General features: G+C 41.3%; 1 protein-coding gene, 1 long non-coding RNA gene and 3 pseudogenes across 2 annotated transcripts; 2 read left to right on the top strand and 3 right to left on the bottom strand.

The window, feature by feature from the left end:
• The first annotated feature begins 847 nt into the window (after positions 1-847).
• Positions 848-2,512, top strand: LOC4343436 (2-hydroxyisoflavanone dehydratase). Its single transcript, XM_015790524.3, has one exon. The coding sequence runs from the start codon at positions 920-922 to the stop codon at positions 2,237-2,239; it is 1,320 nt and encodes a 439-aa protein (XP_015646010.1). The 5' UTR covers positions 848-919; the 3' UTR covers positions 2,240-2,512.
• An 11,677-nt stretch (positions 2,513-14,189) lies between these two features.
• On the bottom strand, positions 14,190-16,994 carry LOC107278056 (WAT1-related protein At5g64700-like; annotated as a pseudogene).
• A 17,607-nt stretch (positions 16,995-34,601) lies between these two features.
• On the bottom strand, positions 34,602-38,801 carry LOC4343435 (WAT1-related protein At5g64700-like; annotated as a pseudogene).
• Positions 38,802-50,913: 12,112 nt separating this feature from the next.
• Positions 50,914-51,554, top strand: LOC136357499 (uncharacterized). The gene is made up of 2 exons (XR_010742819.1): positions 50,914-51,116; positions 51,209-51,554. It is a non-coding gene; the product is annotated as an uncharacterized lncRNA (long non-coding RNA).
• A 12,937-nt stretch (positions 51,555-64,491) lies between these two features.
• Positions 64,492-65,129, bottom strand: LOC9271174 (uncharacterized; annotated as a pseudogene).
• Between the last annotated feature and the right edge of the window lie 6,960 nt (positions 65,130-72,089).

Below are 72,089 nucleotides of genomic sequence, written 5' to 3'. Positions count from 1 at the left end.
AGGGCAGCGCAGGCAGCTCGCGGTTTCTCTTTTTTTTTTGGTTTTTTTCCACGGTTTTCTTCTTTTTTTTTTCTTTTCGTATCTTTTGGTTTTCTTTTTTTTTTGCCGCACGTTTTTGTTCTGTTTTTTTCTTTCAGTATCCTTTTCAGTTTTTTATGTACTTTTAATACATATGTATACGAACTTTGCATACACGTATACAAACTTTACATACACGTATACAAATTTTGTATATGTGTACCTTTTTTTTAGGAATATATATATGTACAAATTTTATATATGTATACCTTTTTTTAAGAAATATATATGTGTACCTTTTTATACCACATATACAAGCTTTGTATATATACGTATATAAAATTGATATATTTTGTAGGTATACATATATAAACTTTGGATTTATGCGTATATAAAATTGGTATATTTTGTATGTATACATATACAAACTTTGTATATAAAAAATATATACAAATTTTAAAAATATACATATATACAATATGCATACGTGTGTGTGTGTATATATATATATACATATAAACTTTGTATATGTGTATACAAAGTTTATACGTATGTACATACGTATATACTACATGTAGCAGAGAGGAGAGACTAACCGGATCGACGTGGTCACGTAGGCATGTTGCTTTGAAACAAAAATTCAAAAATTATGTACTCAAATTCGTAATTAAAAGGTTGCATGTGCTTAAATACCAAAAAATCGGGAAGGAGTAGTAGATATTCGTATGTATGTCCTTCGTTTTCTACCCCGGCCGGCCGGGTCCATTTCTTGACCGACGTCGATCGATCGTGTATATATATATATGCACCCACATAAGCACTTGCACTACCACCCCACACCAACTCAACCGATCGAAGGCCCTGCATATCTGCAATTACTAGCAAATTAGCTACTACTACCATGCATGCACAAAAGAATGCCGTCGTCGTCGCCGACGACGTCGCCATCGATCTCCACCCGTTCATACGCAAGTACAACGACGGCCGCGTCGAGCGTATCCTGCGCAGCAGCTTCGTGCCGGCGTCGGAGGACCCCGCCGCCAGCCGCGGCGGGGTGGCGGCGAGGGACGTCATCATCGACGAACGCAACGGCGTGTCCGCACGCCTGTTTCTCCCGTCCGGCGCCGACGGCGGGAGGCGGCTTCTTCCCGTCGTCGTGTACTTCCACGGCGGCTGCTTCTGCACCGAGAGCGCCTTCGGCCGGACGTACCACCGTTACGCCGCCTCCCTCGCCTCGCGCGCCGGGGCGCTCGTCGTGTCCGTCGAGTACCGCCTCGCGCCCGAGCACCCCGTGCCCGCGGCGCACGACGACGCGTGGGCGGCGCTCCGGTGGGCGGCGTCCCTCTCGGACCCCTGGCTCGCCGACCACGCGGACCCCGGCCGCACGTTCGTCGCCGGCGACAGCGCCGGCGGCCACATCGCGTACCGCACGGCGGTGCGCGCCGCCAGCCGCGAAGGCGGCGACATCGGCATCGAGGGGCTCATAATCATCCACCCTTACTTCTGGGGAGCTCGCATGCTGCCTTCCGAGGCGGCCTGGGACGGCGAGTCGGTGATCAAGCCGCATCAGGTCGGCGAGCTCTGGCCGTTCGTGACGTCCGGCAAGGCGGGCAACGACGACCCATGGATCGACCCTCCCGTCGAGGAGGTCGCGTCGCTAACCTGCCGTCGCGCGCTGGTGGCCGTGGCGGAGAAGGACTTCCTACGCGACCGCGGCCGCCTCCTCGCCGCCCGCATGCGCGGCTGCGCGTGGGCCGGTGGCGGCGACGGACGCAACGTGACGCTTGTGGAGTCGGAGGGCGAGGACCACGGGTTCCACCTCTACAGCCCTCTCCGCGCGACCAGCAGGAGGCTCATGGAGAGCATCGTGCAGTTCATCAACCAGCCTAGCCATAGCCCCGCGCCGCTGCGGTGGCCGGCCACCATCCTTTCCGAGCTGCATGACACTACCGACTCGCCACAGATTCTTCTACCCATGCCCACTAGGGAGTACAAAGCAGTATTTATTGACAGGTTGGAAAAGAGAACTAAAACAGGTGCAAGCTCAGCAAATAGTACTGCTGCTAATGCATCGTTAACAATCGGCCGGGGGAAACTAGCAACAAAGAAAAGCTACGGGTTGTTCTTCGGCCGGACCAGAGCTCATATTTACGGAGGGTTAGCTTCTGCAGGGAGCCTGCAGTGTCCTCGTCCCTTCTGTGGAGCACCGTTGTCAGGTTAGCTAATCTCCGTGGCCAATGACAAAGAGTTCTGATGGGATACGGTGTGTTTTACTACTGGGCGATGACAAGATGTTGTTTTATAATTATTATGTGGAAAAACAACTGTTCTGGTAAAATCTCCCTATAACGTAAGAAAAGCTGGTATTATGTCAAAAAATATTTAAATCAATCAAGGAGCTAAGTACAAGTTATCTGCAACCAGTTGTAAGTTGTAATGTTCATTCTTATTAAAATTATTTATGATCCATCGGTGGTATGTACTTTTCCGGTTTTATATTATATTATATAAATAGCTAGAAACCAAGTGACATTACGTATCTCTAATAATATGAAGGTCTGTCATTAAAGATAACTATGAATTATGGTCTTGTACTTACAAGTACTAATATTTCAAAAATGAAATTGCTAGAAAACTTGCGACAGTTTTCTTGAATTTTCAGCCCTTAGATCCGCTCCGTGGTTCGTGCAGGCAAGAAGGAAGAAAACAGCAAAAAAAAAAGGAGAAAACTGTCGAATTTTCAGCACTTTGATCCGCTCCGTTATTCGTCCGTGCAAGAAGGAAGTAAACAGCAAAAAAAAAAGTGTTGTAGACAGGAATCAATCCTAGGCCCTCCCCTTAAATAAGACAGCATTCCAACCACTAAGCCAGCTCAAGTATATATTGAATGAACAATTACATTTTACTTACGCTATAATTAGCTACACAATTAGTCCCCTATTTTCCTCTAATTTTCGGATAATCTTGTTATATTTCTACTCTCTTACGGGCTTGCTAGCAATGACATCAGTGTTGGATGCAAAGGCTTAAAAAATTTTGAATGTTTGGTACCTCGTTTCTGTCGAACGTCCTATAGGTATTCACGTGTTTTAATCTACTTACATAGCACTTACACTTTAGTTACATAGTAGTTACTTAACACTTACACCGTAATTAATACAGAGTAGTTACATAGTACTTATACCTCAATTATGTACTAGTTACATGATAGTTATAGTGTAGCTACATTGTATAAAATTAGGATTTACAATTTTTTTCAAGAGCATGCGTATTACTTTTGAATTATTTTTCCCTTATACATGTTGACCAATTTCATGCCGTTCAATCAATCTGGGTGCTAAGATTAGTGGTTTATACTTATGTGGACCCGTTTCAACTGTTGATGACAGATCCTATGAAAGTTTTGAGCCTAAAAACTATCGATAACTCACTAGCTAGTTCCAAAAAAGAATACACGATAGATCAGCCTTTCGTACTTATCTTTTTTTTTTTGACTAAGCTTCGTACTTATCTTTAATTTTTGTTTTTTTTTGAATTACACAGATACTCCCATCGTTTCTTTCAACACGTCGGGATGTGCCTCTAAAACATTTTACTCTAGTGTCCGCGAGGCTATTCCACCCGTCCGGTACGTGCCGCCGCCACCGGCCGGAGGAGGCTTCCCATCGTGGTCTACTTCCACGGCGGCTCGTTCTGCACGGAGAGCGCCTTCTGCCGCACGTACCACCGCTACGCCACCTCCCTCGCCTCGCGCACCGGGGCGCTCGTCGTGTCCGTCGAGTACCGCCTCGCGCCGGAGCATCCCATACCGGCGGCGTACGACGAAGCGTGGGCCGCGCTCCAGTGTCGGCGACTCGGCGTTCCCCCCGTACAGTACAAGGTGGACACGCTCTGGCCATTCGTGACGCTTGTGGAGTCGGAGGGCGAGGACCACGGCTTCCACCTCTACAGCCCTCTCCGCGGTCCGCGCAGACAAGCAGGACGCTCATGGAGAGCATCGTGCTGCCGGAGTTGCACGAGCACTTCTACTCTCCGTTGCACGCAAGCAATGGCGATCAGAAGATGTCAAGGGGCGCAACTGATTTGTCTTCGTCCCGGCCGCATTCTGTTAAGCGTGCCATCTAGGCCGTACCTTGCTGCGTTTCGTGATGAGCCGGACAAGGTGATAGCTCGAAGTGGCAAGAGATGCATGGAGATTAACAATGCATTAATAGTTGGACAGGAGAAAGCATCAAGGAGAAGCTTCGGGTTAATTTCGGCAAGGGCCAAGCCTGATAACTGGAGGGCCTCCAAGAACCCACTGCTGTCAGCATCAGTACGTCTCAGGATTACCATGGCCAAGAATTTCTTATAGTGGATGTGTATGGAAGTTTAGTCACACTGTCGATCTCTGCTCAGTTCCTACATATAAGGAATAATGGAATCGCCTATTTTTTTTTACTTAGTATGCATTTAATACTGGTTCCTTCAATTGGCGGTACTAAAAATTAAGAACTTTAGTTTCGGTTTTCTTGTCTCGGTTACTGCAACCGGGATTAAAAAAAGGTAGAACCGGTACTAAAGATCATTTCGTAGTGTGATTATGTCAATCTTCCTCCATTCTCTATTGAAAACAATCAAAATCCAGCTACTGCATGCAAACCATATTTATGAAGGATTTATGCTGCGTTTGAGATGTCATTTCGGCTGAGATTATGGTTCACTCGTAAAACGATATGAATGATTAGGATTAGGATATGATCAATTGAGTATTAATTATTATAAATTTAAAAATAAGCTTATTTAATTTTTAAAAAGAACTTATATCTTTTCTAAAAAGTACATCGTTCAGCAGATTGGAAAACGTGCGAACGGTAAACGTGCGTAAAGAGTTGTAAAAGCCAAAAGAGATTTAGAACTCAAACCTGATGGATGGAGTTGCATGCGTCCAGTACAACTCCATTACTACATCAATAGTGCTCTCCAGATCAAACTTTGCTATATTTCTGCTATAATTTTGTTGTCCCTGTGATTTGTATTTTCATGAAATTTGTATAGGTTTTTTAAGAACCGTTCTTTCCACTGCTACAAGAACCCTCATAGGGACCGGCCTTATAGGTGTCGGTTTTTCTTTAAAACCGGCACATATGGACCTTTCCCCACCTTCCGCGGGATAAAAAGTAGAAAACCGGCACCTTTTATTAACATCTATGGGTGTCGATTCTAAAGAAAAACTAGCACCTATAATGTATTATAGGTGCTGGTTTTCTTATAAAACCGACACCTAACAAATGAGCCAACCCGGTGGGGCCCTCCACAAGGAGACAAGGCCACCAGCCCTCCCTCAATCGAGATCCATCCGGTCTCCTCTCTCTCTCTCGGTCTCCTCTCTTGATCCACATCCATCGCCCTCGCTTTCTATCGCTTGTGTCGGCGGCCCGTTGGGAGGGGAGGCAGCGGCGGCCCGGGAGCGGCGACGGAGGGGAGGGTGTTGTAGGCGGTGGTGGGCGCTAGAATTGAAGCGGCAGGCCATGGGCGGCGGCGGCTCCCTCCCCTCCGCCGGATCCGGCGGGAGGGGAGGTGGCAGGCGGCGGCCCGAGGAGCGGCTGCGGGCGGCGCCTCCCCTTCGTCACATCCGGTGGGAGGGGAGGTGTGGTGGGCAACTACTGTCCTCCACGGTGGCACGACGGTGGCTCCTCTTCCTCTAAGACGCGGCGGTGGCAGCACAAGCTCGGGGTGATCGGCCAGATTCATGCTCGGGCGACATGCAGGCAGATTCTCCACGACCGTGAGCATGGTTCAAGAAGGCGCTAGGCGCTAGTTGGGCGGATGGGGGGCGCCTAGGTCAAGTCAAATAGTCAAATTCAAGAAATTAGCAAGCATATTGCATAGAAATTAGGCTATATAACACTAAAATAGCAATAAAACACTACCCAAGTTAATTTAAGCACCAAATACACCATCAATTAACTAATCGTGGTGGCTACCCGACGCCTAGCGCCTAATGGGCGCTGAGGTGGCGCCTAGGACCGATTTTTAGAACACCGACGGTGTGTCTAATTGGAGTGACTTCAATTTTTGTGATTTGTATGGGGATGTTGTTGGTTGATGAATCGATGGTGAGTCATGATGTTGATGAATTGATAGTGAGATGATGAATTGATGTTGATGTTGATGAATTTCAGTGATGATGAATCATGCTGTTCTTGTATGTGGGATGAGGAGTTGCTCGATGCATCAAGCCGTTTTGTTTTATTCCTAGAACCTCAAATGTGTCGGTTCCTAAACTGGCACTTCCGAGGTGTGTCAAAGGTGCCGACTAATATGTGTCGGTTGGGAAAACCGGCACCCATGGGGGTTTCCCAACCGACACCTATGGCTCTTTATGTAGTAGCGTTTATACTTGAAGAAAAACATCGGTAACAGGAAATCGAAAGAATTAATCTCTTAGTTAGCTAACTACTTGCGATAAGACCTTATGTCCAAATTCACATATTAGAAATTAAATATTTCATCCTGTACTGATTTTTATATTTTGGGACGGAGGTAGTATATATCTTCGAGTGTACCTACCTGACAAAGCATTCGTCATGGTACCCAAATGCGAGCTTTGACATCCTTAAATAATCCCTCCATCTCATTTTGATCACCACCTAAGCAAATAGCGTAGAGACCAAGGGCAATAAAACCGTCATCATTCCGTAATTAATTCTCATCAGCTAAGGTGCTACGTCGTTTCGTCTCCCGTGAATGACTGCATCAAATTTTAAATATTGCATGTAGTTGCATAAAGAGAAATTAATCATGGTTGGTTGCATGCAGTGCATTAAATGATGCACATTTAAAATTTATGTGAATTAACAAATAGACACTTGTTAGATGATGATCATTGATGATGATCAAACTGGTTGAAGAGAGTACTGCCTATGATTTTTAATTTTGAACTAACAACGCTAGTTAAAGAAAAATGGAGAGAGCATTAATTACTACTCCCTCCATACTCATAAAGGAAGTCGTTTAGGACAGCGACACGGTCTCCAAAACATAACTTTGACTTCTTGTTTCTATAAAAATATTTATTGAAAAGTGATATATGTATATTTTTATGAAAGTATTTTTCAAGACAAATCTATTCATATAATTTTTATATTTTCAAATTCAACAATTTAAGAGTTATTCGTGATTTATATTCCTAAGGTTTGACTTAAACATTGTCCTAAACAACTTCCTTTATGAGTACGGAGGGAGTACAGTTGAAGCTGTGGCATGTGGATTGCATGCAAAGTAAGTTGCCCGGCCGGCATGTACTACCCTTTGGAATCGATCGATCAATCAATGGCAAGCTATCAGCTGCAGTATTTTCGTCCATATATAAATATATACTCCTTGGTATGCACAATCATATTCTCAACGACTTCTAATATGAGTATGGAGGAAGTATATGGCCAAGAGGTTTAGGGCCACACAGCGTCACATACAGGGAACTAGGCGAAGGCACGCCACAATTGGCTAGTGGTACGGTCCTTGGCAATTCATGTATGCTACGATGAGTGATTTTGATGCCTACTCACTCAGTCCTTAAAAAAACTCAACTTCTAGAGCTTGAATTTTGTCAAAAAAAACAACTTCTACTCTCCCACCTACCCTCAGCACGTAAAACGAGAAGTTTTATTCCTTTAATATCATTTACCTACCAATCACTCTTACTATTTTTTTAATGATTAAAGGTATTTTAGTCATTAATTCTCACTCTCCACTAATTTCTCCTAGGGATGCTAGAAATGGACTCTTTATGGGACGGAGGGAGTAGAAACGAAAACTATACACACAGTTAAGCCTAGAAATGAGGACAGGTTTTTTTCAAGGACCATGTTAGGTCAAGAGGACTGTCTCCCTCACATGATTTAATCATGTTATAGGACACAAGAGATCATGCTTAGTTTAGAGTATAAGGACCATCTTTTGCAAAGGACGAAAACGGTCATGGAAATTCTCAACAAACGATATAGAAAATGATTACCGACAAAAACAAATATAGAAATAGTAAAAAAATAGAAAATGAAAAAAGAAACTATTTGTGTACTGACCATTTCTAAATTTTATTGTGCTCTTAAGGAAATTATCATTTTTATATCATAGTAATCATCGTATTTTTAAGTACACGAATATTTGTAGTATAACTTCATTTTATTTGATCAAAGTTTAAAGGCATCATCAACCCCTTAACTAAATCCTTAACTTGATAATTAAGTACAACACGTTGTAACCTTACATTATCATAGTCCTTATCGTGTAATGCTTGGAGATTTGGCAGCCGTTGCTGTGTGGCGTGCAAAGAAATGGATCTGATTGCTTTCATTGTTTCTTTTTAAGTCTTGCTTTGCAATTTTAAGTGCTCCTGGTGTAATTTGGCCATCTTCGAGGGGCATTTCTACAAAGTTCTCTGTATTCTCAGCAATTATTACATGCAGTTGCCGCAGTTCAAGGGCCCCTTTGAATCACAGGAATGAAAAAAATGGAGGAATAGAAAAAAATATAGGATTCTAATATGAATACAAGTATAAAACAGAGGATTGCAAAACATAGGAAAAACATAGGAATGATCGTTTGATTGAGCCGCAGGAAAAACACAGGAATTTGAGGAGAGAGAAAGACTCAAAGGATTCTTAACATGAGGTAGAACCTCATGTTAAATTTCCTCCAAAATTTACATGGGAAGAGGCATTTCATAGGAATTTTATAGGATTCCATAGGATTCATTCCTTTGATTTAAAGGGCTATATAGGAAAAATTTCTATAAGAATAAAATTCTTTAAAATTCCTATGAATTTCCTTTAAATCAAAGGGGGCCTAATTATATGTTAAAGAAAAGGGAATCACGGAACACATTCAATCGACCAGACTAACGGCTATCCCGAATTCCCGACATTAGACCGGCCGGGAGTTGGCTCGGCCGCTGGCTAGGACATTGGATTCGGCATGCAAATCACTAGGCAACGCCTCTCCGTTATACGAAGAATAAGTTCACTTTAGATTTCTAAATTTGTCACGGAGTTTGAAATTCGTCACTGAATCATAGTATCAGATATATATATATATATATATATATATATATATATATATATATATATATATATATATATATATATATATATATATATATATATATATGACGCGTCCCTCAACTCTCAGAAACCAGTACAAATATGGTCGTAAGGGGATTTGAACGGCGGTTTTTGCCTATGTGACGTTGACAAAGTCAAAAAAGTGAGACTCACAAATCGATGAGTGTTTCGTTAAGAATGAAATAATTACAGTGGAATCCACATCTTTCCCCTCTCCTCTCCCTTCCTCTCTCTCTCACTCTTGTGTTCGGACGAGAGTGGCACGCCGAGCGGAAGCACGAGGCGATAGAACTCATTGCGGCGGTGCTCTGACGGGATTCCGGTTGCCGCCCATGCTGCCTCGACTGCCTCTGCACCACCGCCACGACGAGGACCCTCTTCCTTCTCCTGTGCCGCCGCACTCCTCCACCACCTCCATTCTCGTGGGGCCCTCAATCTCCTCGACACCAACTCCCTCTCCCTCGCCACCTCTGCTTCCACCCATGCCGACTCCACCGCCTCCACACCCACGGGGCCATCCACCTCCTCGACACCTACTCTCTCTCTCTCTCTCTCTTTCTCTCTCCGCCTCCGCTGCCGCTCACTCCAGCAAACCCCCACCTCGCCTACTCTCTCCTCCTCTGCATGCTCCGCTGAGGCCTCCTCCCCAACCGCCACACCTACAGCGCCGCCTTGCGCGCCTCCCCCTACATGTGCCTCCGCCTCTTCGATGCCATCCTCCACCATTTCCGCCAAGCCCCCACTAAAGCTCTCCCCACTAAAACAAATTCCCTCCCCGATATCGCGCCTTCAACGCCGCGCTCAGGCATACCATGTTCCGTGTGCTTGACCGGATCCTCTCCTCATGCCTCACCCCCGGCGCCACCACATTCCGCTCCCTTATTGCCACTGCGGTGTGATGGATCACTGCGCCCTAGCACACCCCTTCGCACCTAAAGATCATCACCTGGAACATGGTGATGAAGATGCCAATGACATCGGCCGCCGGGACAAGCATCCACCAGAGCTTGTCTGATGGGGCGAGGTGGCCCAGGCCATCGATGATGGCATCACTCCACACCGTGGCAAAGAGCGCCGCAGGGGTTCCGACGGTGGCTCAGGGTTCTGGCGACAGTGTGAGCGCGAGCAGCAACCAGAATATTGTTGGAGGGATGCTGCAACGAGCTCTACCACCTCATGCGTCCATTCGTTGTGCCACACTCCTTTGAACATAAGAGGGAGAGAGAGGAGGAAGGGAGAGAAGAGGGAGAGAGTGGTCTCACTGCAGATTTTTTATTTTTAATCGAACACTCACTGGCAGGTGAGTCCCACGTTTTTTTTACTTTGTCAATACCACGTAGGCATAACGTTAACCGAAACCATCATCTAAACCGCTTTGGTACCTTATTTTCTTTGGTTTTAGGAGTTAATGGATACATCATATCTGATATTGCAGTTTGAGGATGAATTTCCGACTGGGCGACAAATTGAGAGATCAAAGGTGAACTTATTCCGTTATATGAATGCATGGATGATAGGCTTAGGCCATATCCAGCTAACCTTATGGAGTATGCTGAGATGTTGGAGTCATTTATGGAGAAAAAGTACACCGAAGGTCCCTCAACTTGTCATCGAGTTACAAAATCGTCCCCCAACCACAAAACCAGATATATGGCATCCCCAACTTAAAAAACCATTCACTTGAGGTCCTCCGTGTACGACTTCGACGCCGCGGCAGGGGGCCCTCTTCGCACGCCCCGGTGGCCGCGCGTGCCATGCGGTCAAGGAGGGTGGGGTCGCTGCGCTCGCCTCTGACGAGGCCGATGCCATGGTGGACCGGCTGAGGGGGCTGTGGCATGACCGGGTCGCCGCGGAGGAGCAGTCCTCCCGTGTCGTCGTCGCCGCCGCGGTGTCGCCTGTCGTCTCCTCCTCTCTCGCCTCACCCGGGGGCCTCCTCCCCAGCTGCCGGCCGGCTTACCCAGAGAACAGGAGAAGAGAAGAGTGAGAGAGAGAGGAGGAGGAAGGGAGAGAGAGATGACGTGGCAGCCTGACATGTGGGGTTTACTCAGCCGCAACGTAAGACAAAACAGGTGTCAAAACCACCAAAAGATCTATTGTGATCGGTTTTGATTAGTTAAGGGACGCCAGGTATCTGGTTTTGCAGTTGGGGGACAATTTTGTAACTCGATGACAAGTTGAGGGACCTTCGGTGTACTTTTTCCATCATTTATTAGTGTGTTTGGCTGTGAAATGGGCTGATATTTTGATGACTTACGTTCAAGATTAAGAATAAGTATGAGCAGCTACCAGCGTGTAATTAACTAAGCTTTAATTATTACAAAACTAAAAAATAAATTTATTTGATATCTTAGAGCAACTTCTACATAGAAAATTATCGCATGAAATATATCACTTAGCAGTTAAAAAGAATGTTTAAGGAAACCGAGGTAGAATCTGTAATGAACGGGGCCTTAATGTTAGATATGATGTTTAGAATGGGATAAAATTATGATTTTTACAAGCTATTCTCTCGTGGGACCATCTCTAAAAATACCCTATTTTCATAGGTGGTTCTCGCACTTAAAAATTCCATGAAAACTGAGAGAGGTTTACATGGCATGCAATAGGCCGGCCTCTGCTCCCCTTTCTCTATTCTTCCTCTTCTGTCACTCCCAAACAGTCAGTCGGCCACCGTAGGATCGAATCACAAGAACTAAGCCAACTAGAAGGGGGGTGAATGGTTGAGATACCTAAAAACCAAAAACTTTTAACGGAAATAAAAGTTACCCTCGAAATCGATGGATCACGGTCTGACCGAGGTAGTCGTGCCGGTCTGACCGTCTGAAAGCCACCGGTCTGACCGAGATTGGAACTCCAGTCTGACCGCCTGATCAGCTGCCGCTTGCTGTCGCCGCCGCCAGTCTGACCGCCCTTACGCCGCCGGTCTGACCGCCGCTGAGATGCCGGTTAGACCGCCGAAACCCGGTGAAACACAAATCGAAGAACTCTAAAAGTACATGACAACTTTATTGCTTCTATCTGTGTTTACAAAGTGCACCAACAACACTCCTTACAAAAATCTCGACTAAACTCGAAACCCTAACTAAACTAGCTCTCAAAAGCTATACAAAAGCGATACAAAGCGATACCGGGAAGACTCACGCTCCCCCTCTATTTATACATGAGGTAGGCAGCCTAAAGCCACGAACCAAACTCATACTAAGAGTCCTAAACACCTTAGGAAACCCTCTAGTATAAGAAAGAAACTTTACATAACCAATCGTACCAAATTTGGACTCCTTCCAAATTCAACTCCGCATCCCATACACACACAATACCTCCATCGTATGCCATATGGAATCTCCATTAACCACTTGCATCAACTCTAGCCTTAGTATCCCGCATGATATCTGACCACCACGGACATCGTCTTACCACCAAGCCGACTCCCGGTCCATCACCGCAAATACTCTCCCGAGGCATCGAGTCACCTACACATGAAACAAACAAAGAAACCATATTCGAAGACCAAGCTATCTCCAACTTGACTCATTAGTAGCAAACAACAGTATTACATACGTATAGTATCCATCTAGAAGCCATAATCATGAAACAATCACGGATATCAAAAGAAACAACCCGAAACCGAAACCGACACAACGTCGGCCGGTCTGACCGCTACACATGAGCTGGTCTGACCGGCAACCACCGCCCGGTCTGACCGGTTCCGACAAAACAGTAAACCCTGTTTATCACCTGAAAATCAATTATCTTCAAAACCACTTCGATAATAATCTCCAATTATCACAACCAATAATCATAGATGCCAATTGTTTATCACAGAATAAAAATCAAAACACACGTTGATCTTACAGCCACCACCGCTGTCGACAACCACTCCATCACTGCCGCCTAGCCAGTGGCGACGGCTTCTTTGGCTAGGCTTCGTCTGGCCGGCGACAACGATCGCGTCGAGCTTCGTCCGAGACATGTTGACGATGGGTGCAGCTTGGCAACGCGACGACTGCATGGGGAATTTAACCAACTTTTTTTTTTCATGAACGCGTAAAAGAATTTAACTAATTATTTGCCACCATTGTATTTGGCCATCGTCCAAATGCCCTCCTTAGTTTTGTGCTTACAAATTTATAATCACTCTTAAGAAGTACTAACTCCATCCCAGGTAAACTTGGTCAAATTTTTAGGAAATTTAACTTAAAAAAAAATCAAAGTGACTTATAATATGAAAAGGAGGTAGTACCCCTTTAAAAATGGTAAATTTGTAAGCACAGAACTAAGCAGAGTACTGTAATAATTGCCAAATGCAATATAAATTCCCTGATCAATGGCTTTCATGCATCGTTAGAAACAAAATTAAACGAAGCCATATCGCTATTGCAATCGTGCTGGAAAATTAGGTTGGGCTCATGGGGACGGCATGAACACTCAAAGGAGTTACCACATTTACTCTGAGAAACTAGAAATTGCACCTTGCGAAAAAAAAAAGTAGTTGCTACATTAGTGTGAGAAGAGAGAGCTACACCGTTTAATGGTGGCCGGTCCAGCCAGATTAAGAACACTACAGGAGGTGTTGCGGAGTACTGAATGTTGAAGCCACATATGGCATATATTCTCTCTAATGTCAACTTGAGCTTCTTCTCCATGGGCATGTACAGAGATAGAGCCTAATATGAGCTTTCTATATATTAATTAATGTCACTAGAGATTATCCTCCTACAATAGTAGAGACAATAAGATTTCTAAACCATTAATGCATAAATATTTTTTTATTATACTTCTTTCCTTTTCTTCACCCTCATGCAATAAACTTTCTGTTAATAAATACTAAGAGTCGACCCTAAGCCGTTGTCATGCGTAGCAACGATGTTTCTCCTTTCTTACATCTCTTTCTTCCACGTCTTGCATGACAAAAAAAAAAAGCGCCCGTTATTAGACACCATTGTACATGCCCTAATTATAAATGCATAACAGAATTACTAGCATATGCTATTAATTGGTGCCAGATCAGGCAGATTTAAATTGGTAGATCATCATCATCTTTCCGTAACATCTCTCGGTTTTAGACCTTCAATTTGTTGCGCGGTCATTAGGCACTTGGGCCTCTTTATCCTGCATCTCCAAGTCAGGTATAGCTGGACCTATCTTGTTCAGTTCATCATGTTCCTCTAAGTTTTTACCCCACAGAACATTAAATAAGCCTCCAATTAGTAGTATTCCAGCAACAATACTGCACAGTTAGATTAAACAACATCAGCAAATGAGTTAGGTCAAGAAAAAAAATTATGAATTTTTTCATTGCACTACGAGTCTGTTATTAGTTCAGGATGTCTCACTTACCTCCCTAGGCTAACTGCTTCTCCTAAAATGAATGAGGATATGATGATTGTGAATATCAAAGTAAGTGGCATCGACATGGCAAGGAACACTGGCCCCCTCTTCGCGATCGTCCATATTTGCATGTAGTATGAAAGTGCAGTGACAATCACACCCTGCAACCACATTTTGTTTCATCGAAAAAACAGAGGTTTAGCTGAGCATTTGAGTTGCAAACTTGCAATATTTTAAATTGAACAGCATTTCATCAGAAAGCTCAATTACATTGTAGATTATTGCAGCAAGGCCAAAATTCCAGCCAAGCTTCCACTTGGAGAAGTCCCTCTCGGCTGCAACAGCCACAACAAAGGCTTGGACTGACGCGAATGAGATCTGTATCGTGGTGTTCATCAGCTTGGAAGTGTCTTCTATCAACGGCCCCTGGATAGGAAAAAGAAAAAACCATGTTGAATATACTCAATCGAAATCATGGTCTGAAGTGCCATCAAATCTGAAGTTTGAGTATACCTGGAACACATTCCATAAGCCTGCTAAAACGTTAGAAAGCGTCATGAGAAAAATTCCCAATGCCTATTGCTTCTTGGAATAGTGGGTGTCTCCTGCAGAAGAACTGCTGCTGCTGCCTTGCTGAAAGAGGTGGTGATGGTTGAATGATTTGAACATAGGCCCCTCATAGAAGGCCAACACGATGACTCCGCCAATGCAGAACAGAATACCAGCCGATTTTACATGTCCATGGAATCTCTTCAGTTTCATAGACTCCAACCTGTCACAAGAAATTAATAACTTGTTCAGACTAATGCTACAGTGTATGTGTATTAAACTAATTTAAAATGAATTCATTTTTTATTGATTAATAATTATTTTTACTAGACTAATTTAAATTTGAATTTTCATTATTAGGTGTACAAAGTAAAATTTGCATTACCCAAATATGACTGCAAGGATGAAGGTAACCACTGGTTGAACATTGTACAATGCTGATGATGAAGTTGCTGAAGCATAATTCAGACCAAGGTTAAAGAAGTCACCACATCCTGTCACCCTGAGATTAAATCGTGAACAACTCAGACTCCAAACTGAAAACAGCTTTGTGTTTATTAAACGAAATTCTATAAGGATAAAAAATGTAAAATTACTAAAAAATTGAACTCTTTTTCTGAATACATTAAAGAAATACTCCATCTGTTTTGAAATGTTTGATGCCGTTGACTTTTTAGCACATGTTTGACCGTTCATCTTATTAAAAAAATTAAGTAATTATTAATTCTTTTCCTATCATTTGATTCATTGTTAAATATATTTTCATGTAGGCATATAATTTTATATATTTCACAAAAGTTTTTTATAAGACGAACGGTCAAATATGTGCTAAAAAGTCAATGATATCAAACATTTCGAAACAGAGGGAGTATTACATACATACGAATTATGCAATATACGAATAAGCGTGAAAATGCTCAGATTACCGATTTTTCAAGGTATGTCATTAATTCGCCAGACATGACTGTCAGTATCAGAGGACTGGAAGGCACACACACGATCAACCTTCTCCAAGTCCCACTATTAACATTTAAGAGGAGCTGAGGCTTGCTAATTAACTTATGACCACGTCGTTTTATTATTGGCTTATAGGCGACAGATAAAATTTAAATTCCTAGACTTAATTTTAAATTATTCTAAGCATTTTTAGTTACTTTTTTTTGAAGTCTTGGCTTTTAAGCACATAAGAGTAGAAATTGTATATTTTCTGCTGTCTCGTTTATTTTTCTACGACTTATTAGCTAAAGCCAACGAAATGCGACATTTTAGCGGTCAGTGTACTCGTTAGTTATAGGCACACAATATTAGCTCTACACTACCGATCGTTCCGTTGTGATAGACGGTATTATTTTTGTATTACATAGAAATCAACTTTTTTTTTAAAGATTCTGATGCTACCGAGTGTACAACCATTTGATAGTAGCTAGTACACCATTCGTTTCAGGTTATAAGACGTTTTGACTTTGGTCAAAGTCAAACGTGCTTTAAGTTTGACTAACTTTGTAGAAAAAAAATAGTAACATTTTCAACTAAAAAAAATTTATTATAAAAATATATTCAATTATTGATTTGATGAAACTAATTGAGTATTATAAATATTACTATATTTGTCTGTAAACTTAGTCAAAACAGTTCAACCTACCCATATAAGGCATGTATAAACATTTTCCCTGCATTTTTTAACGTCACCCGTTTAGCTTTTCCCCTGCAAAACAATTGAGAATAAAAACAGTAAAGTCACAATCAACCACAGTTGACAAGCTCTCCTCACAAATTAAAGGAAAAAATTTAAAAGGCATAGTTGACAGAAGTTGACCTCTCTAGAACAAAAGCAATAGGGATCAACACGAGGGCAGCAGCGGTATGCCGATAGAATATAAACACCAACGGGCTCATGCCTTGATCCAAGGCAACCTTGCTCACGACTTGCATAACCGAGTACATGATCCTGATCAGAACAACGGCCGCGTAGGCCTTAATGCTGCCATTACCCATCTTGAGTACTTCGTCTTGATGTGAAGAAGCAGCTTAATTTCTGCAACTCTCTGAATCTTCTGAAGCTTGTGCCTCAGGCTGTGTGTGCAACCTCTCTATATATACATTGCTAAAAGCACTCTGATCAGTATCTACATTGCTAAAAGCACTCTCAGTAAAAGCACCGGCACGACAACCTACAGTATGGTATGACACTGTCGATGATGTACAAGGTGACTAAAGAAAAGTACAATAAAGAGAGATGGAGGCTAGGAGTTTCACTGTTGATGATGATGCAGATCAATCGTAGATATGGACATTTTGCACATGTGCGTGGTTGTGCTGTTAGACTGTAGAGTTTTTGTTTGTATTTAAAGTGCACTTGGCAAAAAACACAACCACATACGAATACGGGCGAATTGTGTGGTTGTGTGCGCGTGTTGTTTCTAACCATACAGCTCACTTCGTTCTTAAATATATATGCATTTTCAGTATTTAAATTTTTTAACATAATATAAGCATTTCTCATACACTGATCTGAACGCACGTGAATAATTTTCTTCTAATAAGGTGTTTAGAAGGGGAATGTAAACAATTCAAAATTCATGTTTCATCAATGAGCTGACTCAAATGGAATCTTTCCCCTTACCCTTAATCTTTGCTAAACTAAGTAGTTATATTAGGAATGGAGGAAGTAATTGTTAATTAATTTGTTGATTTTGTTAAAAGTACAATATATAGACCAATGCGACGTACTAACATTTCTTTTTATGGAAATTAACAAATTGTTTTTATTAATACAAGGAATGTTTAATTCGAAGAACAATGGACACCGAGAAATTTTGGCGTTCTCCACCAGCGAAATTAACCAAAAATATATATTGCTTACAAGATTTGGAATGAAAAGTTAAAGGCAAACAACTAGCCGTACTTCAGTTTGGCCTTAATTTTACTGTGCATCACAATGACATTTCCGCATTAGACCGACCAAGAGCTATGATAGTTCCAACTTCCCTGTCTTCAACCATACTCCTACAGTCCTACTTATTTTACCGAACTTTTACAGTACAACTACAACTAGGTAGTACGCTCGGTAAAATGAGCTTCCTGGCAATCTTTAAAGGGGTTTTGACTTAACTAATTCATGTATATATGCCCATATTCGCCGACGACCTTGGTTTTCGCATAGTCGTAGCCACACGATCGATTGCTCGGAGTCTCTGACGTAGGTTAATTAATTGATTGATTGTGTGGCTGGGAATTAATACAACTATAGCTCGTTACGATTGTAATCTTGCACCTCGTTAGGATATTGTAATATTTGCACCGTGCAGGCGCAATAAAATTTGTTGTTTCAACGACACTGTAGATCAATGAACTCATCATGTTCCGTAACAATCTGCTTCACAATTATTAGCTCTCCAATTCAAATGTTTCACAGAAGTGACACTATTCTATGAAAAATAATCTTGTGGCGAGTGCAGCGTCTATGGACTAATTGTGGTTATTACTCCCTCCGTCCCAGAATGTAAACATTTTTAGCACAGTGACCAGTCAAACATTTTTAACTTTGACCAATAATAACAAAAAAAAAAAAGATCTATCATGTAAAATTGATGTTAGTAAATTTATCATTAAATAAACTATCATAATATACAACTCTTTTTATTTAAAACATCTTACTTTTATAGATATCATTGGTCAAAGTTGCATCTTGGAGACCATATCAGTGCCTAAAAATGTTTATATTTTGGGGCGGAGGTACTATATATATACGAGCAGTGAAAAATTCAAGAGATCATGTAGCAATTATTTGAGGGTGCTACATCGTTTAACATTTATTTGTTTTTGGAACTGTCTACTTATCTCTCATCTGTTTTGTAAAATATAAAAATAAAAAAAAATCAGTGGCATAGATCACTTCAAGATTCATGGTTGGAGATAACCTTGTCCTCTTAACCTTTCATATGCATCACCATCACGCGCATCGCAGTTGTTCTTTTTTTTAATATATATATATATATATATATATATATATATATATATATATATATATATATATATATATATATATATATATATATATATATATATATATATATATATATATATATATATATATATAAATATAATATTATATCAAGATGGTACAATCGTATCTATATAACTAAGTAACCAAAACACATACCTACACACAAGTTAGAGTAAATTGCATCAGCGGTATACGAACTTGTTAGGTAGGTCAATATAGTACATGAACCTGTAAAACATTCGTTTTAGTGCACAAACCTGTTTGGTGCGTGCAAACATGGTCAAAATCACACGACAAGGTTAATCTTATTGATTTTGTTGTTGATTTAAACTCTATGTAAACATATGTCTAAGAAGGACAAACATATAATAAGGCATAATGATTGCATTAAAAAATAAAAAACTGAGTAATGATGTAAGGGATAGAAGCAAAGAAAGATAAAGTGGAAACTAAGTTTATAAATATAACCTTTCTACTATGTGCACGCACGTCATCTACTAATTTATAAATCGGTCTTGTCGTGCTATTTTAGCCTTAGTTTGCATGTATCAGACAAGTTCATGCACCAAAATGAGCATTTTACAAGTTAATACATTAAATTGCACCCACTTGACATGTTCATGTACATGTTCATGTACCGCTAATGCAATTTACTCCACGAGTTATATAACGAAAGGACTTATAGAAAACACCGATGATCAACAAGACCTTAAACTAGATTGTCACCTATGTTTTTGGGTAAAGCACTCTTTACCATTTGTTCCAACTATTGACATGCATTATCAACTAAATTTCATTAACCCCATGAACCCGGCTTTTGTAGAATAGCCCAAGTATCTATGTAAATAACTTGCAAAGAAGAAGAAATATTTTCTTTTTATAAAAACCATATCACTCATGTATGCAATACACTCGGCAAGTGGTTTCAAAACCTTTTCAAATTCCTCAAAGCCAAGCATTAAACATATGCAATACACTATATAGTAGAAAAGCCTAAAGCCGCTTGGACAATGGACCATACAGAATGAGCAAATTGGTGTAAATACCCAAGAAAAATCATTTGTCAATACTACCCCACGGTGTAAATACCACAGGAAAGTCTTTACCTTTAATTTGCAAAGGTATTTATTTAAATTAGGGTCATCACTACTCCCTCAGTCAAAAAAAAACCAAATCCTGGATTCGAATCTGGACATAATAAAAAAAAATCCAATCCTGCGTTTGAATCTGGACATATATTATATCTAGATTCGAACCCAGGATTGTTTTTTTTTTTTTGGGGGGGGGGGTGGGGACGGATGGACTATGTCTGTATGAGAGCCACATATTTTGACTTAATTCCCCATTCAAGGTTGAGTTCAAATGAAAGTCATCTCGCTCTTGAGTAAGCACTATATAGCAATGTAGGGTAATAGGTTATTCCATTCCGTTAATTTCATTCCGACCAGATACCTCCTTGTTGAAAGATTTTTTAGAGTGGAGGTTTGAAATAATTTTTTTGCTAAAGTAATAATCTGTTTATGCCTAACAATGTTGTAAGAGATAATTATGCATTTGATCCTATTCTGAAGGCTAACTATGAACTTGACCTCTTTTTTTTTTCCAACTTTGCTCATTTAACCCTGTTATTCAAAAATAAACCTGGTGTCTGACTCTCTTCTAACCATGTTGTTAGAAGTGTAGAGAACGAACATGACTAGAATGCCCCTAGGAAAATCAACAAGACGACAATTCCAAAAAAGAGAACTCGCCAAAAAAAAATTATGAAAATCAAAACCTTAGCCCCCGATTCATTCCCAAATCCTAGCTGACAAAGTCATCGTCGTCATAGCCGCCACTGCCGCCACCATCGTCGGCGACATTGTCGCAACCGCCACCGCTGCCACCGTCGTCGTCTTCGCCGCTGCAGATCTGTCGCTTTTGTGGGGGCCGCCGCCATCGCTCCCAAGGACAAATATGCCGCTTTCGTGGGCAGCGGTAGTGCATCCACCCAATCTGAAGCCGCCGCCACCACTCCCAAGGGTAGGGGCGGTGGATCCGCCCTGAGGCTACTCGAAACTCGTGGCTCAGATCGGCTCGTAGAAAGCTCGGCTCGAATTTATTCGAACTCGTAGTCTTAATGAGTCGAGTCAAGCTAGCCTTTTAGCTCGTGAGCTTAACGAGCTAGCTCACGAGCTGCTCGTTTAGCTCGTTAGTATAAAATATCACCATATCTTTATGAACTTAGTGTTTGTTGACTAGTGCTTAGTCTTTTAATTACATCAAAACTATTCATATTTAGTGAGTACTATATTAGTTAGTGTTTATTATTATGTTAATATATAATAAAATGTTCAATTTGAAACTATTAATATGATATTAATAAGATATAGCTCATTAACGAGCCAGCTCATGAGCCGAGCCAAGCTAGCCTTTTAGCTCATTAACATTAACGAGCCGAGCCGAGTTGACTCGTTAAGATAACAAGCTCAAACGAACCGAGCCTTAACAAGCCGAGCTGGCTCGTCATCTAGCCCTAACCGGATCCACGCGCCCCAAGCTGACGGCCATCTCTACGCACTGACACCGCTGTGGCGGATTTGCCCTGAGGCCACTAGATCCACGTGCCCTGAGCCCGCGGCCGTCTCCATGCGCTGGCGTCGCTTGCCCCCAAGGCCGCCGTCTCCGCGTCTCGGCATCGCTTGCTCCCGAACCATTGTCTCCACCATGTGTCGGTCGAGAAGTGGAGGAAGGAGGAGGAGGCCGGAGAAAATAGAGAAGGAGAAGGAATGTGTGATAACAATCCGGCCCAGGTGGGGTTGGCCGAGGCCTAATAAAAATTAAGGTTGCCCGGATCCCAACAGTTGTTAGGCACACCCACTCGGGGAAAGACCCAATCTCCATAAAAGACTAGTCCAATAGGGGAAGGGTGGCTCTCCCTTTTAAGGTGGCTTCCTCCTCCCAAGCTAAATAAGGTGGGATTATTCAGAGGCTCACACGGTCGCTGCCCGACTACAACTGTACCACTTGGCTCTTAAACAAGGGCCTAGCTCTGATACCAAATGATAACAATCTGGCCCGGGTGGGGTTGGCCGATGACCAATAAATTAAGGTTGCTCGGACCCCAACAGTTGTTTGGCACACCCACTCGGGGAAATGCCCAATCTCCCTAAAAGACTAGTCCAATATGGGAAATGTGGTTCTCTCTTTTAATGTGGCTTCCTCCTCCCAAGCTAAGTAAGATGGGATTATTCAGAGGCTCACACGGTCACCGCCCGACTACTACTGTACCACTTGGCCCCTTGTTGCGTCTTCGCTAGCGGGTAATAGTGGATGATGTCCTTATCAATGTGGATAAAGGACGAGGAGGAGGCCGGGGAAAGTGGAGGATGAGGAGAAGGAAAGTTACTGAGAAAAAGGGGAAAGGAAGAAAAGTGGAGGCGAACATACTTTAAGAGGAGGGAATTTGAACTTCTAAGCAGGCATTTAAGAGGCCCATACGCGAAAATGTATTTTCATGTGCGGCCGCTTAAGAGGCCCATTTGGGTAAATAATTCTATTTTCGCACGTGAATCTCTTAAGAGGCCGCATGCGAAAATGTATTATCATGCAGTCCTGAACTATTTCTTGGTGGAGCGATTTATGAATTTGCGAATAGTTGTGGTCCGCCTGTAACCTTAAATGGTTCTTGTCTAGAAAAATCGTTTGTGTGGGAGTGTGTGCTAGTTACCCATGTGTAGTGTTGTAGGCTGGTTTGTTAATTTATTTCTAGAGGCCGTTTAAGTTTGGATCTTGAAATGGAACATTCTGGTACGTACTGATACCGGTGTGATTCTTTTTGGGTTTAAGAAAATAGTTTACATATTATTTACACAATATTTCATCTTAATTTCATATGTAGTTGTATTTAAAAATGGTAATAATGGTATTAATTAAATATGAAGTCTTGAAACGAGAGGAGATATGTGATAAATAAATGAGTACTAACTAAATGCAATTTAAGAATTTACTAGGGTTTTGTTATTTTATACATGTTGGAAACTTATCCCTCCTACACGAAAAACAAGATGATTTATTAAGTATTACCTTAAAAAAATAAAAGATAAAAGATAGATTAATCAATATGAACTTTTGAAGCAACCATTCCATAGAATTATTTTTAACAATTTGACTCTTTTAAATAACATATTTGAATAATAACTTATTTGAAGAATAGACTATGCTTAAAAACTTAAGATAAAAATAAATCGTATCCTCAGCGCTAGCGAGCATGGAGCTAACCGCTGCCACGTAAGCATAGTCGTGATCAAGGTTGCATGGGCTCAGCACCATGTTTTACAATTACAAATCACCGTGTTGCGCAGTGGTGGAGGCGTCCGTTGGCATGGTAGAGAGAAAGGCAAGATATAGTGTTCAGATGGAGATTTCTGACCAAGGACTTCATGAGACGACAACCTGCGAGTTCGTTAAAACCACTACGATACACATAAGGTATTGTTGAGCCGATAAAGGGGGTGTTTGGGAGAGAGGGACTAAACTGTAGCGCCTCTCTCAAAATCATAAGTCCCTCTCTCCCAAACACCTCTAAAGCACACCCCGTACTGGCGCATGGCGCGACCCCTTGCCAACTGACATACGCCTCTACCTGTTTGGGTGAGGTTAGTGCCATAGTCACTAGAGCTGAGTCGTTGGTACCTCAGCGTTAAGATCGTGGTTTGTTTTTAAATAAGTTGTTTTTTAAATTACACGTATGTCGATGGGTACGTCGCTTACCACTGAAAATACACAACGCCGTTAAATCCTGAAAAATTCACTCCCACGATGAGTCGAACCCAAGACCTAAGCCTACCAGTAAAAACACAACGCTGTTAAATCCTGAAAAATTCGCTCCCACGATGAGTCGAACCCTGGACCTAAGCCTATCACTGAAAACACAACGCTGTTAAATCCTGAAAAATTCGCTCCCACGATGAGTCGAACCCTGGACCTAAGCCTATCACTGAAAACACAACGCCGTTAAATCCTAGAAAATTCACTCCCACGCCGTTAAATCCTGGAAAATTCGCTCCCATGCCGTTAAATCCTGAAAAATTTGCTCCCACGATGAGTCAAAACTAGGACCTAACACTGAAAACACAACACCGTTAAATCCTGAAAAATTCGCTCCCACGCCAAACACAACGCTGTTAAAGGCTCTTGTAACCACTGGGCTACAGACCTCTTTCGTGTGTTCAAGTAAGTTTTTAAGTATGGTTTATTCTTTAAATAAGTTGTCTAAAAGGGTCAAATTATCACATTTTCAGGAAGTTGGGAAAAGGGAAAAACAAACCCAACCCAAGTCACGGAAGGATCGAAGGATCGATCACTGTTAAGTAAGGTACCGCAACAAGTGATATGTTAATCTATCTATCTATTATTATATTATTAAAATAGCTTTGAAAGGAGGAACCACGTTCACTATAGGGGCTAGAAATTTCCTCATTAATCGGAGAAAAAGAAAAAAAAAGAGTCCAACTAAAAATACAGTTTAAAATAACTGAAATTTGGAATTAAAAATAAGCACTATTGAAAAAAAAAGTCCTTATAAGAAACCAATACGAGATTAATTAATATTCAGCATAAAAAAACCGAAATTAGCAGAAAAAGGAAAGGAAGGGTTCGAGTAAAAATATAATTTAAAAATAACTAAAATTCAAAATTAAAATTAAGCAATATTGAAAGAATAGTCCATATAAAAACTCAACACGAGATTATTAAAATTTGGAATAAAAAATAAAAAAACTCAAAATTAGAAAAAAGAAAAGAAAAGAAAAAAGAGTTCAAGTTGGAATACAATTTAAAATTAACCAAAATTCGGAATTAAATATAAGCAATATTGCAATAAGAGCACATATAAGAACCCAATTCAAGATTAACTAAAATTCAGAATAAAAAATAAAATAAAATATGAAATTAGATAAATTAAAAAGAGAGTTCAACTATGATTACATTTTTGAAACAACTGAAATTGAAAATAAAAAATAAACATATTAAAATAACACAATACGATATTAGTTAAAATTCAAAACAAAAATAAAATAAATCATGAAAGTAGAAAAAAAAGATTTCAACTAGGAATACAATTTATAAATAACTAAAATTGGAGATAAAATATAAAAGACTACTGAAAGGAAAGACCATCTAAAACACATGACGAGAGTAATTAAGTAACAGGTCTATAAAGAATTAGAGTGGTGACGGTTGATTGGACATTTGAAAACTATTAATAAAACACCAAATTAGGATTAATCCTAATGGCGATTAAAAGGAGTGACGACGGGCAGGCCGTGAAGTAACAGGGCAAGGCGATCGGTGGGACTTCTAAAAAGTAAAATACATGAACCCCAATGATAATCATAATCGATTTTTTAAAATCTCAATGAATATAGAAAGAGGAGGCAGCGGGCGGGTAGTACAGGAGCACAGTGACAGAGCCGCCGACGATTGGTGGGACTTCTAGAAAGTAAATAATGAATTCCATTGATAGTTATGTTTGATTTTTAGAATCTCAATGAAAATAAAAAGTAGGTGGCGGATGGGCTGTAGAGGAGTATAGCAGCAGCGTTTGACGGGATTTCTACAAATCATAAAAAAAAAAGAAACCCAACGAGACAATAACTTTTAAAAACTAGAAGGTCCAATTTTTAAAGGTTCAGGACTTCTAATAGTAAAAAAAACCAATGATAATTATGTTCAATTTTAAAATCTCAATGTAATAAACAAGGGAGGCAGCGGGTGAGCGTAGAGCGGTACAGTGACAAAGCCGCTGATGGTTTGGCGGGACTTATAGAAAATAAAAAATGAGCCCAAAAGATAATTATATTCGTTTTTAAAATCCCAATGACAACAAAGAGAAGAGGCATTGGATGGGCCGTAGAGAAGTATAATGGTAGCGTTTGAAGTGACTTCTATAAATTAAAAAAAGAAACCCAACGAGACAATAAACTCTAAAAACTATACGATCCAATTTGTAAAGTTTACAAGGAGAATGAATAGAAACAATGGTAGATCAAGCAAGCAAATAAAAAAAAGAAGATGACATAAGTAAGTGGTAACAACTGGTGTGACTATTAAAAACTATAAAATTAGAAACACGAGGATGATAAGGTTTGATCTTTCAAAATCTTAAGACAGTAAGATAGCTATTTAATAAATTTTAAATAAAATTATATTAAAAAGTATATAATTTTATATGGGTGCTAGCCGCGCAGTTGTGGGGCCATCTAGCTAGGTCTGGTTAATACGGAAGAATTTGACTGGAATAACTAGACTTGACCGATAATTCGGCCGGAACGGTCCTACTGCTCATTGTATTCTCTTTAATTAGGGTGTGTTCCGGAAATGTGGTTGAGAACCAATCCCACTGCAAGTAAAACGGAACGACTTATTAGTACATAATTAATTAAGTATTAATTAAATATAATTAATTAAGTATTAATTAATATGATTTAACCTAGAAAATTTAAAAAATAAATTAGTATGATTTTCTAAAATAACTTTTGTATAGAAATTTTTTATAAAATACACACCGTTTTACAGAATACAGTTCGGCACTCGTGCGCGTGAAAAATGAGGGGTATAAGTTAAGAAAGCTTGGTATCGAACTCAGGTTAAGGCTCATTTCGGAATGCGAAATGATAAACATAGTGGTAGTGGACAGAAGCATGTAATTCATATTACAAGTTGTTTTGGGTTTTAAATAGATTTATTTTTATATATGTGTCAAATTCATATGGAGAGACAAAAACATCATATAACGAAGGGAGTATTCATTAGCTTCTTACGTTACTTTCCTATCCACTAATAGCCGAATGATATGTGTGCTAGATCTTCTAGGCCAAATATATTCATTTTTGAGAAAAAAGTCAGTTTTACTATCTTGAACTTTTCTCTAGAGCACATAATGCCTTAAAGTATTTTTCGACTTATTTTACACTTTGAAGAATTTAAAATGGTTTATTTTAGTTTGTAACGGTAACTCTTGTATTTTGATTCTATCTATAAGTCATATTTTGGATTGAAAATTTTAGTAGGATTAATAGATGTATTATAACCTCTCAACTTATTTTAGAATTTTTATCACTATTTTTGTAGGTTGGAAACATCTATCTAAGACTGACTTAAACATTAAGATTTTAAAGTTCAAGCAAACAATTGTGAAAAAAAATTGAAAATATTTTATAATATTAATAATGGTGTTATCTATGGTTTAAAAAGAATTCAGGTTTGGAATACAACTTGTATATATAAAGAGAAAAAAAACAAAAATGTTATTAAGCAGTACAGTGAATCATATTTAATAGTTTATAGTGGGATAAAATAAGAAAAAAAATTGTTTATAGCACACGAAATTGTTCGAGGGAGTATTAGACATTTTTCCTTTATTTTTCTAAAAAAAGAAGTGCGATTAACGATCGCACTCTTTTGGGTTAACCAGATAAATTAGCCATATATAATTGGGTCCAACGTTAAATTAGCAAATCCATCCCTGACGAATCAACGCCGAATATTTTTCTTCTTCTCAGCAAGTTGTCTATTTTCACGAAGCTAGCTAATCTTAACCAGGTGATTCTTCACGCTTTACTGCATGAATTTCAACAATCAAGTTAGAAGTACGATAAGTTATTAGCTATATTAACAACAAATAAGTCTGGATTGCCAAACCATGTTTGGAGATGTAAATGTAGTAGACTTTGTAAGAGATTGTAGAAATATTAGATTGTTGGTCAAATAGGTAAGAAAATTTTGATGAAAATTTTTGCACTGGTACTAATTACAAAACAAATTTAATAATATCTCACGGTTTAATAGGGAATATATAGATAAATATATTTTAACTGTTAAAAAATGATGGATAGATAGTTGAATATTGTAGAAATAATATGAGAGGTGAGGATTAGATATGCTTGCATATTGATTTGTACAATTTGATAAATTGTAGATGATGTTGCATGTTTGCGTGAGTTTTAATACGTAATTATTGTTAGTGGATGATGATGTGACAGATGACATGTTTGTAAGTTAGGTTTTAGATTTAATGGATTGTAACACGGAGAGCATAGATAATATTAAATTAAAGAGTATTGTCTATTCAAGCAATTAAATATTCTCAGCATATATAAACACCGCATATACCACAGCGGCCCTAATCAAGCATGGCAGAGGCTTGCGTCAGGGCGACCCGCTCTGCCCCCCCCCCCTCTTTTCATCCTAGCAATCGGTCCCCTACATAAGATCCTGGAGAAAGCCAGTGTAACGTCCTACCTCTCCTAGGCCAGGCCCGCTTACATCTGTCAGCTTTTATAGGTTATAGACTGTCCTCACAGACCAACACAAGTCTTTTCTGCATACTTTGTCCTCACTCGTGTGCACCCGGGAAGAATTTCCCAGTCGGTCACCCATCCTAAATTGCTCCAGGCCAAGCACGCTTAACCCTGGAGTTCTTTTGAGATTGGCTTCCGAAAAAGAATTTGCAACTTGTTGAGTATTCTATTAATTCTATTAAGCCCTAGGCTGGGATGTCACAGCCAGAGAGTGTGGTTTCCTTGCCCCACTAAATGGACGTACTGCGCGCCTTCGTACCTCTCTCTATGCTGACGATGTTGCAATATTTATTCACCCGTCTGTGCGCGACATGAGACGCCTGGCTGCCATTCTTCGATCCTTCGGAGAAGTTACAGTCCTTCACAACAACATGGAGAAGAGTCAGATTGCGCCCATCCGCTGTACCGACAGAATTGTCCATGATATCCTTCTGGTCATCCCAGCAAGCACCACCGGCTTCCCGATGAAATATCTCGGCCTTCCACTTGCGCTTTCAAACTAAAGAAAATACACGTGCAACATTTGCTCAATAAATGCCGAATGCGGCTTGCGCCGTGGCAAGGGAAGATGATGACGATGGCAGGAAGAGCTGCACTAACGAAATCAGTCTTAACGGCGCAGCCGATCTATCACCTAACAGCTCTGAAAGTACCGAATGGCAGTCTGCCAGTCTTCACTCAATCGACAAGATGAGGCGAAAATTCCTCTGGGCAGGAGGAGAAGATATCTCGAGAGGAATGTAACGCTCCGCTTTTCGTGAGTCGTTAAAAACTAACTCGGCAAAATCCTAATTGCGAAAATTTTCGTTCTTTGTGTGCGAGTCTAAGTCGTGCCGTGGATCTCAATTCAAATCCTGTTGTTTTCTCTCATCAAGATCAAAATCCTCCACCTCAAAATTTCTCTACCAATTCAAGTCTCCAAATCAAATTCCAAAAATTCAATCCCTCTCTTTGAATCCTTGTCAAATATCTGTTCCCAATTCCCATTTTAGTTCCTTCCTTGACTCCACCTTGTGTCCCTAAGACCAAGCATCAAATTCGAAATCCAAAATCCAAATCCCTCCCAATTCAATTTCTCTGTGAAAGTCTATTTTGCCTCCTCATATTTTGGATGGGCCGGATCCCCTCCCCTCGGCCCACCTCCCCTCAGCCGTCCTCCTCCCTCGCTCCACACGTGTGGCGCACGCGCGTGCGCCGACGCCAAGCCGAGAGTCTCGCTCTCTCTCTCTCTCGTTCTTCTCTTCCTCTCCCCTCTCGTTCTCGCCCTCCCGGCGTTGATCTCCCGCCGCCGCCTTTTGAATTTCGCCGCGCCCTCGCGCCCGCGCGCACGCTCGCGCGTGGCCGACCGCCTGGCCGCCCGCCGCGTCAAGCCCTAGCACCGCCTGTGCCCGCGCTGCCTCCCGGCCCGCTGCCGCCTGTGCGCATGCGTCCCAGGGATGGAGGCAGAGCCCTCGGCCTCGCTCCCCTCTCCCACCTCCTTTTCCCGTTTCGGCAAGTGCAGAGCTCCCTTTCTCCCCCCCTCCTTTTTCCTTTTGCCCGACCACCATCGGCGTCACCGCCTGCCACCGCCTGGACCACGGGCGCGACCGCCAGCTCCTCTCCTTGACCGCCACCAAGGTCGGTTTCCCTCCCTCCCCAAACCGACATCGCCTCCACTATAAAACCCAAGCCGCCCCAAACCCCCTTTTTCTCTCGTTTTCGCTCGCCACACACTCACCGCGCCATTGTTGACGCCTTGCCGCCGCCCCCACCCCTTACCTTCGCTCGCGTCGGAGGCCGGTGCGTGCGTGGACGCGAGACGAGGACTCCAGCCATCCCTCTTCTTCCCCTTCCCCGGCCCGAGGCCGGAGAGCTCGCTCCCGAGCCGTCGGCCGCTCGTCACTGCGCCCGTCTCGGCTCGGTAGTGCCACCCCCCCGTTCTCCCTTCTCGCTCGTCCTCTCCCTCCCTAGCTCGCGTGGTAGCTCGGCTAGCCCCCCCCCCCCGAACACACATGGACGCTGCCCCAGGTCTCGCCGCCGCCCGCCATAGGCTTGCCACCGTTGCCGCCCGCTCCCAGAGGTAGCTCGCCGTCGCCGGCCTCCCTCGGAGGTCCATTGCCCCATCCGGCGCTGGAAATGAGTTCACCAAGCCCCGGATATGCTCCCGCCGCCTCGAATCGAACCCTCGTTGACCACCGGCGATTCCCCTCTTTTGCCGCCGCCAACGGTCGCCGCCGCAATCCGCCGCCGTCGGACCTCCTCCGTCGCATCCGAGCCATGGGATCGTCCCCTCTCGTCCGCCTCTTTGTCCCGGTGTGCTCCCCCATGACCGAATACCGTCGATCCGTGCTCCGGTGAGACCCCCGCCGCCCGCCGTCCATCTCGGCCGGCCTCCTTCTTCCTCCTCTCGCCGGCCTGCGTGGCATGCAACGGAGGCGCCACGTCAGCGCCACCTCGGCAAAGACCGAGTCAAGGCGGGTCCGCTCTCTCCTCCCTCTCGGAGCGCGCAGTCCACGGAAAGCCTAGCGGCTGCGCGTTGGCCCGCCGCCCTTCGGTCCACCCGGAGCACCAAACCATGCGCCACTCCGACCCTAACCCTAGCCCCCCCGCGCCGCGTGCACCCTCCGCACCATGCGCCGTGTCGACCGACACATGGGCCCCACCCGGAACCCGCAAGGTGGACCGCGTCCACCCGGCCGTTCTCCCCCCCTCCCGAACCCTAATAGGCCCGCACCGGCCCAGTAGCTCGGCCGAGCCGCGCGCCTTTCCTTGGGCCGCGCCTAAGCCGCCCGAGGAAGTCCAATTCGCATCCCTCCTTCCTTTCTTTTTTCCAAAGGAATTGATAAATCATTTTTCCCTTTTCCATAAATCAATTCTCTATTCCAAGATTCCATAAATCATTTCCTTTGGTCCCGCACATCAGCGAATGCCAATGATATTCTTGAGAATATTATTTCTATAAATTCCGATAAATCATTTCTCGTCCAGAAAATCCATTTAAACTTCCAAAATTCATATCTCTCGATCCATAGCTTCGTTTGACTCCGTTTAACTTCTAGTAATTCCGTAAAATTAAGATCTATCTAATGGCACTATTAGTTAGTCTAAATAGGGTCTTTCTTTTGATCTTTTGTTTAGGTTTTTGATTGTTTGCGTATAGTTGCGGTTGCGGATTTTCATCGATCAAGGATTTCTCGAAGATTCGTGAAGCTTCGTGAAAACCTTGAGCAAGGCAAGTCACCCTTTGATCAATTGCCCCTATAATTGAAAAGTCATTATTATTTTGTTTGCAACTTGCATTATTAGAATCACACACTTAACTTGCTCGGCCTCGGTTTGCGTGCCAAACCGACGGACCTACCCAGTAGTCGCACTAATTTCCGTAGGTCGTACTACCCTGATTCCTTGTCGCTCCACCCTTGTGGTACCTCGGTATTCGTGCTCTCTGAGCGCATATACCAAATATCCCACATACACAGTTGTTTGTCGAAAACTTGGGAAATGGGTTTGTGAAGCCTTCAAAACCCGACATGTGGTGTCGGTGTGTTTGAAAATAAAATGAATTGTGAAAACTCGCGATGCGGGGGTTGTGCCTATGTGGCACTGTCCCGTATTTGCATATAAGGACCGATTCCTGTGGGAAACTCATCGAACATAATCAAAGTGCAACCACAAGGTGGAATGGGACACCCTGGCTAAGTAACTAGTCGGTTCAGGGAAACCTCGCATGCCAATAGTTGGGAACGCCGGGGCGGGGTCGGTTGGAGCCAAACCGGGTTCCTGGTAATGCAAGAACGAGAAGCTTGCTGAATTACCGATCGAGGTGGTTGGAGTTTGAATTGTGAACGCCTATAATGGCCTATGTTTATGTGAGGATTTGATCCTTCTATGTGGCATGAGGTATCCCTGGGTTGGCTTGGGAAAGGCTTTGTTGCGAACCTCCGATACCGACGGGTGTTCGGAATAAGTTCGTATCTTGTGGGTAAAGTGTACCCCTCTGCAGAGGTTAACTAACTGTTCGAACAGCCGTGCCCACGGTCATGGGCGGATGTGAGGTGGTTCCCGTTGCCTAGATTTGTTCGCCTGTGCCTTGTGAAAAGTTGTTGTGGTGTGGGAATCGTAACCAGAATCAGCCTATGTGGCAGATGGATGACCTGAGTGGTCAGAAACGAATCTGTGTGATTCGGGATGTCTGTGGGCATCATAGACTAGGCTTCCCGAGTGGAAGCGGATTGTTGTGCTGCTGGGCAGCTGGACTCTGGGAGTCCGAGAAAATGAAAAAGGCTCTGGGAGCCGATTAATCAAGTGGAATGGCTCTGGGAGCCGAGAAGTAATGATCTGACCCGGGAGGTCGGTACATTACCAAATGAGCTGTTGAAAAATATCTCTTAAAGTCGAAACGAGACGCAAGTCTCTTTTCGGCCCAAACTTAGAAAGAAATAAATCACTTAGTGATTTCAAAATGTCTTCAAATAAAAGATTTGCAAAACAACCTTGCCTCTCTTCCTAGCTTGCATTAAACACCTAAATTCCCGTGACTTGCTGAGTACGAAAGTACTCACCCTTGCTCTATATAAATATATATATAGTTCCTCCGCCCTGAAGAGAAGATAAAGTGAAGTGAAGATTAGGGTTTCGTCCTGGTTCCCAGCCGTCGCCTGTGGTGTTGGGTGTTAGACCGTTGGTTCCGCTGCTGCTGTTGTTGTTGGTGTTCGCCTCGTCCGTGTTGTCGGTTGTATTCTCGGGCTGTCTGAGCTGCAACCTAAGTTAAGGTAAATAAGTCCTCTATTTATTTTAAGGATTGCTATGATTCATATTTGTCACCGTGGGTACCAGCACTATGTCCTGGGACTGGTACCGAGATCGCGGTTTCATAGGAGGCGGTTCACGCCGCTTTTCCTACGACACGCTCCTGTCAGGTGCCGTTGTACGGCGGTATCAGATTGGGGTGTGACAAGGAAAATGCAAGAACAGTTGGGATAAAGTATGCAGACCAAAGGACTTGGGAGGGCTTGGGGTACTTGACCTCAATCTTTTCTCCAGAGCGCTAAGATTGAGATGGCTATGGTTTGACTGGGTTGACACAGACAAGCCATGGAGCGGCACGGCAATTCTCTGTGACCAATAGGACAAGGATCTCTTCAAAGCAGCAATGGCAATCACGCTGGGAGATGGAAAGAAGGCAAATTTTTGGCACTCGCATTGGCTGAACGACATGACACCAAAAGAGATCGCGCCGGCCATCTTTGCAGCTTCTAGGTAGAAAAATAGGTCGGTTTGTGACGCCTTAGCCACCAACACTTGGATTAGTGACATCAACCTTCTCCTCATAACGGAGGCTGATCATCTGTGACAATATGTCCACCTCTGGACTTTGATCCAGAACATAGAGCTCCACAGCGAACAAACAGATACTATCACCTGGAAACTGACCCAGAACGGTGTCAACTCGACCAAGTCAGCTTACATATTGCAATTCAAGGGTGCGGCAGGCACAATCTTCAATCAAACTATATGGAAATATTGGGCACTACCCAAGTGCAAGTTCTTCCCTTGGCTCATAATTTGAAACAGAGTCTAGACAACGGACATACTACAAAAGAGAGGTTGGGCTAACCAACACTTTTGCCCTATGTGTCGAGCCTCCCTAGAATCGGCCCTACATCTCCTAGCCAATTGCAGACTGTTGAGAAGAATTTGGAAGGGACTGCAAAGATGGACAAATATCGATCTCCAAATGAAAGAATGGGGAACCTGCACTAATGTGGAAGAATAGTGGTACAAGATCTCTCGCATACCAAATGTGCCACGGAAGGCTCTTAAATCGGTGATAATCTTGGTGGCCTAGGAGCTTTGGTGCGAGCGAAATGTCAGAATCTTTAGACACACTGCCACCACTCGAACTACTATTCTAGCCAAGATCAAAGAAGAGACGCAAGCATGGATTAAGGTTGGGGCCACCCGAATCACGGAGATCGTCCCTTCAGGAGAATAGCTTCCTTGAGCTTTTACGGGACTATGTTTTATCATTAGACCCTGTATAGTTTTAGCCTTTGTAATTTTACTACTCCTCCTCTATTAATACAAAAGTGGCAAAACTTGTGCCTCTCTTTTCAAAAAAAAAAAAAAACACCGCATATAACATAATGCGACGAACGGCGCATAAGCATGAAACTGTGACTTGAGAGCCAATGTAATTAATGTTTTTCCGTTGGTTTGGCAACGTGATACTGGTACACGTACAGCATCTCATCTATTAGGTCGTGCACATAGCTATAAAGTCAACTTAAACTTATTTTATTCATTGACGACTATATATAAATGCATGACGAAATTATCTAGCTACACCGATGTAATTAATTGTCTGAGATTAACAATGCTTTTCTTAATCTAATGACGTCACTACGGGAAAGAAAATACAAGTGTCAGAACACCATCTTTCGATCACATCGCTTGGTTAATTTACACCTTTGTTCCAGCATCACCAGGCATTTGAGCCTCTTTGCCCTGCATCTCAAATTCTGGTTTATCTGCAACTATGTCGTTCACTTCATCCTGCTCCTCAATGTTTTTCCCCCACAGAACATTATAGAGGCCTCCTATCAGTAGAGTCCCAGCAAAAATACTGCACAATCAATTACATTAACAGCATCAGCAAAAAAAAAATAATAATTAAGCACCAGAGAAAAATCTGAATTGTCCTGTGTACTACAAATCTGTGAGTAATTCATCATATCCTTGTGCATAGCATACCTCCCTAGGCTAGTTGGATCCCCTAAAATGAACGAGGATATGATGATTGTGAATATAAAAGTAAGTGGCATTGACATGGCAAGAAACACCGGCCCCCTTTTGTGATCGTCCACATTTGCATGTAGTACGAAAGTGCGGTGACGACCACACCCTGCAACAAAAAAAAAATTATTTGTTTCATGGATAAGCATATTTGGATTCAGCTTGAGCATCATTTGAGTTGCAATATTTGAAATCGAAGATAACATTGCATCAGAGAGAGCTAGCTCAAATTACACTGTAGATTACTGTGGCGAGTTCAACATCCCAGCCTAGCTTCCACTTGTTGAAATCTCTCTCGACTGCAACAGCCACAACGAAGGCTTGGACCGCGGCCCATGAGATCTGTAACGCTGTGTTCATCAGCTTGGACGTTTCTTCTATCAGTGGCCCCTGAAAAACACAACATCATGTTAAGAAAAATTTCTCCATTGAGACCCTTACGAGGTCGGCTGTAACTTGATTGCTTTCGTCTAATATGCTGATGCGCAAGCCTTTTGTGTGTAGTTTGCAAAAACAAAAATTCTCCATGAAAATCAAGTTCTGAATTAGTGGCCATGAAATCTGAAAGTTTGGATTGATATATACCAGAAGCACTGTCCATAAGCCAGCTAAAACGTTGGAGAGTGTTATGAGGAAAATCCCGAGCACCCACTGCGTCTTGGAGTGCGCGTTCCCTTCAGGGTCGTCGCTGCTGTTGGCTTGCTGAAAGAGGTGGTGATGGTTGAACGATCCCAGCATTGGCCCCTGGTAGAAGGCCAGCACGGTGACTCCGGTCACGCAGAAGAGAATGCCTGCCGCTTTTACGTTGCCATGGAGCTTCTTGAGCTTCATAGACTCTATCCTGTAACAAGGTGTGTAACTTCAATCTTCTGACGAAGTGCACGTTTTCGAAAACTTCTGACAGATGAGTGTATGTTTTTGAAAACACTTTCCTTTGCAATTACTTTGAGTAACGAGTTTCTGTTCGCTAAGTCAGTTTAAATTGCAACTATCATGATAGAATATAGGATAAGGAGGTCTGGATTTTGCGTGGGATAAAGTTGCATATCCATTACCCAAATACAACAGCAAGGATGAATGTAACCACTGGCTGAACGTTGTACAATGCCGATGATGACGTTGCTGAGGCATAATTCAGACCAACGTTGAACAAGAAACCGCATGCTGTCACTCTGAGATTTAAAAGAAAAAAACAATATCAGGAATTAGACCAGTCTAGAGCCAAGGTGTATATTAAATATCTTCATAATTTAATTGGTAATAAAAAGCCTCAACAGTTAATCAAATTGCATACAGTGTACTCCCTCCATCCTATTTTAAGTCCAGTTATGACTTTTGTATCCAACATTTGACCGTTTATCTTATTTAAATTTTTTTATGAATAATATTTTTATTACTATTAATTAGATGATAAAACATGAATAGTCTTTTATGCGTGACTTATTTTTTTAATTTTTTTATAAATTTTTTAAATAAGATAGACGGTTAAATGTTAGACATGGAGATCCACAACTGCACTTAAAATGGAACAGAGGGAGTATATAAAGGCTTTTGTTGCACACTCTCTGCTTTGCTATCTAAGCAATTGTGACATGAAGCACCTTAATGCATAGCAGTAGAAATATGCACGGAAGATCTCATATTATTAACAGAAATGCCAAGTGATGAGTTCCGACTTATCTACACATTTTTCCATCTATCAGTCCATCATCCATACCTATACTAATTGAATACGCCCCCAAAAAAATCCAACATTAATTGGACAAACTGTCAATAAACTAGATCCTCCATCTAGGTGAGACAAGTTAATTTTATGGGATAGGTCAGAAGAAATATAATGGGTAAGACTAAAAAAGACCACACAACAATTACAACTGGTTAATTATTAATTTAGAATTTCACAATTAAATGAATAAGAATCTAAATTTAGATCCAAGATGTTATACTTCAAACCAACCAAAACTGAATTCTGGAATATTTAATTGAAAGAACTAAAATTCAGAGTCAAAGCAAATAATAGTAATAATAATAATAATAATAATAATAATAATAATAATAATAATAATAATATTATTATTATTATTATTATTATTATTATTATTATTATTATTATTATTATTATTATTATTATTATTATTATTATTACTACTACAACAAAAACAACAAAACTAACAATAGTAGTAGTAATAGTATGATTTGAATCACTATCTTTTAATTTCAAATATCATAATTACTAAATCATGAAAGCTATAATTGATACTCAATCGAGTTCAACTTTAATTACGTAAAACAAAAGTTAATGCTCTACGGCTGGTACCATCTTCGCCCTTAAATATAGGTTTTGTTGGCTATGCTCATGGAAGACAGAAATAGCACCAGATTTGGTTTATTAATGCTATATTTCGGAATTATTAAATTAAGAAAGGAGAAAACGATAAAAAAAGGTTGTTAGAGGGGACTTAATATGTACTCCCTCCGTACTCATAAAGGAAGTCGTTTAGGACATTGGGAATATAAATCATAAATAACTCTTAAGCTGTTGAGTTTAAAAATGTAAAAATTATATGAATAGATTTGTCTTGAAAAATACTTTCATAAAAGTATACATATATCACATTTTAATAAATATTTTTATAGAAACAAGAAGTTAAAAGTTGTGTTTTGGAGACCGTGTCGCTTTCCAAAACGACTTCCTTTACGAGTACGGAGGGGGTATTTTCATATGTACAACTTTCAAATTATGTTTTTTAGATTGTTTAATATCGTTAAATATATAAAGCAAGGCTAGTATATAATAAAGTATGTAATGCAAAGAGCCCATGCAAACTGCACTGGACAATAATCATAGAAATTGTGGTTGCTAGAAAGGATCTTGGTGTGGACCAAATAACTTTCGTAGCGCGTGTTCGTTTAGCAAATGTAAATTCCGCATTATTGTGACTTTGTGAGACAAAATATTATTTTTAATGTTTCCGAGTGTTCCACAGGGCTTTCCTTTTCGGAAAACATGAAAATTTCTGTGGGCACCGCATAGGCCATATTTTAATGGGGCTAATCAATCATTTATCAATGGCGAAACTTTAGGTTCTCTGTTTTTTCAGTGTTCTCCTGAGCACACAGTATTTTGTTGGCGAAATGTGTAACACAAATTAATTATGCAGTGTGTCTGAAAACACACTGTAACATATGGCAAGGACAAGCCATGCATGAGCTAGCCATGGACTAAGCAGAGCCACAAGAATAATTGACTTCATATTAGCTAGAACAAACCTATACGTACCCATATAAGGCATGCACAAACATTTTTGCTGCAATTTTTAGCGTCACTTGTTTAGCTTTTGGCCTGCAAAAATAAAAAATAAAAATGTGAAGCTCAATAGAAAAAAAAAAGGGGGAGGGGTATAGCTAACAAGCTGACCTCTCCAGTATAAGAACAGCGGGGATCAACACGAGTGCAGCACTGCCATGCCGATAGAACACAAACACGAAAGGGCTCATGCCTTGATCCAAGGCGACCTTGCTCATGACGTGCATACCAGAGTACATGAGCCTGATCAGAACAATGGCCGCATAGGCCTTAATGCCGCCATTACCCATTTCGAGTTCTTGTCGAGAGAGCTAGCTAGCCCTGATGCAGCTCTGAACTTTCTGAAGCTTGATCGGCTCTGTGCACTAGCTCTCTGCCGCTCTAGCTTGATCAGTCTCTCTATTTATATATGTATACTGCATTGCTAATAGCACTAGCTGGCACGGCAACCTAATAACAGCATACGGCAGGCTTAGCTTCTTGGGCTGCCGAATTCCTCAACGAAATTAAAGTAGCAGGACAGAATTAACAGGACGAACCACTAACGTGTGGAAGCAAAACACAAAAGGGTTCATGGGACATATCCGGAATGCAAGCAAATATGTTATACTGAACTAAAATTATAATAAGGAGCTCAAGGACCTCACTGGTTGTTTTGATGGAGAGACGGAGACTGTGAGTAACAAGAGTATTTGGAAAAAAAATGCAATGTAAGCATAACTTATATATGGAAATAAATGTTATAAAAGTTAGTTGATATAGCGGAACAACGACTAACCTTCTCGATCGTTTCAGTCATTGATCACCCAAAATATATCAAATGATAACACATGAACACACGATATTTGACATTTGTTAATGAAATTCAGCCCCTTACATATCTAGGGCTCTAGGGCGCTCTTCCCCAATCGATATAGCATCTTAGCCACTACATGTTTATGCCCCCGCCGCTATCATCTACTTGTGTGTTTGCGCTATTATGGTGCCCAAAAAAATTGGCTTTCAATAATTTATGTTTATATACCTGCATAGAAAGGATTTGTGAAAATATACCCGTCCCACGAGATGAAAACGAGTGACCGCGATGGTCCTGCATCACCAAAACGAGGGACCGACAATCCCGTGGGACGGTCATGCGACACCACGACGGTCCGCAGCTCCAAAACACAGGACCATCGCGGTCCTGTGGCTCCAAAACACGCCACCACGGTAGACAGTGAATTCACATTGTTTTGACACTGTTCGAACACTATTTGGCACCGTTTGAAAAATCAGATGCTACCGTGGTGGCGCGTTTTGGAGCTGCCGGACTGCGACGGTCCTGCGTTTTGGAGCTGAGGACTGTCATGGTCCCGCATCTTCATCCCACAGGACGGGTATATTTTTGCGAATCCTTCTCATGTATGTATATAAACGTCAATTATTAAAAACATAATTATATTTGCAATTTTTTTTCTTGTGGTGCCCCCTCCCACTTATTTAAGAATGAGCCTATGACAAAGTTTAACCCTTATTCTATCCCACACCTATTCTAACTCCTAATCCAACTGTAACCAAATAAAAATAGTATATTTGACACTTAGTCTAACAATAAAGGTCTTACATTACATGTGGAAACATAAAAGATATTACTATAACTTTAGAGAAGATCTTCAAAAAATCCCACATGTACGAAAGGTGATATTAGACAGCTATACTCATTATATATCAACAGCTAACATGACCTCGTTTAATTATGAGATATGTAACTAATTAATGAATGGTTGAAAACACCATAATGACTTTTTTTCACTACTGCACAACCTATCTTTGCCGCCGGTTGGCAACCGTTTGTTGACGGCGAATCCCGGGTGAAATAACCGGGAATAAAGAACCATCTTTACCAACCGGGACTAAAGATCTTTTTTCCTTATTTTTTTCATCCTGGTGCTTGTTGTATGCATATATATATATATACATATGTTTCAATATATATATATATATATATATATATATATATATATATATATATATATATATATATATACACACACACACACACACTAGAAAAAATACCCGTGCGTTGCAACGGGTGAATAATAATATAAATAATAATAATAGTTGTTGTAGTTGTTGTTGTTGTTGTACTATACGGTTTAGTTAGGGCAAAAATTACTGTGAGAATTTGCTTGGATATTTCTTTTAGAAAATTATGAGTTGCAATTAGGAGTCAGACTCTGATCTCAAGTTAGCATGCGAGTTTTTTTTAAAATATTTCTTATACGACTCCTTCTTTATTTCTAAAAGCATCCCAAGTTAGCGTGCGAGTTTTTGAAAGAGATCTCTTATACGACTCCTTCTGTATTTCCAAAAACAAATAGACTTAAAAACAGACTCAAACTTGGATCTATATTTCTAAAAGCAAACGAACATAGAAACCGACTCAAATACGGATGACCTACTAAAGTACCAGCAAAAACAGCTTCAATTTTTATAATAGTAGAGCGAACGAACATAGAAACCGACTCAAATACGGATAACCTACTAAAGTACCAGCAAAAACGTTTTCAATTTTGATAATATTAGAGATATATATCTTTACAAATATTTAGCATTTATTATAAATTTTGATTAAAGTTTAGAAATTTTTATCACCAATAATTTTTAAGTGTTTAGTTTAAAAGTAGAAGAAAATATATACATAGTTGAAGAAGTACTATCGAAAAAAAAATCCAGTTTTGAAATGAAGGAGGCAGCATTTCATACATCCTGTTACTGTTCCCATTAGAATTTAGAAGTGTAATAGTGTCACGTATGTGTTTGGAGAGCTGCCCTGCCTTGCTTGGGGGCTGGCACAGCTGGGCCCATCTGATGGGAACGATGGACTGAAAGCCCAGGTGGACAGGGAAGAGCAAGGAGGCTTCCTCTTCCTCTTCATGTACGGGAGGGAGAATTTTTTTTATTTTAAATTTTTTTTATTAAAAGTTTTACAAAAATAATTTTCCATTTTGAAAATTGACGGAAGTAGTCGCCTACCGCCCTCTGGGAGGGCGATTTTTAAAAATCGCCATCCCAGAGGGCGGCGAAAATGACGTGGCAGACGGCCGTTCGTTCTCGGGCGACGGCCGTCAACGAAATTTGCAGGCGGCCCCCTTGCCGCCCTCCGCTAGGGCGATTTTGTACTGTGCGGGGGGCCGCCTGCAAATGGGCGGCGAAGGGGTATGGAATTTTGCAGGCGGCCCCCTTGCCGCCCTGGGGGAGGGCGATTTTTGCCTCCCCCCTATAAAGCCCAGTCCCCCCTCTCTGAAATTTCATTATATTCACTAAAAATCCCAAAAAAACGAAAGAGAGAGAGGGGAGGGCAGCAGAAGGGGAGCGGCGAAGCCCTGCTGGTTCGCTCACTTCATCACAGGTTTGCTCCCATACATCTTTTGCATTTGTACTAATATGTTATGTTTGAGTATATATGTTGCGTTTTAGTTTTAGTTCCATATATTTTAGCATATCTGTAGCACACAGCACATATGTGTAGATCCAGAGCATAGAATATAATAGTATGAATTGAGATATAGACAGTAGTGTTAATTGTAAGATGTAGTTTAGTTTGATCTGGAGAATGTAACCTACTTTTAGAATTTTGGAGAACAATATTGTAGAGAATGTAACTTAGGGCGTAGTACAGAAATACGAGGTTAACGCAGTTATTGTTTTCATCAGGCACAATGTCAAATAAGGTCACATTTCAGCTAGTTCACGGTGAAGGAAATATTAGATTTGGTCCAGATGGTGTTGATCTGTCAGATTTTGTAATGACATCTAAGGGCATCGATAGGCCTGCGGAGAGAACATTTCAGTCAATTTATAGTTGGTTGTTGAGAGGATTTAGAATAGACCAAGAAGTCTACACAATGTCAGTATCAGTTGTAGTGAGTCGTGCAACAGAAGGTTATTTTTGGGAACTAATGCCGATGGACAGCACTGCTGCTTGGAGACGGTATGTGGAAATGGCTTTTGAACGGTCATGGCTCCTCGTTATATTTGTGTCGGTACAAGAGAAAGATATAAATGTTTCAATGCAAACCGAAGATGTAGAGGGTCCTATCAATGCAGGGGATGTTGTTGGACCATCGATGCAAAATGAGGAAAATCAACCAAGGGAGGAGCAGGCCATGGGCATGGCGGATGAGGGGGAGAGAGTCGGTATAATTGTTGATGAAATGGAGAGGGAAGATTCGGATAATGAGGAAGCGGACGACGACGCATCATCCGATGAGGAAGGTGATGTAATGGCCACTGATTGGGCAAATGAGGACTCTCTGGACTTGTTATATCAGAGGGTGATCATGTACCCTGGGAGTATAAGGAGAACGAGATAATTGACGGTGCAAGGTATGCTCATAAGTATGAGATGAAGGAGGCGGTGAAGCATTGGGCAGTTTCCTTGCAGAGAGAGTTTAGGGTGGTCAAGTCAACAAATTATGTGTATGAAGTGAGGTGCATGAAGGAAGATTGTCCGTGGCGTGTCCATGCATATAAGGGTAAATGGAATGATTATTGGAAAGTTAGCATTGTGACCGAGCACAAGTGCTACTTACAAGGGGTGGAGAAGTATCACCGAAACATCACTTCAGCTTTTGTGGCAAGTGAGATGTACAGCAGTGTTGTTGGTAACATTGGCTTTGAACCAAAATCAATTATTAGGCACATCGAGAACAAATTCAAGTACACCATAAGCTATGCAAAGGCCTGGAGAGCCAAACAAAAGATTATTGAGATGAGGTATGGCACATTTGAAGCTTCTTATGATAATTTGCCTCGTTTGTTAGCCACCATTGCCCAGAGGAATAATAATACTTACTATGACCTACATACATTTACATCGGTTGATGATCGAACAAAGAGTGTGATGCAAAGAGCCTTTTTCTCATTGGGTGCTTGCATCAATGCTTTTGTGCATTGTCGACCTGTTCTATGCATAGATGGAACTTTTATGACAGGTAAATACCGAGGTTAGATATTGACAGCAATTGGGTGTGATGGGAACAACCAGGTTCTACCTATGGCTTTTGCATTTGTAGAGAGTGAGAACACTGAAAGCTGGTACTGGTTCCTAGAGAGAGTGCACATTGCAGTGGTGCGTATGAGGCCCAACGTTTGCCTTATACATGATCGTCATGCGCGTATGTTGCGGGCTATTGACTACTTGCAGAACGGTTGGGATGAGAAGGGACTTCCAGCTAAGTGGCCTGATGTTCGGAGTCGGTGGTGCATGCGTCACATGGGTGCAAATTTCTACAAGCAATTCAAGAACAAGCATCTTATGGAGCTCTTTAAGAGGCTCTGTGTACAGAACCAAGAGAAGAAATTTAATGAGTTGTGGGACAAGTTGGATGAGTTGACAACGAAGCAAACAGATGAGCAATCTCGCAGACCACAAGTTGAAGGTGACGAGCCTCCCATAGCTCTTGGTGCATTACATGATGACCCACCAACAATGAGAAGGAGGTCAGGGTCGTCCATCAGAAATTTCACTCAGTGGATTGAGAATGAGCCTAAGGAGAAGTGGTCTCTATTGTTCGACACCGATGGATCTCGGTATGGCATAATGACAACCAATTTGGCAGAGGTGTACAACTGGGTAATGCGAGGAGTTCGGGTACTTCCATTGGTTGCTATTGTTGAATTCATCCTTCACGGCACGCAAGCGTACTTTAGGGATCGATACAAGAAAATTGGTCCGTCCATGGCCGATAACAACATAGTGTTTGGCAACGTAGTGACAAAGTACATGGAAGATAAATTCAAAAAGGCACGGAGACATAGAGTTATTGCTCAAGGCACACAAGTGCATCGGTATGAAATAATGTGTGTTGATAGGAGCGGGCGTGGTATCTATCGCAAGCAAGCCGTGCAGGAATGTGTCTTAAAGGCGGATGGTGGATGTACCTGCAGTTGTATGAAGCCGAAGCTTCATCACCTTCCTTGCTCACACGTTCTTGCTGCTGCTGGTGATTGTGGCATATCTCCCAATGTGTACGTCTCAAATTATTTCAGGAAAGAAGCAATCTTTCATACATGGAGTGAGGAGATATATGGGTTCGGGATCTTAGGATCTTACACAACGCTGAGTGCCCAAGTTTTTTATATTCCAGATCCATCTAAGTTAAGGGTGAAAAAGGGTCGACGCCAAACTAGACGCATCAGAAATGATATGGATGAGTCAGAAGCAGGTGGGAGGACTTTACGCTGCAGCAAGTGTGATCTGCGCGGCCATACTTACAAGAAATGCCCGAAGAATGCAGAAGTTCCAAGCGGCGCAGATGCTAGTCCATCTGGACAGGCAAGTGATGGTAGGCGACCACCTGGTGAAGGAACAACAAGCAGGCGCGCAAGGCCAAGGCGTCGTCGCGCAGCAGGCGATTCCATGGTGTAACAATGCTATCGATTTAGGAAATAAAATGCTGTTGTGATGTGATGAGTGTTCGGACTAAATACTTCTATCGTGTAATTTCAATTGAATGTTGTTGTAATGAGTACCTCCGACTATTGTTGTACTAGTAGTATTGCGAACTATTCGGTATTGTATCATAATGTTATCGTGATGAGTGTTCGGACTAAGTACTCATATCGTGTAACTGCAGTTTTTGTTGTAATCAGAAATATTCCGTATGGTGACACTTTTGTTTGTTTGTACCCTTGTTTAATATGTGTTAGTAATTCGCTTATGAACATTTATTACTTATGTTGAACTAATTATTTACATGTTTCTGATCAATCTATTTGATGCAGGTATGGCGTACGACACATCGGCGCTGTTAAACCGTGGGATTGACAGGAACCACCGCTCGTTCCTGTCAGCAGTCGAGGGTGCACAGCTCGGCACCTTCCGTCCACGCACGTCGCGCGAGTGGTTGCGTGTCGACCCCCGTCACGTTCCTTGGTACGCGTATGTTCACATTTCAACTCAACTTTGCTTTGTGTTGTACTTATGTTTGAAGTTTGCTCTATACAGGTTGCGTGCGACAGGCCTTCTACCACTTTGTAGGCTTGTTGAGGCGGCGGCGGACGACCGTGACCCAGCGAAGCGGTGGGATGCAGACCGGTCACTCCTTGCCGCTCTGGTAGACCGCTGGAGACCTGAAACACACACGTTCCACCTTCCCTGTGGGGAGATGGCTCCGACACTGCAGGACGTGTCGTACCTGCTCGGGCTACCGCTGGCGGGAGCACCAGTTGGTCCCGTGGACGGTGTTTTTGGGTGGAAGGAGGATATCACTGCGCGCTTCGAGCAGGTGATGCGCCTTCCACACCTAGGACCGGCCAACACCCTTCCTCCGTACTCTACAGTCGGGCCTAGCAAGGCTTGGTTGCTCCAGTTCACTGTAAGTAAATAAGTTGTTATTATCATACATGCTTATTTGCGATCAACAGAGTGTTTTGTACTAACATTTCATTCTTAATTGTAGGCGTACCTTCTGCACCCTGACGCTGATGATAACTCGGTCCGACGCTCCCTTGAGGCGTACCTGTTGTGGTTGTTCGGGTGGGTGATGCTCACTAGCACCCACGGGCACGCTGTGGACTCCCGGCTGGTCCACTACGCACGGTCCATCGCGGATGCTCAGCCACAGGACGTGCCGCAGTGGAGCTAGGGTTCTGCCGTGCTAGCAGCCACGTACCGTGCCCTCTGTGAGGCGTGCACGAAGACTGACGCGGGAGCGATCATCGCTGGCTGCCCTATGTTGCTTCAGCTTTGGGCAGCCCAGAGGTTTGCCATAGGTCGACCAGTGGTGGACAGCGCACCCTACGGGGTTGGTCGCAGCGCGTAGTGGCCAGAGGACGGTCCCACGATGGGGACTTACTAGTGTCGACGTGGGGTTAGTGCAACTTCGCTGCGTTATAAGTTTATCAGTCGTCTTCTCTTTTTTCTTCACATAACATGTCTAATTCCGATCATGTTTATTGAAGCGTCGTTACGCTCACGTCCAGGTGAGACGAGGTTACCCGGACTTCGTGTTCGAGTTTGACCGTCTCCAGCCGAGCGACGTCATCTGGGAGCCGTACACAGAAGAGGCCGTCGCTGCGAGAGCACCGCTAGGACTTTCGTCGTTGTGCACACGCGACCAGGCTTACTGGCTCACCATCCTGCCGATGGTGTTCGACATTTTCGTTGAGCCTCACTGCCCGCAGCGTGTGATGAGACAGTTCGGACTTAGGCAGGTGTTTCCGGGCAACGTGCAGCCGACCGTCCTCCCTGCCGACCACTCGTGAGTTCGGATTGTTCATTTCTAAATTTTTATGATAATTACTTCATCGAGCCATATAATTTACCTCTCTTCACAGGTTGACTCGACGGGGACAGCTAGCAGGCGCACTTTGGGCTCCACGTGTACAGCAGTACGTTGACGACTGGGTGTTAGCTACAGAGGAGGTGATCAACGAGCTCTTCCCACACACGGAGGAGAACTACCGTGACTACCTTCGCTGGTACCTTCCTCGCACTCGTGCGCGTGTGACCTTCACTCCAGACGCCCCAGAGCCGCACGTTGCCGCTGTGACGGACGCGTATCCCACGCACCGTGACCGAGACTACTTCGTGGGGGTACGTCGAATTTGTATTAGTTCTTACAATTATTTCATTTATCTTGCATAATATAGGACAACTACTGAATTTTTTATTTCCATCTTGCATAGGCTGATGCCGCACGGGATATCAGTGCCGATATCACCGCAGTCCAAGTGAGGTTGAACAGAGGTTTGCACTTGACTGACGTTGAGCAGAGGGTGACCTTCGACCGGATGCAGGAGAAGATGCGTGCGGTCATGCGCGTCTTCTCTTGTCGCAGCGCCGTGGACGTCGTACCTCCAGCTGGTCCGGTACAACCACGGCCTCGCGCGCCTACCGTCGGAGCAGGACCTCGACCTACGGTACCTGTTTCGCACGGTACTGCTCAGCCCAGAGGTTTCTTAAGTTTTGTTTTTGTTTTTGTACGAAAACATCACCCCGTCGTAACTTGATGTTCCATCCTCGCAGGACCTCGTTTGCCTTCGAGCGCCCCTAGCTTCGGAGCAGTGCGACCTACAGCACCGGTTTCGCACGGTACAGTTCAGCCCAGAGATTAGTTCATTTTTGTTTCAGCTTTTGCACGAATATGCCACCATGTTTTAACGGCACGTTTCCTCATCGCAGGACCTCGTCTGCCTTCGAGCGCGTTCGCAGGCACGACCGGCGCTTCCGCGAGCTCCGCAGGGGCGTTCGCCACTTCTTCGGGCGCGTTCGCCAGCTCTTCCTCTCACGGAGCGTCGATCCCTCGCCCACACGGTACTTTACTTTTTATTAATACTATTAAATACCTGTATGAAACTGATGGTCCTTGTCCAGCAGGATTTGCAGCCGGGATCTTCGGTACTGGGGCCTCTTCGTCTCACGCCGGTAGGACTGGTCCTACTAGCCAGTTCTACGACGACGACTTGCACGGTGCACACCACCACGACGTACTAGGCTCCTCTCAGCTTGGAGGAGCTCCAGAGGCGCACACTCAGGAGCAGCCAGAGGTCACACCTGTACAGGCAGGACGGGTTGGCCGTGCCGTACCCCCGGACCGACTCACGTACTCCCAGGGGCACATTAGGGCGCAGGGTAGGAGGGACAGGGGTAAGAGGCCTCGTCAGTAGTGTTCTACCTCTTCAGTCCTTATGTGACCGTTTCTTTTGGCTTACAAACTTGTAAAGTAGTACTACTTTTGCTATTACTACTGCAGTACTACTTGTGTTTGTCTCGTCTACATAGTTCTTTTCATTCATATGGTGCTAGAACAACTTATGTTCACGACAACACACTTTCGGCGCTTCACGGTAGTGTAAGATCCAGTAGCGCGCACAGTCCACAACAGCACACATGAAAAGCGGCAGCTCGAGTTGTCACTATCAACTTTCGGCGCTGCCTGTTGACATAAAGTGAATCACGCCCACGCGTGATCGTCTTGTCACATCTAATGAATAATGTATCTCATTGAGTTCACATATATTGCAGTGAAAACGACGCTATATAATTGACAATCTGAAGGCAACCTCTTCATATCTTCTTTCCCACTAGCACACAACACACGAAAATGGAAGCGCCATTCCTTGAGCGTCTCAACTGGCGAAGCGATCCTTTTGCTGGTTGGTTTCCACCATGGTGTGACCGTCCTTTGTGCGATTGTGGGGATGGATGCATACTCAAGTCTTCCCTCATGATACAAACTCGGGGCAGGAGATTCTTCCAATGCGCGAACTTTGATCAGGTATGCTTCATCTATTCGAAGTTCAAATGGATAAAAAAACTAACTTCTTCGTACACAATTGTAACATCTTACGCAGACATATCGTCCAATGTGCAACTTCATCGAGTGGGTAGACATGGAGAACCCACAAAACGACGGAACCCGTGCTTACCCACGTAGTGAAACAAGATCGGACTACCTAAGGCGGAAGGATGAGCATGAACGTCGAATTGCTGCTGAGGCTTTAGAATGGCACGTAAATCCCCTAGGACTTCCCACGTGGCGTGAGCGTCCGGAGTGTCGTTGTGGTGACCGTTGTCAGGTCATAAGGTCCGTAAGGCACCGAACTCGAGGACAAAGGTGTTTCGTGTGTCCAAACATTGTCGACGATGATTTCGTGGTAATTACAACTATTCTTTTCATCACTCCTCAGTACTATCATTAACTTAACTATCCCAACATGGATATACATAGGAGGATGTATGGAAATGTCAATTCGTACAATGGATTGACACAGTCAGAGTTACTTCAAGTGGCGGGCCGATAACGCAACCTGAACCGACCATACAGTTCATTCATGCTTGGATGGAGTACGAACGTCGGGTGGAAATTGCAAGCTTAGACTGGAGGAACAATCCATTAGGGTTACCTAAATGGTCCGAGCGTCCAAAGTGTGGGTGCAGAGATCGCTGGCAGGTGGCTACATCCTTTGCTGAACAAACATTTCGAAGGAGATATTTTGTCTGCCCCAATGTAGACAACGATTTCGTTGTATGTCTAACCATTTACAAAATCCGCTATGATTTGCACAAAATTACTACCCAAACTGAATAACATTACTATTTTTACAGGGCAATCCAAGGATGGGTGGATTTACTCGATGGATCGACAATGTCACTCTATCATATCATGGCCAGAAGATAACAGAGTCAGAAACACAAGTAGAGTATCAACGATTGAAGGACCACGAGAATACAATGCATTCTGACCGACCTAGAAGGGGTCGATAGGTTACCGCATGCTTGATTCGTCGGGATCGACAAATTTGTACCGTGTATCGATGGCACTTCTTATCTATCTTATCATTACAATGTTTAATTATGGTGGTGATTTTTTGTATGCGTAAGACTAAGGGCCTATTTGGATTGCTACCAAAAACATGCCCTACCAATATTTTGGTAATTTGAATAGTACTTGTGTTTGATTTCGATTGAAGCCTATTCATTGGTAATACGTAATCTAGATTTGAGATTATGTAGAACATTCTTCACTACAATTTTACATTTTGGCAGCAAACCAAATATGATCAAATGCAATTTTACCTTACCAAATATTTGGTAGTGCCAAAACTTGCTTATATTTTGGCACTAACAAAATATTTGTACGGTAACATTCCAAATAGGCCCTAAAAATAATAAAATTGTATTTTACCAGTCTTGGAGATTTTAATCTTGTATATTTTTCAATATAAAAAGATTTGATAACTATTGATATTTATACAAAAATATAAAGCACAGTATAAAATCGCCCTCCCCTAGGGCGGCAAGGGGGCCGCCTGCAAAATTCCAGGCCCCCCGCCGCCCATTTGCAGGCGGCCCCCCGCACAGTACAAAATCGCCCTAGCGGAGGGCGGCAAGGGGGCCGCCTGCAAATTTCGTTGACGGCCGTCGCCCGAGAGCGAACGGCCGTCTGCCACGTCACTTTCGCCGCCCTCTGGGATGGCGATTTTTAAAAATCGCCCTCCCAGAGGGCGGTTGGCGACCACTTCTGTCAATTTTCAAAATAAAAAATTATTTTTGTAAAACTTTTAATAAAAAAAATTAAAAATAAAAAAAATTCCGGGAGGGATCCGGGTGGAAGATGCATGAGTCCGATCGGTCATTATGTAAAAGAAATATTTGTACGCACGTCTATGTGCGCTTGCTGCTGACTTGATTCCCGAGTCCGACTCGACGATGAGACGACGTAGCAAGCTTTCGGCAAAAACATCTTTAATTTTTATAATAATAGAGATAGAAAATTGATTATATCCACCCGGGTGTACATACACCTGCTCTCACCCACCGTCCATCCATTCAACCAACGATCACATATCCGATCAAACCTCCCCTAACGGGTATAGCTACACTGATCCGTTAATATTTTAAATAAGAATTAATCCATAATTATCCGGGACAATTTAACTAACCATCGCCGATTATTTCTCACCATACCGAGACACCTCTCGCGATACAGACGCGGTGGCGGGCAGCCACGGCGCGTTCTATCAGCGATTCGGGCACGACGCGATCCAACCCGTCGGTGATTCGGCCACGACGCGAGGCGTGGCGGCTACAGGCAAACACATCAGCGATACGGCCACGACGGCGTGGTGGTCCATCGGCCGATCGGCGCCACAACCTGGGCACAACTGGCATCGGAGTCGTCGTCGTCTCCCCGTCGTTGGTACCAATCTTTGATTTCTGACTGCTGCTAGATATTCTGATTCATGGTCACTTTTAAATCTCTGACATCCTTTTTCCCCCTTTCGCGTGCAGTGAGCCAGGGATCATACGAGAAACCACATCAATCATGGTAGAGCCTTCCATAAACTGGAGGCAAAAACTGTCCAACGATGGCGGATGATCACGCAGATCCTCGACAATAATGTCTAGTCAATGAATCACGGCAACAACGTTAGGTAGAAACACGTACTGCACCGTCTCTGTAGTTATTTGATTTCTGGTTCAGAGCTAATATCGATTAGCCAAAGATTAGTTGTTTTTCCAATCAGGGCGGGCTTCTGACATTTCTTCCATTCTGAATCCATCTGGCACAAGTCATGGATGGATGGGCCAACCATGCATTTTTTTTTCTTTGTAATTAGCAGTGATTCTTTTTTTTCTTAATCATTGCAGTATCTACTGTGTTATTAACTAATGATACCTTTCCTTTCTCTTAATCTTAGCAGCATGTACTGATTTATTAACCGATGATACCTTACCGAGTACTCATCATTCATCAGTATTATTATGTACTGTGCTTGTTATCCTAAACAGTATATACTGTTTTTCTAGGAAAATGGTTGTATACTGTTTTGTTGATCATCATATATTTGATTGTATATAAATATATATATATACTGTTTTCCAATAGATGATTAGTACATATTGTTACTTTTCTAAAGAAGAATATACATACTGTTTCTAACAAGAAGTAGTATGTACTATTACTAATTAAAAAATAATACATACTACTAGTAAAAAAAGGTATATACTGCTACTAACTTCAAAAAAGTATATACTGCTGCTCTGTAAAAAAAAAAGTTCAGTATATACATACTACTACAAAGAAAAAAAATATTGCCACAGAGCAAGTGGTACATATACTATTTTACTGCAACTTACTAAAAAAGAAGTATATACAATAAAAAAGAAGTATACACTACTACTAACTAAACAATAAGTATATACTGCAACAAACTGAAAAAAAAACAGTATATACTACTACTAACTAAATAATAAGTATATACCACTACTACCTTAGAAAATTAAAGTATATACTGCTATACTGACCGAAAAAATAACTAACCAAAAAAAATTATATATATACAAGTATATACTACAATTAACTTAAAAGTAAAGTAGTATGCACTGCTTTTTAACCGATTATACTTGACCGGGTACGTGCTCATCAGTATGATTATATATATACTGCCCGTTATCCCTAAATGTACAGCTCTTTTAGTCGATGGGTATATACAGCTTTTTCATCAGATATACTACTGCTTTCCAATCATCAAGTACATGGTACTAAATAAAAAGCAGTATGTACTACTACCAAAAAGCAGATTATATATGTTGCTTGCTACGGGCTTGTTCCATTTGTAATTTGTAAAAGTCAAGAGATGTAACTGATACGTACCTACAAGCATGGATCATTTTCTAGATTTTTTAATCAGGTTCGGTTGTACATGTGAAAATAAAAAAAAACGTATTTTTTCTGAAACCGGCTAACCAGGTCCTTAATGGATGATCCAACAGTGGGAGGGAGTACATACACTGGGTGCACAGTCGTGTGTATATATGTGTGTGTGTGTATATATATATATATATATATATATATATATATATATATATATATATATATATATATATATATATATATATATATATATATATATATATATATATATATATATATATATATATATATATATATATATATATATATATATATATATATATATATATATATTAGGACGGTTTCACATACTTATATGTGAACATGCAGACGATCGATAGAAGGCGGAAGTAGGAAGCTAGAACGATCTATTCGCTGCACAATTTTGGATATCTTAATGGCACAATTGATCTACCAGAAAGAATGCCAGGAAATTGATTGGGATACCCAGGGTATTCCAGGCTCAGACCCACGTACTACTGAAACTGAACTTCAAGTTCAGAAAATTATATATTTGCAAAGACTTGCAAATAACCTACCAGATGCATTTACCAATTATAAAGGTGTGACTAAATCTTTCATTCCTGCTCAGAATGCGCCAGAAAGAGTGGAGGTACCAAATAAAACCACTCAACTTCCACTCACTAAAAAGAAAGGAAGAAGTATGGCCACTCAGCGAGAAACAATTGCTAATAAGCAAAGAAAGACGGTAAATGCAAACCAACCTTTAGTTGGTACACACCAAATTGATACTATATATCAAGCAGATCGTGATAGTCTGCAACCTAGCTCGGTGGTGCACAATGCTGAGACTAGGAATTCGGAAGACCATAGACACATTGTTTCGGGAGATCACAATGAGTCTATAAGGGTTGATGAAATTGCCATCAATTACTCTGAAACTGGAGAATCTTTTGATAGAAGAGCTACAATTGTCGACACTAATTTTTCTGAACAAATTGCTGAGTGCCTCCAAGTTGATCCAGAACCTAGGTCTATAAAAGAGTGCCAAAAGCGCTCTGACTGGAAAAAAAATGGAAGGACGCAATTGACGCAGAATTAGCCTCGCTTTACAAAAGAGATGTATTCTCGGCTGTAATGCCTACTCCTCGTGGTATCTTTCCTGTGGGATACAAATGGGTTTTCGTCTGGAAACGGAACGAAAATAACGAGGTGGTGAGATATAAAGCAAGGCTTGTAGCACAAGGTTTTACGCAAAAACCTGGCGTTGATTTCAACGAAATTTACTCTCCAGTTATGAGTGGTATAACTTTCCGATATTTAATATTATTGGCAGTACAAAATCATCTATTTATGCAGTTGATGGACGTAGTGACAGCATATCTTTATGGGTCACTTGATTCTGATATTTACATGAAGGTTCCTGATGGAATCAACATCCCGAATCAGAAGGTAAATCGTAACATGTATTGTGTTAAGTTGCAGAAGTCACTTTATGGCTTAAAACAATCGGGCAGGATGTGGTACAACCGATTAAGTGAATTCCTTTCGCTAAAGGGATACACTACAAATGATGATTGCCCGTGCGTCTTTATCAAAAAGTCCCCCACAGGATTTTGTATTATCTCGGTATATGTCGATGATCTGAACATCATTGGCAATACACAAGATATTAATGAAGCACGTCATCATTTAAAGACGGAATTTGAGATGAAGGCTTTGGGTCAAACCAAATTTTGCTTAGGTCTACAACTTGAGCATTTACCTTCTGGAATCCTTGTGCACCAAAGTACATATACCCAGAAAATTTTGGAGAAATTTAATATTGTCAAGTCATATCCTTCCAAAACCCCTATGGTGGTTCGATCTCTAGACGTGGAGAAAGATCCATTTAGATCAAAAGAAGATGGATAGGATGTACTTGGTCCTGATTTTCCATATCTTAGTGCTATTGGCGCACTTATGTACCTTGCAAATAGTACGAGGACAGATATTTCTTTCTCGGTAAATCTATTAGCAAGATACAACGCTGCTCCTACCAAACGCCATTGGACTGGAGTTAAGAATGTCTTTTGATATCTTAATGGCATAAGAGATCTTGGACTTTTCTTTAAAAAGAACCAGGATTCGACTTTAATTGGGTATACTGATGCTGGCTATCTATCTGATCCCCACAACGCCAGATCACAAACAGGATTCGTATTTTTGCAAGGTGAAACTGCTATTTCATGGAAGTCTTCTAAACAGACTCTGGTAGCCACTTCCACAAATCATTCTGAAATAATTGCATTATATGAGGCGTCACGTGAATGTGTATGGCTTCGCAGAATGGTTAACCACATATTAACATCTTGTGGTATTGGTTCATTGGAATCACCTACCATTATCTACAAAGATAATGCCGCTTGTGTTGTTCAGATGGAAACTGGTTATATTAAGAGCAACATCACTAAGCATATTGCTCCTAAATTATTTTATCCTCATGAGCTTCAGCAACATGGAGAGATAAACATCTTGCAAACTAAGTCATGTGATAATCTTGCTGATTTATTCATAAAATCTCTACCATACTCCACATTCTTTAAATGTGTCGAAGGAATTGGTATGAGACGACTTAAAAATTTGCAGGATTCAAGGGGAGTATCTTCCTCTGGAAAATAACCTATTTTCATCATATTATGCTCTTTTTCCTTTGTATGAGTTTTACCCTTTAGATTTTCTCATCCAAAGTTTTTAACGAGGTAATATCAACATAAGTTTATATGTCCTATCATTTGGCTTTTCCCCACTGGGGTTTTTACTAAATGATAACTGTAGACATTATACTATTTTGGATCAAACTATGAGCTTTACTCATAGATCTAAAATAGTCAATAATATATATCACGGTTCTCTCCTTGTTTTTCCCACTGGGTTTTCGAGGAGTTTTACGTGATGTATTTAACTATAATTATTTCTAAGATTATCTTTACAGATATCTGTAACACTAAATGAGTAATGATTAAACTTGGATTCGATCAAGGGGGAGTGTTATGAAATATTTGGGTGATCTCATCCAACTATATGGATAGAGCAGCAACCAACTCTGGGACACGACGGTTGGTCGTGCCCCACACCTCTTCTCGCCTCACAGCGATTCTAGTAGCTCTTATCGCTCTCCCTCAGTGGTGGTGGACCAATGGAGACTAGGGAGACATAGGCCATCCCCAACCCAGAAACTATGAAGTAGTTTCCGTACTTGCCATGTCATATAGACAATATGCATATAAACTATATATCTAATGGATGGTGTCTTCAAATTAAATTCTTATCCAATTATCGCCCTTCTCTCTCCTTTTATCCACCCATCTCCTTGTTTTCATTCTTGGTTCTTGTGTAGAGATAGTTTCTTACCAGAGAAATGATTTCTTGGTTTTTTTTATCTCTCTCCTCATTAACTCTCTTGCCACATCAGATTTTTACTTACGTGACAATGTATTTAAGGCTATGGACAATAAATGACAAGTAGAGTTATGGATGGCCTTATAGCTAGGCCCAAGATTATTTGAGTTTTTTCACCTTATCATCCACGCCAGACAGGGAGAAACACAAAAGTAATGCCACGTGGACAAGAAAAGTGAAAATAGTGATATATAGAAAATTTCAATTAGGACTGGTGGCAAATGGGCACATGTCAGGATTCAAATAGTAAAATTCTACAAGGTGGGATAGTAAATTTACTCTACAAGAATCATATGTAGTGGAAACCTACATACTATCATAAGATGTAAATATGGATGTTTGAGATTTATCGACCCCACCGTAAGTACAACTTTTACTCTCATTTAACCATGAGTAAAAGTTTTATTGGGAGTAAAAGTTTTACTCATAGTGACGTGCACAAATATAACACATCTATTTTTACATCCTATGGTAGTTTCTAGGCTTTCACTACAAATGTGATTTAAACATATTTTCCTCTCCAAGGACATCAGCAAAGACCCTATATATCTCAATCAACCATATGTACCTGCTAACGGACAGCTGTGCCAAACATTCTTTGGTTAACTGGAATATTCATTGGTTTGTCAGTTCACATGCATGCCTACAATGTCATATTGTCATCATACACTTCATTTCTAACTTAAATATGATCCCATACTTGTGTGGGACCAATAAATTGTCGTCACATTCTTAACAAACTAAGTCGTGGTAAAGTTAGACCCCCCAACTATATTTGCATGTTGTTCATGAAGACTTTAGTTAATTTTAGGTTTGATCTTCCCGTGGTGTCTGTTATTTTTTGATAGCATAACCATAACATCACCGACACTGTTGTTCTGGTTCTTAATCATATGTTTTTGTTCATGTCTAGTGGCATTGAAGATTCAAACTGCAAAAGTGTGTATTTTGCGTCTAATTTTCCTCTATATTTATTTCCTCATAAGTTATTGTAGGGTTGAATATGTATAAGAAGATTTGGTCTACATGTACAAGCATTATTCTTTAATATTCAATTTATTGTACTGCTTTAAGTTAGGCTGCAGCCTGCTTGCCTGCCCAGTTGGTGGGGAGTAGTTTATGTACAACGGTACTACTGCAAACTTTAAATCCTTTTGAAAATAGTTGGTGTCACTTACCTCAATTGTCCGAAGATAGTCCTTGTCTCCCGAAAGTGATGCAGCTGTAGGTTCTCTTATATGGGTTTGCCATCTGCCATGCATCTCAAATTAATACTACTCCGGAATTATAAATGAGTATTCAAGAATTATCAAGACCACACATTCTAACTGTAGTATTTATCATATCAACACTCATTTCAAAGAGAACAGTGGTGGTGATGACCGTTGAATCTAATTAACACACCTCCACTATCAATTCTCTACTTCTTTTTTTAAAGATGAGAATAGCTAGTGTGGTATCAAGAGTACCCACATATCAACCGTCCCTCACCAATTCTACTTTTCGGAAGGAAGGGGCTGTTTAGATTGTAGCCAAAATAAACCTTACCAAATTTTGGTAATATTGTTATGTATTTACTAAAATTTGGCAAAAAAAAACTAAATGTATGCAAATCTTTGACAACTTTATAAAAAAAAGGTATGGTTTAAAATAACATCAATCTGAACGGCCCCGAAAATGGGAACATTGTGGGGCCAAAGGTCAAATATCAATAACAACAACTAAGATATGATTTATGCAGATAATGACAACTGTTTGATAATCTTTTTTCCTTAGTTACAATCCAGTTGCAACGCATGGGTAATATAATAGTACTAGTATAATTCTCGAGGACTTTGTAGATATATAGTTATACAGGTCATACATAAAACATATTAATATTGTTAATTAATTACTAATTAATCTGCAATGGCAAATGTTGGTAATCAAGTTCCACATGGGTTTTGTAAATTGGCTGTATGGGAAGAAGTTTTAGGCTTAGATCACTTCTAGGGTCTTCATCATTTTCAATAGCATGAGCATATTGGAAAAGGTGCGCCAAGGTTCTATCAGGTTCTTGGATGGCTAACCAAAAACCATGGTCAGCAAAGGCTGAAAACTGCATTTTGGCTTGATTTGCTGTCTCCAAAACCAGAGCCATAAAAAATACTGACATGAATAAATGGGGAGCAGTCCTCACGATAATTTTTACCATATCCCTTGCCGTTGAGCTTTGTTGTTGGGGAAGTGAGAACTAGGGTTCCTACCACCAGCTACTCGGGAAACCTAGTAACACGTCATCAGGTCGGAGCTTGGGGTCTCCCCGCAGGTTGAAGGCCGGGATATGAGCTCAGGGCATGATCATCCCTTGCCACCGAGGTTGGCACCCCGAGCTGCACGGGGATAATAGCATCACATTAATGGTGACAAGACGTGTTGTGCTGTCGTACTCTCGTGCATGTAAGCTTTGCATTAAATACAATGAAACACTTATCTACCCAGCATGCAACTAGGGCGGCGCGCCATCATCACTTGTAAGGGGCGACATGTGCAGTCAGGCTACACGGTTGATTAACGTGTCGCTTGACAGGTCCTACCACCTTCCTAGTCCTCTCTCCACTAAGCGAGCCCTACCATCGGCCTTTTGGCCAGCCTTTTACCCGGACTTTCTCCAACCACGGGGATGCATGGTGAAACAACATGATCTTTTCCCAAGCTTGGCCCCGTGATGGCCCACAAGGACCCGACTTTCGGGCCTACTCGTGTACAAGTGATAAGACTTTCCATACCTAACTCATGTTCATTGGGGTCCAGTTGTCAAGGTTCGGGTGCTGTGGTACCCCCAATTAAGGCTGTGTTTAGATCCATGGGTAAAAAGTTTTGGCGTGTCAAATCGGATATACGGATACACATTTAACGTATTAAACATAGACTAATAACAAAACAAATTATAGAATCCACCTGTAAACTGCGAGACGAATTTATTAAGCCTAATTAATCTGTCATTAGCAAATGTTTACTGTAGCACCATATTGTCAGATCATGGAGCAATTAGGCTTAAAAGATTCGTCTCGCAATTTACATGCAATCCGTGTAATTAGTTTTTTTTCTATATTTAATACTACATGCATGTGTGTAAACATTCGATGTGACGGGCGAAAATTTTTTCCAAGGGATCTAAACAGGCCTTAACTATAAGGGGAGAGGTAAAGACTTTGGAAAGGTGGTCCAAAAATAGAAAAAGCATTCCATAGACTTTGCAACATCCTTGTAAGTTAGACTCTGAATCAAAGATCAAAGAATGATCACGAGTAGGGTATTATACTCCACGCGGCCCCAACTTGCATAACCGATTTCGCCTCATTTATTACCACAATGCAACTCTCGTCTTGCACTCCCACTCACGAAAGGGGGTCCATCGATTCCTCGATAGCGGAGATCACTCTTCGACACTTGTCATCTCCCCTATATGCCTTTTGAGTTTTTATTTCGACCCCCCTATGCATATTCCCTTAGTTGACCGTTAGATTTTTTTTGAATGACTATATTTTTAGATGAAATTTGAATTACTATATGACTGCACCTGGTACATATGAGTTAGTTGTTGTCGAAAGCAAACACTTGCTTGCAAGTAGTATATATATTATCCTTTTAGAATATGTCCCTACATTACACCCCTTGGGTCTATTTATAGCTTATAGGCATGGTAAACAAAACTTTTACGTCCTTTACGTCCTACCTAGCCTAGATGACCTTAATGCGCCAGCCTTGGGCCGTAACTAGGCCAGCCCTCTTGTAGAACCTTTCTTCTTGGTTGGGCCTCTTCATGCTGGCTGTCCTACAAGATCCAGCTTGTCCTTATGGCTCATCACCCTCTAGCCTTCATCATTATGATGGCTATTCGCCACTATGATGACTCTTTCCCGACTCGTTCCTCTTCGGGTGCAACACCACGCCGGACGCGGATCGTCTGACTTTGCCGAGTAAAGTCACACTGTGACTTTCAGGCCATATCCACCGTCCGACTCATCCAACGGAGGACGTCTCTCCCGCGCGCTGCTTCCTGCCATTAATGCCATCCGATTGCTGATTCCATCTGAAGATTAATTAGTGTAATCTATATTATCAAAACAAAGTGTAAGCAATAGATGACACTACTTTTACACTGGTTGATATTTTCGTATATAGCAAATGTACTTTTTTTCGTTTTACACAGTTAATTACTTGCTTAAATTTATATTGTTACATACTCTCTTGTAATAAAATATAGCAAGAGTACTAGGTTTGCTACTCCCTCCATCCCAAATTACAGGCAACCGAAAATTACATGAGATTAGTTCGGTAACCAAAAATGGCCTGGAACTCTGTGAGTTAAGTTATTTTTATTTTGGTGATTAAAAAATTAAGGTTACAATTTGTTATTATATTTGTTATTATATGAAATACTAGATGATATCCAAACAAAAAGACATAGGACCTTGAAATTACTTAAACACCTGTTTCAAATTAGCATCATCCAAAAAATTTACACGGAAAAATTAAATACGAGGAGCACTATTTGTTCCATACTAAAATATATTACCTCCATCTCAAATTATAAAGTCTATTTTTTACACGGTCTTCAATGACGTACTTTGACCATTAATTTATTTTATATTATATTCTCAGCAAATATGAAATTAGTATAAAATAAAAATACTTTAAAATATAAATATAGTGATATAACATGCATAATACTTAGCATATAAATGTTTAGTATAATTATTAGTTAAAAGTTACCGATTTTGATTTTTCTTTAAAAAAGTAATTTTAGTTAAAAAGAGTTTCAGGTTATTTTCGGTTACCGAACTAATCTCACGTAATTTTCGGTTGCCTATAATTTAGGACGGAGGGAGTAGCAAACATAATACTCTTGCTATATTTTATCACAAGAGAGTATGTAACAATATAAATTTAAGCAAGCAATTAACTGTGTAAAACGAAAAAAGTATATGCTATATACGAACATATCAACCAGTGTAAAAGTAGTCTCATGTATTGCTTACACTTTGTTTTGATAATACAGATTACACTAATTAATCTTCGGATGGAATCAGCAATCGGATAGCATTAATGGCAGGAAGCAGCGCGCGGGAGAGACGTCCTCCGTCGGATGAGTCGGAGTCGGACGGTGGATATGGCCTGAAAGTCACAGCGTGACTTTACTCGGCAAAGTCAGACGATCCGCGTCCACACTACGCCACGCATGTAGCTTCAGTTGCTTCGCTGCGTTTCGCCATGCTTACTCATCATGTAGACTTACTAGCTTCGGTGGTCCTGTTGAAGGCCTCATGACCTGCCACCATTGATAGCTAAATTGAAGAGCATAGTTCTCAAGGGAAAAACAATTTTTAATTAAAACCTAAAGGATATAATTATATGACACAAATTTTGATTCTAAAATGACCTTTAGTTAAATTTGGTGAAATTTCAAGTGGTATTTCACCTTATGTGTCCATGGAGATCTGTTCAAATTTGGTTGCGGTTGTTTAAAAAAATATATAAAATTTGGTTTATGTGAAGAGGAAAATAGGATAAATAAATTATTATTTGTGCAATTTCCCTTTTTGAAATTTTATTAAATTTGATTGCAATTCATTTGAAAATTTTAAATATTTTTTTGTCGAACAATTGTCTTCCCTTCAAATAATTGTAACTGATGTTGTCACCTTCATGATTATGTTATGCAAAGAGGCTAGCTTTTATGTAAAAGGGAGGAGTAATGTAGTCATTTCGAAAAAAAAAAATCTAACGTTCAACTAATTAAATAAGTACGGAATGGATCAAAATAAAAACTTAGTTGCACGTGGAGGACTAGATAAAACTAATAGGTATAGAAAGGATATGGCAAAGATTTTCTCCTAAACTTATACTTTTAGATTGTATAGGCTCAGAAACAAGATCGAGTTGTGCTCGTGGAAGAGCAGAACCAATATAATTAATCTAGGTGGACCACTCATGATAGGTTGGGCTGCGCACTATGACAAAATATATTCCTAATCTATATTTATGTCTGATTATTTTGTTAATCACATTTTCTGAGTCAATGACATGATCGCCAACAGTATCTGTAAGCCATTCCCAATCCCAGATTTTGGGGATTTTTGTCAATAGATTTCCTATCGGCTCTCAATAAATCCAGTTCCTCAATCCTGATTTTTCATTCTCCACTTGTAGGGAATCGGATTCCCTCCCAATCCATCGCGAGACGTGCGGGCGAGCGCGCACGATCACCACTAGTGGGTGACCCCGATATAGTGGGAGAATGAGATTTTTTTTGGGGTAGTTTTCAATGGACCCACTTTTTTCCTTTAGGAAATCAGTTTTAACCAATCTCTTGGAAGAACATTTTTGTTTGACACATCAAATTCTGTTTAGGTTCTCGAAAACAAAATTTTGGGGATGAGATTTAGCAAATCTCTTTAGCGTTGAAAGACAATGGGTATTTGATATTCATTTATTAATTAGATAGACAATTCATAGTTGGAATGTGAGGTTGGAGCTGAGCTTATCCTAGCAACCAAACCGTGGCGGATCATTAGCACACAAATAATTAAGAATTAACTAGTACTAATTTAAAGAATATATTTATTTGGCGTTTCAAAGAAAATTTTGTATAGGAATATGTCGCACGAAACACAGTTTGAAAAGCGTGCTTATAAACAATAAGTACCACCATCTTTTTAACTTTTAGTGCTATAAAACCAATAATGTAAACTTTCAATGCTATATAATCAATTTTGCCTTTTTTTTTAAAGAGAAAGTACCCAATCTGAAGTATTTTGAAAAGAAAATGCAGATTTTTTTAGATAATGGAATAACATAAATGCAGATAATTTTGAGAAACGATTCAAAAATATGCAAGTTTCAGCTGACAGCGCATGGCGCAAACGGGCACGGCAGCAGCCTACAAAACAGCCCAAGCAAAGTGGTCGCGGAATACGCCTCGATTCAATTCAAGAAGGATGATCGGGTAGAAACTACAGTGGACGTACATTGAGAGGATATGCGGCATGACGCGGCACGAAAACGGCACTAGTTCATACTTCTCATTTTGTATCTTTCATCAACTTCAGTAACTTGAAAGGACCGCCCATTGAGATTGACAAATTGTACATAGGAGTTCGCCGCCCACCGCCAGTCTGTCGTCTCCCACAACCATCCCTCTAAAACCGGCGAACTCCTCCCCCCCCTCTTCCCCTTCTCCCCGCCAATTTGGGTTGTCGCCAGTGCCGGAGAAGTAGAGGAGGTCGGCGGAGTTGAAAAAGAAGCAACTGAAGTACGAATCGTGAAGCACATCCAGTGGTCCAAAATTTACAAGATTTGGGGATGTGAAGGATAGCAATTATATGTATATATATATGTATATATATGTATGTATATATATAAGTATATATGTATATATATATATGTGTATATATACATACGGTGGCGCTAGGTAGCGCCACACATAAACACCATGCGCTACGAAACTTCATAGCGCGAGTCACGACTTCCCCCACTCCCGGTTTTTCCGTTCCATCGCTCCTCCCTGGCGTCCCCGCTCCCACCCCCACGTTCCAACGTCTTGCTCACCCGGATTTATCAATTTTTCTCTAGCGCCCCTAAGCTATCCTCTCCGAAATTTCTGTTAGATACGCATAGTTGTTTTCAATCTCAGATTTTTTTCGTTCGATACACCTGCTGGTTCCCACTAAGAGCGAGTAAAAAAATCACTTTGCTTCTCATGCCGCATGTATCCAGTCACGAGTAAAAAAAATCACTGCCCGATTAGATTAGGTCCCGTTAAAAAGATTTAACTTTTTAACTTTTTGAACAGCGTCCACACGATATCATATTGGGTAGTTAAAAAGTTACTAGCTCCTGTTCAATATGCATTGATCGGCCAGTAAAAAAATTGCTTTCGTGCTTCTGAATGCATCCATCTCTCGTTTCCTGTACGTTCCACTTTATTGGGTTCTCCCGTAGATTTGTTAAGTGAAAAAATTACTCCATGTTCTCTGTCCACTTTATTCAGAGTTCCATCCAACAGATTTGTCGAGTAAAAAAATTATTGTACCGATTATTTCGACATGGTTAGGGAATTATTTAGTGCAAACTACAAACGTAGTGAAAAATTGTAAACTACCGTTGAAACTAAAAATAGACGTCCGAGATTCGTACATGTCACCGTAAGTAAAAAATTTTACTCCTAGTAAAATTTTTACTCATCAGTGAATATGCGAGTAGATTTTACTCCCAGTAAAATTTTTATTCATGAGTGAATATGCGAGTAAAACTTTTACTCGTGATGATGTTGGCGAACATCTATTTTTCGATCCAAAGGTAGTTTCTAGATTTTCACTGTATATGCTGTTTTCACCATATATTTTCCCTGGTTGGAGTCTCTCCTAAACTTATCAAGTAAAAAAAAATACTACGCATTTTCACTTTATCATTTCCAGTGGGCAGAGTAAGATTTTTGTTGACATAAAAAAAGACATGGCCTAGTAATTTTTTTAACTCCACTGGGATGAATCACGTGCATGTAGTGATGATCTTGATACACTTATACACACGGTGGGAAAAAAAAAGAACAAAAAAAGAACATGGACACGGGGTGAGGAAATAAACATGGGTTGCTCTCGATGATGTCTAGATAGAAAAAACGGAAATAGCGGGCGTCGACTGTTTAATCGTCGTCCTCCTTTCTGCTCCTTCCGCCGGTGAAGATGAACGAGGCATCGACGCCTCGGAGAAAAACCCCCACCACACAGAGCGTCCAGGCAGCACTGACAGGAAGAGGCCTGGCTGGAGCTCGACAGCGACGATGAACACATGCAGCTGTAGATCCAAGCGCCATCATCTTGTCTGCAGCCTACACCAACGGATCGGAGGTCATCCCAGTGGCGCTGCGACCACCATAGGGAGTTGCTTGAAAGGAGGGTAGAAGGCCCAGAGGGCGGCAGCGGCGCATGGTGGATGTTTTTTTGCCGTCGTAGCCCGTCGATGACACTTGCTTGTGTCGGCAGTGCCACCGCCTCCTCTTGTTGCTGCTGTCCCTCCCGTCGTCATCTTCCACAGTGATGGCGGTGGTGAGGAAGCGGCCATGGATGCGACGCCATCAGGCCTGGCCTGCCACTGCAATGGAAGACGATGGGAGAAGGGATGATGCTGCGGCTGCTCCTGGTCGTGACGACCATCGGTGGCCACAGATCCGATGGCGTCCCTGCCAACGACCACCACGCCACCGCTGCTCCACCCCACCAGGTCGCCCAGTCACCGGCCACCGCTCGGGATGGCCTCGCCCGCACGGCTGCCACCGCCGCACTGTCGCCAGATCAGCGTAAATCGGGGTAGCCTCCTTGCTGCTGTAAAAAATACAAAAAGAAAATAAAAAAGAAACAGAAAAACAAAATCTCATTCCCGAGGGAGAAGACCATCGGCACCACCGCACTGACGAGTCCATGCCGTTAGAGACGTCGCCGCCAACGCTCCTCCACCGGCTAGGAAGAAGAACAGGGCGTCAATCCCCCATGATCCGCCTCGATAGTTGAGGGATGTTAGGATCTCCTCTCATATGTCTCATCGTCGATCCGAAAAATCAGGATCCTATGAGAAATTAAAGAATGAGAATGGTGGATACAGGCGTACAGATGCATGAGTAAAAAAATTACTTGCAAAAACATAATGAAACAGAAGAAAAATAATAATAACAAAAAAAATTAAGGCATGAGGAAAAAAAGTTTCCTTTAGTTAATAAATAACTCAATATGCTAAGTCACGTTTATTATAGTTGCTGAATCATACGTAGTTAAAAATTAACTGATTAAACGTGGATATATATGGTGGGCTATGTAGTAGTAAAAATTTAACTCGTGAATCAAAGTGGGTGGAGCCACGAGGGGAGTGGGGTGGTGGGCAGTGGGTGGGTCTGGTCACTGTGACAGGTGCCGTTTAATACGTAGCACCCTAAGGCGCCATATAGTAGTTCTCTATATATATATATATATATACACACACACACACATATGTAGTATATGCGCTTTCGGCTTTTTGTTGGTGTGAAAAGGGGCACGTTGCGGCAAAAAAGACCACGAAATTATCTGGTGGATAAAAGATATATACTCTACTAATAAAAAGTTAAAAGGGTCGTAATTGTAGTCTGGTAGGCCTCAGCCTCTACATGCGGCCGTATGAGCTAGGACGACAGTGAATTGTACAGCTAGTTGATAACTGCTAGTTTTATTTTAGCACGAAATTCATATCTCGCGCGTATGCGCTAGAAACTCAAGTTGCACACGGTCTCCACTCCAGCGGCACGCTTCTCTTTTTTTCCTTTTTCTAGTGTGCTTTCTTTTTTTTTTTCTTTTTTGGTTTTTCTTTAGCTTCTTTTTTTTCTCTCTCCCACGCTCCTTTCTCCTTTTTCTCTCACGCGCGTGCCTCTTTTCCTGTACAATTCTTTTTTTCAGATTTAGAGAGACTCCACATTAGATATATTGTTTTCTCTAACTTACATTTTTATGTATAGCGTGTTTTAGACTAATTTAAAATTTGAAGAAGTAAACTTTATAGTGAAAAATTAAAACTTTCAACTCGATGTTTGAAGACAATTATCTCAACATTTAAAAACTTTTAACTCGGATTGAAAAACTTTCAAGTCAAGTTTGAAAACTTTCAACTGAATATTTATTCAAGTTTTGAATTTTGAGTTGAAACCATTATAAATTTAAGTTGGGTGTTTTGAATCATGATATTAAAGTTTTAAAACTTGAGTTCAAAATTCGAGTTGAATGTTTTTATTAGAATGTTTTAAAATTTGATGTGAAAGATTCAAATTCTAAAATACATTAAAAAATCGCAAAAAATAAAAAATAAAAGCACAAAAATATCACGAAAAAATGGTACACACGGAAAAGTCGAGAAAAGAAAAATAAAAAACAAGTATGTAAGTAGACGGCCTAGCTTCTGTGGGCACGCGCGCCAACAACGGAGCTGGCGCATCTTCGCCAATCAGCAACATCCACTTTATCATGCCGTGTGGATGTACAATCATGATCATAAGCTAATTTCACTTTGGACCTTTTATCGTCATCCTTCAACCGATATTTTATTTTGGATCAAATAATTTTACCTTTGTATCATTTTGGACCATCAACTCTTTTATGCATCTTCATCTAATTTATAATATGTCAAAGAAAATGGTATACATACAAATGAGAGAGTTTATTGAGTAGCAGGAGCCGACATATTAGAGGTCCAAAACGAAAAAAATGCATGGGAAGAGAGTCGGGTGGTCCAAAACGAGATAAAGAAAAGATTACCCAATTCAAAGTAAAAACATTGGTTGAAAGGTGATCAAAGCAAAACATTGCCAATAAAAAGATGTCCCAAAGTGAAATGTACTCAATAAAAATTGTGGATACCAAGCTGTATGAAAAAAAAACTAGGACAAAAGTTTTGATTGGTTCCACTTTCCAATGAAAACCCATTGGCAAAAGTTGGTTTTAGAAATCTAAACTGAGATATTCAGAAGAATTTTTGGTAAAACCCATTGTTCTGAACTGAAAACCAGAAGGTTCTATGATAAACTATACAATTACGGAATAGATTTGCAAAATTTTCTTTGGGCCCGTTGGGCTGTGTATCACGTCGAAGTCCACTAGGGACGTGTCCAGGGGTCCAAGGTTGACCCTATAACCTCTCTATAACCTCTATATATTCAGTAGTCGTCATTGATTTAGAGTTGGGTTTTGCTTAGATTATTTCTATCATTGCAATTTTACCGCTAGCTCGGTTTTGTTGTGATTGTAGGGTTCCGACCGTGTCGATCGGAAACCGAATCATGTGTGTCAAGTTTTCGTTAAATCGATAGTTATCTTTACCAAAAGGTAAAGGTAAGATTGGACATCCCGTTACCATCAGTCCCAGTCCCACTCACGCATCGTCGCCCCCGCCTGGAGAACGGCGGTCACGGCTACGACTGCTGCCCTCGCTGGCTGCCTCAACACAGGCGCACAGCGCTACGGCCGATGGCCACCCATCGGCCATCCGCTGACTCGCCAATCGTCTAGTAAATTAAAGGAAGCCAAGCACCCAGCGGCCAACAGGATGGGAATAGTTAGGATATGGATGGAACCTAAATTCAATAGGGTATATATTTATATTAATAGGTTATCCATGGATATCCAAAGGAATCGGCTACACTACTAGTAGACAAAAAAAAAAACTTTTATTTACATGTATGTAAAACTTGGATCCAAAATTTTTAAACTCACGTTCACACTATAAAAACTTATCCATCCTGTTAAATTTAGGTGAGATAATTTATTGCACAGAGAGAAGTGACTTTGTGTAAATTTTGAGCCCTTTATACATGTAGGGCCCACAATATACTACTAATATACTAATATGTGTGTAAAACTCGGACCCAAAAATTGTAAACTCTCGTTCACATTATAAAAACTTATCAAATTTAGTTGAATTTTGTAGAAATGATTTATTATATAGAGAAGCAACTATGTTCAAATTTTAAGCCATTTAGACATGCGGGGGCCCACGATGCATTACTAGGACTAAAAAATTCTAGTTACATATGTGTGTAAAACTGGGACAAAAAAATTTTAAACTCGCATTCACACTATGAAAACTTTTTAAATTTAGTTGAATTTCGTAGGAATGAATTATTATATAGAGAAGCAACTTTAATTTATACAAATTTTTGAAACATTTATACTTGTGAAGTCATTTTGGGTTGAACCCCTTAAACTTAGGTTCTAATGGTTTGATCCGTTTGATCTATTTATAATTTTGAAGCGACCCAAAAATCCTTTAGGATAATTTACGGTTAGATTTAGTGGATAAATGGATCAACCCTTACCGTTCCCATGTGCCAACGTGAGGCCACACTTCCATAACATCATTCGGTCACTCCATCAGCTATGCAGCCACGCATGAGTCTAACAAAGTAAGAGATAATGCTTCATCTATTTCTTTTGTGTCAATTGCATATTTGCCACCGGTTTTAACTTTTAACTGATAGTGTGAATTTGCTATTATAAAAAATGTAATTGCATATTTGCAAAAAAAAAAAGATAGAACCCAGCATCCTTGCCATTAGGCTCATAGATCAGACTAACACTGTTGGGTTTTGATGAAAATTAGGATAATATTACCCTGCCAAAGAAATTGAAGCAACAGAGCCTTTCTTCTCCTTTTTCTTCTGCCGCCACGGTGCTGCTACAACATCTTGTTGTTACTGTAGTCCGAAGCAGCAAGCCGCTGCAGCTGCATTCCCAAGTGCAGCCGCGCACGCTGATGTTGTTTGCCGCAGCTTCACAAGCCTCCGTCGCGCTGGCCGCTAATGCTTCTGTAGCGTCACGAACTGCCGCCGCCCACGCCCGCCACAGCCACGCCGACTTGCTGCCCTTCAAAATATATCCCCGCAAGATCTTCTATTCCCATATCCTACTTTATTGCAACAAATTTATATTTGATTTGCTGTTGATTTGGAAGAAGAGATGAGAGGATTTGGGGAGGGTTCGAGGAGAGGGGAGGGAATCAGCCAATCGGGTCCTGCTGTAGATGGCCAAACGGGCCGCTCGGCCTAGGCATGACCAGGCTTGGACCGATCTATACGTCGGGTCATGCCATGTCGGTCCGAAGGCACGGTAGCCTATTGTGCTTCTCTATAGAATAAGTCTATTTTTCATCCCTCAACTCTTTGGGCTGTGTATCATATGGATGGAATGAGTCTATTTTGTATTCATCTTTGTTTGGGCCTTACCATATATGGTTGATTTAAGTCAATTTTGGATCCTTCTACTATTTTTCTTTGACCGTACCGTGCCGGACCAACCCACTGTGCCAAGGCTTCGGCCCAAACACAGCCCAACTATCGGGCCATGTCGTGCTTGGGCTAGGCCAAATGGTCGTGCCTTGGGCCTCGGGCCTTATGGCCGTCTATAGGTTGTGCCTTTCTGGGAGATGGTGACTTCTGCGTGCGAGAGGAACAGAGAGGGGGGCAAAACAGCTTTGTTTTTCACATTAGTTTTATGAATTATTTATGTCTTCTTATTTGCACTAGCCCAAAGGCAATGGCAAACGGAAGGTACGCATATCAGTTTCAGTTGCAAATTTGTAGTTTGTGTTTTTTAATGGCTATTTCGAATTAGAGGTTGAGAGTAGTGGTATATTTGCAATTCTCACATTTCTTTTTCAATCAATTCGATTTATTAGAGATAAAGCCCTAAATTGTTATTGACTTATTGGTTGTTATTTTTTTCATGTAATAGGGTTAGGAGGTCAGTAGATTTCAATTTGGGGTTCTCAAGAATTGGAGTAAAATTTCAAATTAGAGGAAAATTTTGAGTTGAAGGTGCTACTTGGATATAAGTCATGCCAATTGTCTTTCTATTTCCATACTTGAACGAATGATTAAAAAAAGTATATATGTACACAACTAAAACTTCTGAAAACACAAAGATATATAGAGCATGATTAGAGCAAACAAGGATGATGAATATGAAGCATTTGTTGAAAAAGATATTGTTAAAGGCTAAAATTGTTAAAGGTAATGATTGTATATATGCTCGTTGGACTTTTTTTAGCCAGGCCAGTGTAGAAGTCGGATGAAGTTAATAAAGAAGATGTTGGACTCTTCTTTTTATTTGAAAAAAATGAGAACCGATTTGGATGTTCTCATTTTGTAGGCTATCAAATCATTGAGAATGTTGAGGTAGAATGGAGTTTGTCTATGTTTGCATATTTTGATCATCTTTTGATCATGAATCAGTAACCAATTACCAACGTTATTAGTGGATTCATTTTGGAAAACATTGTCTATAACTTCTTTTATCTTATTGATGCATGCATATTTGTATTGTGATGTCAAAAATTGTTGTTCAAATTGACAATGTGGTTTGAAAATTGATATACTTGTGATAAAATCTCGATCCTCCTCCATTTTACTCTAGCTACGCCGCTGAGGTTGGGTTTGTTATCTCCTCAATCTCTGGTGAACTTCAAACAAGGGCCCTCTCTCCCCTCCCAAGTAGTACCTGGATATGCATCAATTGTTAGATCGTAAACGTCTTTTCCCACCCCAAAAGCTAGCCAATGAGGTGAGGGGATCCCCCACTTATATATTAGGTCCATTGCCCTTCCACAACCAATGTAGAACTATTCAACAATCTCCCACTTTATACATTGGTGTCCCTTAGCCATTCACCGCCCCTTCACCGTTTCCCCACGGTCTCTCAGCCATAGTGGCCCCGCAGGCAATCACGGTCCATCAGGCCTTCACACACTTTGTCCCTCAGGTCAGAGATGTTGAACTAGCCAGGCTTTGAAAGCAATTGTTGGATCGTAAAGGGCTTTTCCCACCCCAAAAGCTAGACAATAATATGAGCAGTTCCCCCACTTATATATTAGGTCCCTTGCCCTTCCACAACCAATGTGGGACTATTCAAAAATAACCTCCAAATCATGGAGGCCCTAATTGAGTAAAGCTCCTAGGTGTATTCTTCTGCTCAGTCGTGACGTCAACATTATGGCTGTCGTCCCCGGTAGGGGTGAAAAAAGGGCGGGTATTTTCCGCCAGCCCGCCCAGCCACATTATTTCGGGACAATTTGGGTATCCGGGAATTTTCACGGATATCGGGCCCCAATACGGGTCTTTTTTGGCGGATATGAGATCAGACTCGGGAAGGTAGTATCCGACGGATACGGATTATCCGGTAAAAAATTCGGATATTACCCACATTATGTTTTTGTGATGCACTTTCTAGTACTATGTATTGGTTCTAATATGATGTGTTGTACTCTATTTATTTCCTAAGTCCTAATGGCTTAATATAATCGTATTATAGATATATGGAATTGTTAAATGGTCATTATCTAGTGATATATAAGATTGTTGCTTCGACTTGATATTCGAATAAATATTCGTAACCGATAGTATACGTATCCATTTTGGTACGTAATTTTTGCTTGACATTATCCGAGTTTGTATCCGCATTCGGCACTATCCGTGTCCAACCCATTTCCGATTATAAAATAAAGGTTAGGATATGGGAA

The sequence above is a fragment of the Oryza sativa genome, chromosome 7 (genome assembly GCF_034140825.1).
Source record: "Oryza sativa Japonica Group chromosome 7, ASM3414082v1".
Lineage (NCBI taxonomy): Eukaryota > Viridiplantae > Streptophyta > Magnoliopsida > Poales > Poaceae > Oryza > Oryza sativa.
Note: the sequence above shows the minus strand (reverse complement) of the source record. Positions and strands in the feature narration are given on the sequence as shown.

Excerpts from the sequence above, each read along its gene's own strand:
- LOC4343436 (XM_015790524.3), top strand. The coding sequence starts at position 920 with ATGCATGCACAAAAGAATGCCGTCGTCGTCGCCGACGACGTCGCCATC.